The 71,965-nt window shown below is 37.5% G+C and overlaps 1 protein-coding gene across 1 annotated transcript; it reads left to right on the top strand.

The window, feature by feature from the left end:
- Positions 1 to 35,599: 35,599 nt before the first annotated feature.
- CGA (glycoprotein hormones, alpha polypeptide) lies at positions 35,600 to 47,988 on the top strand. Its single transcript, XM_045543980.1, has 4 exons — positions 35,600 to 35,718; positions 45,922 to 46,028; positions 47,063 to 47,247; positions 47,658 to 47,988. The coding sequence occupies exons 2-4, from the start codon at positions 45,929 to 45,931 to the stop codon at positions 47,733 to 47,735; spliced, it is 363 nt and encodes a 120-aa protein (XP_045399936.1). The 5' UTR covers positions 35,600 to 35,718; positions 45,922 to 45,928; the 3' UTR covers positions 47,736 to 47,988.
- Positions 47,989 to 71,965: the final 23,977 nt, after the last annotated feature.

Genomic DNA, 71,965 nt, shown 5'->3' with positions numbered 1-71,965 from the left:
TTACATGGCATTTTCCTCTTCTTGTAAGCACACTAGTCATATTGGCTTAGGGCTCCACCCGGATGACCTCATCTTAATTCAATTACATCTGCAAAGAGTTTATTTCCAAATAAGGTCACATTTACAGGTACGAGGGGTTAGAACCATAGCATATCTTTTTGGAGGACACAATCCAATTTATAACAGATTGTGACCTACAAAGAGATCTTTTAAAGTTGAAATATATTTTAGTCCAAAAATGAGTCTAGGAGGGTATGATGAATTACAATAAATACTGGAGTGCTGTGGTAGTCAGAATAATGGTTCCTCATAGATGTCTATGGTAAATAGGTTACATGGCAAGGGAGAATTAGAGTTGCAGATAAAATTAAGATTGAGAATGGGATTAAGGTGATTATTCTGAAATACTTAGGTTAATACAATGGAATCACAAAGATCCTTTAAATGTGAAAGACAGAGTCAATAAAGGTCAGAGTGACTCAAACGGAGAAAGATTTGACCAGGCATTGTTGGCTTTGAAGACGAAATGGGGCATAAGCCAAGGAATGCAGCAGACTCTAAGAAACTGAAAAAGGCAAGAGAATAATTCTCTCCTAGAACCTCCAGAGCAAACATCCCCACTCACTCCTTGATTTTAGTACAGTAAGACCCATTGGGACTTCTGACCTCCAAAACTGTAAGAGAGCAAATTTGTATTGTTTTAAGCCACTAAATTTGGAGAAATTTGTTATAGAGGGAGTCATAGGAAACTAATACAAGTGCTAATGTCATGAAAGGAAAAAAGATATTCGTTAAACTGATTAATTTTAGCATAATTAGGAAGAACTCAAAACTTTAAAATGAATATATTTAGGGCAGATGTTAGAAAAAAAGGATAATATGACTCATATAACAATTTATGAAAATCTGCTGCTAATGTGTTACCAATGGAGGAAAAGACTGCTACATTAAATAGACATGAGATTCTTGATACAGAGATCATTTCCAAATTTGTTCAGTGGCATATACTTGGAGGTCAAGTAAGCATTTCTATTCTATTATTTGTGCTTAGTTTTCCTTATTAAAATAAAACTTACTAAAATGAGGTGTATGTCCATTAGGGTGTGTTGAATTCAATCAACATAGCTGGCTTTAGAATTTCAGTTTCACTAGCAGTATCAGACACTTCACCAGTGTAACCAGCTTTCCCTGGGGAAGATTGCCTTCCTGTGTAATTTGATTTCCATAGTTACATAGAATGAAAACCCGGCCCCTTGAAAACAAGGTATTGATCTGGTAAGAATCTACCCTATTCTTATTCATAAAAGCTGTCTTCAGTTGTACACATAAAAAGTTCTGAAAAATCACCCTATTTTAAAGGAATACTAACTAAGGCTTGAAGTGATGATTGTTACCCTAATTTGGCTTCTAAATTTTCATAGATGACCATGTATTGAAGTTGTATCATATTCTGCAAAAAAAATGTTAGCCATAGAGAAGTCAAGAAGTCTCTGGCCCTGAACAGAGGCCTTGATTTTCCTAAACTGAAAATTTTAAATGGGCCTTACCCCTTTTTGGTTTTTTGGTCTTCATCAGTCAAATACCTCTGACTCTAAATTACATACCAAAGGGCAGGAGAAGAAGGGCAGATAGCTCTTTGAGGCTACTATGGAGGGGTCAGAATGACTACAGAAGAGTCTGGGAGCCCAGAAAATTATGTTTAGTCCTACCGAATTCCCAATTTCTTGCAGAGATTTATTTCTAAATTGTTAAATTTTATTCTGTTGAAGTCCTTAGTCCCTTCCTTTCCTTTCCTTTCCTTTACCCTATTATAAAACTTCCCTGGGAAGTTTCCTTTACAACCTCATATATGCATATACATAGAGCATTGGGATTTCAAATAATACTGAGTTCAATTCAGTGAGGATAATGTGTAAAAATAATTGCTACACATTCCTTCAAATCCAGAGACAGTGCTTCTAGCACTGTTGATGCGGTACCATGTCAATACATGTGAGCATAATTCTTTGGTTAAAACTCAACCATGAAATTCCTCTTGGCAGGTGGGAGAAATTTGCAGGTAGGTTCCAAAACCCAAAGAAATAGTGTGGTTTGGACTATGATGGGATATGCTAAAGGAATAAGTACCCATATTAAAAAGGATTATTCCATATGCAGGGGGCAGGCACTCCCAGGCACTGCAAACAAGGAAGAAGCTGATCTATGAAAAGTTTGAGGCAGGACAACAGCTCATTTCTGTCATCTCTGTATATTCCATCCCTGGGGTTGTCTGCTTTTCATTACTAGGGTCTCTAATTGCTAGTCAGGTTCTTTTGATATGTATGCACATCTATAGACATGTTTTCAATTTTTCTTAATTTTAGCTATATATTTCCCCTTCTACTCCCAGTATCAATTAGTAGCATATTCTAACTGAGGTGTTACAATTGCTTTAATAACTTGACTTTTAAGCTTGTATCTTGCCTCATTTTAGTTCCTTGACTTGGATATAGATATTATAATCAGATAACCAAAAGCAACTTCATATTTCATGCGGCTTTTCCTAAAGATATTTGTTTGGTATTGCTTTCCTGGAAGCAAACTCCCTACTTCTAACTCCTTTTTTTAAGGGAAGGTTTTCTACATCAAAACACACAAAATCAAAGTAGGTTCAAAATATCCTGCTATACTATAATATCAGAGGTGGAACAAATGTGGGAGAAAAGGATTCTAAATGTTCACATGCTAGCAATGTGCAGTAAATAATTGTTTTCTGAATTATATTTCTGTAAATATTTTAGTCAATTAATATTGAGTTGCATTATTTTCTCAGTAAAATAAACCAAAGACTCTGAAAAAAGTTTCACAAGACACAATAGCAAGGGTTAATTCAAAGTCAATATTGGTATGTGCTGTGTTAGGTTCCTGGGGTTTTCAACTGATGATAAACCTATTTTTATTCCTTGTTAAATGTCTATCGATTTCAGTCTTATGGTAAGAATCATTGCTCAGTTGAAAAACAATAGCTGTGAAATGATAAAATTAAAAAGCAATATAACATTTATTTTTAAAAATATTAATGGGAATACAATGAGTACAATAAATTCCTCTTGTAACATAGTTGATTACTAATCATAAGAATGTAGAAAATATTGGAAGAAGAATGTAATATTAGTTACTTCTTAATAAAACGCCTTATAACATGCATCTTCAGCAGCTAAATTTACTTTCCTGCAGCTCTTTGTATATAATTTCCATTCACACAAGCCTTTGCATTATTTACAATTAATTGATAGTATGATGGTGATAAAGAATTTAGCAAGAAAATATTAACTTCCTCCTCTAAATCTCCCCTGAGATCAATGACTTGCAAATACATTCTTTGTCAGAGATGCAGTCTCCATTTTTTTAACACCAAGATAACAGCTCCTTACACAGCTATTCTTTTACTTGATTAGGGACAAAATGTCACCTTTGCTGAAAGGAAACTACTGCTTTCACAGCAATCAAATGATCAAAATTTCACTTTACAGATACAAATTTTTAATGCAGTTTCATAGAAAAAAATTGTGAGTAAAGAATTGGAGAAACCTGAAGGAATCTAGGACAAGCTTAATTTTATGTTCCATTCAAAAATGGTTATTTAAATTTGTTGCTAAATCTTATTTCTCAAAAGTATTGTTTTAATAAGTCCTTCAATAATTATTAGACTACCTCTGACATTATCTGAGACCAGATAATGTTTTGAAGTACAATCAGCCCTCCGTATCTGTGGGTTCCACATCTGTGAATTCAATCAACCAGAGGTTGAAAATATTGAAAAACAAAGGATGGTTGTGTCTATACTGAACAGGTACATGTAAGGTTTTAAGAACGGAGTGGGCAGCGCCAGAGAAAGAAAGACAAGCAGAGTTAAAAGGGATAAGAGGCTTTATTGGGGTGCTCCCAGGTGGGGGTAATGGGTCCCAAGAGAGGGGCCCGGGCGAGCCTCATGGTCCCACGAGTGAAACCAGAGAAGGTGCCCCGCCCAGAAGTCTGGGTGGGCTTATATACCTTTTTAGGGGTGGGGGGTGGGAGTTTCTCTGGAGGGAAGGTTTCGGTGGGAAGAGTGAGGAATTTCTTTGTTTCAAGCTTTAGGGCAGGTATGGAGGAATAGGAGGGGCTTCTTCTTTTTCCATTAGGGAGGGGAGGGGTGCCTGCCACCAGCCTTACAGTACAGAATTTTTTTATAGTATTCCCTAAACTATTTAATATAGGAACTATTTACCTAGCATTTACATTGGATTAGGTATTCAATTAATCTAGATATGATTTAAATATACTGGAAGATATGCAAATACTATAACATTTTATATAAGGGACTTGAGCATCCATGGATTTTGTTATCCACGGGGGTGGGGAGGGGGGAAGGTGGGGAGGTCATGGGACCAATCCCGTACCAATACTGAGGGAGGACTGTATTGATGGATGTGTTTCCTCTCCATTTTCTTTTGTTCCCTTAACCCTTCCCAATAGTACTACTAGACGTTAGGCTACCATTGCCCCAAGGTTCATCACCGCAGAACCAGAGAAGCAAGGCAGCAACATCCTGTTTGTTTGCTTGCTTGTTTCCTGTTTGTTTCCTTGCTTGCTTTTAAAGTTCAAATCTCCAGGTCCAAGTATAATGCAAAAAGTGTAAAGCAGAAAGATTTAAAAGAATAGCTAAGTGAGTTCCACTCTGCCCCCACCTCCATTCTGTTAAAAAAAAAATTCAGTGACAGTTGTTAAAGGATGCTAACGAAGACTTTATTCAGGACCATGGTGAAAGGCATAAGGACCACTGCAGTGGCGTTTTGCAATGGAGAGAGACCAATGCCTCAACTCCAAAAACAACCTGGGCAAGTAGGAATTTACAGTGAAGGAGCAGGATGGGGTCAGTAAATGGAAAATCACTAAGAGGAAATATCAGGGGGGTAAGTGTAATTGGCTTCATGAACAAACACAAAATGACACCCCCCCATGTATGTTTTCCGTGCTTTCTTATGCTTTGAATTACCAGACCAGCAGAGCTTAATGACCAGATCATTATAATCTTTCTGTTCAACTAACCCTTTTACCTTTTGAGTTGTTTCCAAGAAATGGCAGACTCTTCACAGGATAGCAATGCCAAGACTCACCATCTATTACCAACCTGTGCCAGCCTGAGCAAGAGCAAGACCTCGTCTCTACTAAAAATAGAAAAAATTAGCTGGGTGTCATGGTATACACCTGTAGTCCCAGCTACTTGGGAGGCTGAGGCAGGAGGATTGCTTGAGCCCAGGAGTTTGAGATTGCTGTGAGCTAGGCTGATGCCACAGCACTCTAGCCTGGGTGACAGAGCAAGACTCTGTATCAAAAACAAAACAAAACCATGAATAAGACCTCCTGCACATGTTGCTTTCAATACAACCTGCCCCAATACACATAGCCACCTTCCTGGACCCTTTATAAAACCCCTACCCTCAGTTGATCAAGGAGACAGATTTGAAGCAGTTCCCCTGTCTCCTAGGTGATGTCATCTGTAATAAATTACCTTTCTTCCTTGGCAATCCTTGTTGTCTCAGTAATTGACTTTCTGTGTGGCAAGTAAGCAGACCTAGGCCAGAACCCCATTGTGGCCCATATGGGAACCTGTTGCTCATGGCTTGGTGGCCATGGAGTGGGGAGAATCTTGAAAGCCTCTCTAGCAGCTGCCCAGCTAAATTTCTGCCAAAGGTTTGTTTTGGCTTCTCCTATTGGCTCAGATGTCAACAGCTTCAAGTGCATTCCTGAGTTCCTCAGGAAAACGGATCCCTGGATCTTGACATCTGCATCCAGACAGGTGAGTGCTATTTAAGGGTATCGTGCAGTAAAGAGGATGCTGACTAAATGGACCTAACAGGATTCTTGCTGAAGACAAGCCACCTGGGGGATGGTAGAAGATGAGGAATGGGATCAGGTATCAAGGGTGATCACATAGAGAGGGTGAGCTGGTTCAGTTCTTGCTAAACTGACTTTGCAGGGTCCTTTGCTAAAACTGGATTTTACAAGGAAGTACACAGTTGGGGCTAGGAGAAAGTTCAGGAGCCTGACTAAAGCAAGGAATCTTTCTAGGTTAGCTATTCAATTCCTACATGAAAGCAAATTAAGAAATAAAAAACCTCTTCCTGTGCTTGGAGAGGGAAAGAATATTAGAAATAAAATAAAAGAGTTATTAATAGATGCTAGGGAGTGGTCCCTAGAAAAGAGATCTGAACATCTCCACATCAAACCATGGATTCAGAGAGAGATGATGTTGATCAGACTCTCCAGATAAGTTTGGGGACCCAAGAGTGGGCATGTCTGGTGTTCTGCTTCCTGCCAGGTGGCCCTGTGGATCAGATGAGATGCTTTGGGTGGCGTAAACAATAAAGGGACTTCCAAGAAGAAGTTCAATTGTACACAACTTGCTCTCTTTCACTCCCTCTTTCTCTTTTTGAAAACTATACATAATAGATACATAATTAATGAACGAGAGTTATCTATAAAGAATATCAATGAATCAATCAAATATTTATTATTGAATATTATATGTGATCACCTTATAGAACTAAAGAGAGAGTTATTGTGCAGCCCATACAATCAGCATTCTAAGAGTCATAGAAAGGAAAAATTTAGAGTGAAATGAAGTAAAATTCACGGAGAAGGTAGATCTTGTGTGGGAGGTGAAGGTGAATTTGGTTATTAGTAAAAATAAAACAACCTCCCCTCCTCCCCCCACCCACAAAAAAAAAAACAGTCAGGGAAGGAATAGAGCTTCAAAAGGATGATCTTTTATTTCTGGGATTCCCTCTAGGCTAAATCCAATCACCGAAGCATGAAAGTATAGCAATGCAAAAGAATTAAAAACCTATAATAAATGAGAACTCCGGTTCCTCTTAACTGGTTCAATCCAGTAAAGGGCAAAGGATGCTATTTGTTAAGTCTCAGTTGTGGATGTAGATATACTAGATGACTTCACTTCAGCAGGTAAGAGGGCCTGGGGGGAAGTACTGCTTCTTGTTTTTGTTTCCCTGGTTAGTCTTCAGGTGGCATTGTTAAATAGGTGGTATTGTTAAAAAACACGAAAATTATCCTGAAATGTAAATTTCCCTAAAGAATCAACAAATAAGTAAGTGCATTGCTTCCCATGTTGAGGATCAAGCACTGCAGTTTGAGGAAATTTCTTGGATGCCAAGGTGTGAAATTATTGTAAGTCTGTGTGTTTCTTGAAACTCTTTCATTTGTACCTGTTGGCTTCATCTGTTGCTTCATCACTCCTTCCAGGTGCTTTTCCCACAAAGCTTAGCCTCTGCATAACTATTTTATTGCTTACTCAGGAAAGATGTTATGTAGCTGCAGTGGACTGAATCATGCCCCCTCAAATTCACAGTTTAAAGCCCTACCCCCCAAAGTGATATTATTTGGAGATGGGGCTTTGGGAAGGTTATTAGATTTAGATGAGGTCATGAGAGTGGAGCCCCAGGATGAGATTAGTGCCCTTATAAGAAGAGACACCAGAGAACTTGCCCTCTCATTCTCTGCCATGTGAGGAGACCGAGAGAACTTCTGCAAGCCAGAAAAAAGATCCTTGTCAGAATCCAATCATGCTGACGTCCTGTTCTTGGACTTCTAGCCTCCAGAACTGTGAGAAAATAAATTTCTGTTGTTTAAGCCACCTAGTCTATGGTATTTTGTTATGGCAGCCCGAGCTGACTAAGAAGCATTGCATTTGCCAGCAGGAGGATGCTTTCTGAATGTCAAGTGGTTATTGACTTTTAGTCTACCAGAATGCATTATGATGAATATAACTGCCGCTTCTTACCACTTATATATCATCATGTCAGTGCTGGGGCTGGGTCTAGGCACAAAATACCAGTGACAAAGAGACATCAATTGTTAGTGCTTAGAGTATCACTTAGAAGCAGAATGAGGCACAAATGACCGAGAAGCCCTTAATATTATCACAGGGATTAGGAAATCTCACACCTTCCTTTGTTAGGGCCATGCTTTTACAATTTGTACAGATCATAAACTTTCTCTGAGTCTTTATAATAATCCTGTACCCCTAATTATCATCACATACATAGAGCTTAAGATTTTTTTGCTTGATGTGTATGCCTAGTTGAACAAATATAAACTTGAAAAAAACTGTCTAATGCTTATGATTTGGGCCATCTACCACAGCAATGGCAGACTCTATAACAGTGCCTTCTTGGAAAAGTGTGGTGTAGAGAAACTTCAGGATGTTCAGATGAAATGATTCAACTAATTCCAGCTTGGTCAATCACTTGAATTTGGTATGAGGGCATGCGCAGAAAACTGCTTGAGTTATTTAAGTTATCCCCAACCCAGGAATATGAATTATCAGTCCTATCTTTGGGGGAAAGTTATATTATCCCATAAATTATTGTACCTGTGATATATATACAGAATCAGGGGATGTCTGCATGAAAATAATAGCTAGCAATTAGAGTTGAAGACTTGTAAGGACAGTAATCCTTCTCCAAGTGCAAGTTCCCTTTATATGAAATTCTAGTTAGTACACTTAATCTCATTTCTATATGTGTTTTGGTAAGCATGAAAATTTTATTTCCAAAACAGGTGAAGGATTTTTGGGGGAGTTTAGATGAGGTCATGAGAGTGGGATCCCACTAGATTAGTGCCCTTATAAGAAGAGGCAAAGCCCAGGGAAGTGCTCTTCTTAATATTTTCAAAATATATGTTCCCAGTCAATACAATTTTTAGGTTATAAAAATTTTTCACTGTAAATTTAAGTAGTTGCAAGGTGTATAATTTCCTGCATATTCTAAGTTTGACATTTTAAAATAAAATGGTTACATTAACTCTTTTAAATGTATCATATGGAATCCAAATGCTGTACCAATTTAATATCTATCATAACTATTAAAATACATGAAAAAACTCTTCTTTAACATAGGAATTATACATTATCAACTTTGCTTCTTGAACTCATTTCTAATGTATTTCCCCCAAGTATAATTTTATCCTAAAGTAATATATTTTAATGCTTAAAAATCTTTAATAAATAATCCTATTATACTTCTCTGCCACAAAAATATGTATAAAAATTGAACATAAAGCATTTTCATTTTCTGTGATTTTAGGGCTCTATGCTAAAAATGTTTTTCTGGGTTGAAGTATCATTACAATTATTTTCAGTATCAATTTACCAAACAACATACAAATATTATGATTTGATAAATAATTATTAACATAAAACATTTTGGAAATGCATGTGGAGGTAGCTGTGATTCATATGATTGTCACCCCCATGCCAAGTGCAGGAGCAATAATAATAATAATAGCAGTAGTAGTAGTTAATGTGTATTGGCATTCATTTTGTGCCAAGCATTGTCTAAGGCCTTTTCATGTTACTTTATTTCCTCTTCACAGCAACACCATGATGTAGCAACTCTACATTTTCAGTCCATCTGTGGATTACTGTTACTATCATTACTTATCACTAGAAGAAGGTGAAATTTTCAGCATCAGTTGTATTCTATTTTTTATTTTAATGATGTATGCTCTGAGAACTCTTCATTCCCGTAAGTAACTAATGGGAATAGAAAATTTTATTGTGGCAATATTGCTCAATTTTTAAAACTTCTTTCAAGTCATGTACTAAAAATAATGCATTTTTATTTTTAAGGATCTCACTGACAACCTGATCAGGTGCTCCTTCAATTTTGTTGAAATCCCAGAATTAGAAGCCACCTAACTTGCAAATGTATTGTTACGCAGTCATTAGAGTACTTTCATTTCTGGGAAGTCTCCCAAAGAGGCTGCACTAAGAGTTATTAGATGATTATTAGTTACTGTTACTCTTTCACTTAGAAGCATCTTGATATACACAGAAAGGGTTAGTAAAATTAAGAAGTTGTCAGTCAATTCACTTTTGCAAATATAATATTTCATCTTGTATGTGATTTACTTTTTTTGGGGGGGGTAAAATTCTTAGAGCTTTAGATTTAGTTCATTCAATCTATGAAAAATGTCCAACATGTAAAACAGTTGGCCTTACCAGCCCTTATACCCAACCAATGAGCCAAATCATATGGATTTTCTATCAGAAAAAAATATGACTTCATTTTTGGATCAAATATATGAGTTAATATGCATCCCAATAATTACTATCTTCCTTCCTAACTCCAAAGCTAAGATATTTAGGTAAGTCATGAAGCTTTGGCAAGAGTTGGTGAAAGACTATTACTGAATGAAATAAGGGACTGCCTCTTGTCTTACTGAGACTCTTCTGTTTTGCTCTCAGAAGACTCTATCGCTGGGGCAATGCATTTTGTGATAATATGAAGAGGAGGGAAAAGATGAGATTGTTGAACAAAATTGCCATGATTTCTGCTGCCCCAATGTAGCATGCATCTAAAATTGAAACACCCCAGCAAAGATTTCTAACACCCTCTTTCACTCTTAATAGAAATTGGTTTAAGACAGAAAAAGACACTAAGATCTACTATGGGTTTATGGTGTCTTAATTAAAGATAGCTTCATCAATACAGATGTTTTGAATTCTTCTTGTATTTTCACTCTGCAGTTTTCAATCTTAGGGCAATTCAATCAGAAAGTTTTGGTATGTGTGAAAGACATGTCTTTCTTTTGTAATATTTAAAAATGCAGTTATGAAGGGTGAGGGAATAGGAAAGACAGGAAAGGAGAACAAGAATGATACTTTTAACCAAGGTGTGTTCTTAGGCAGACCAAGTTTAGAAAAGAATACTTGTGGAATTTGAGGATTTAGAAATTGATCTCCTAAAACTATTCATGTCCCTTTATCCCTTGAAAACTTGTAGAGTACCCCCAGGGGCATGTAGGTCCCATTTGAAAACTGTGCATTAGTTATTGCAGGTTTAATTCTCTGAGTTAAACATCAGAGGAACTCTCAGAGAATGAATTCTTAACTTGAGAGTTGTGGGTGGGTTCCAATGTTTAGGGGACATAAGCCCCTTAATCTTTTGCAAGAATTTTTCTGGACTTATACATTTTGGGGGGATAATTTCCATAGATTTTGTCAATAAGTGACTATTGCTAAAAATGTTTAGATTCCATATTATGGAGAGAATATGTTAGGTCAAATTTCCTATAATTAATGTTTTCTTATTAGTGAACTTTGAAATGTCAGTTTATACTTTGTGTGGTTCCAAAAAGGTTTTAACAAGCCAATGTGATGGCTCATGCTTATAGTTCCAGCTACTCAGGATACTGAGGTGGGAGGATCACTTGGGCCCAGGAGTTTGAGGCTACAGTGAGCTATGATTGCACCACCGCACTCCAGCCTGGGCTACAGAGTGAAACCCCATCTTAAAAAAAAAAAAAAAAAAAAAAAAAACCTACAAATAATAAAGTAAAATGAGGGAACCAGAGCAGATGGAACATCAGAGTTAGAAAGTAATATAAAGCTAAGAGCAAGATTAGATCACAAAATGCTTGTTGAGAAGTTCTCCATTCCCTTGTTAAGATCAAGCCATAAATGTGAGTACAGTAGCCTCTTGTTTTCTGTGATTTCATTTTCTATAGTTTCAGTTACTGGTTAACTATGGTCCATAAATATTCAATGGAAAATCCCAGAAAAAAACAATTCATAAGTTTTAAAATGTATGCTGTTCTGAGCAGTGTGATGAAATGTCATACCATCTCACTTTGTCCTGCCTGGGGTGTGAATCACCCTTTGTCCAGCATATCCATTCTATAGATCCTACTCATCCATTGGTCTCATAGTAGTCCTCTCAATTGTCAGATCCACCGTTGCGGTATCGCAGTGTTTGTGTTAAAGTAACCTTTGCTTAATGGCCCCAAAGTGCAAGAGTAGTGATGCTGGCAATTCAGATATGCCAAAGAGAAGCCATAAAGTGCTTCCTTTAAGTGAAAAGGTGAAAGTTCTCCATTTAATAAAGCAAAAAATATATATAATATACCAAGGTTGCTGAGATCTACAGTAAGAATCAATCTTCCATCCGTGAAATTGTGAAGAAGGAAAAAGAAATGTATGCATAGTGCATATAGAGTTTGGTACTATCCACAGCTTCAGATATCCACTGAGGGTCTTGGAACATATACCCAGCACATAATAGGGGATAATTACATGTGCTTTTTGGCAGTCAACAGAAAAAGGATGCAATCATCTAATTCACAATGTGCATGAGTTGAAACTCATCTATTCTTTTCATTGGAACCAAATAGAAATCTTCCCACAGCTTTTTGTGAAGAGAATGCTGTGGAGCATAGTGGACAATGTCCTCACTAATACCTCTGCAGTATATGTAACAGTAACAGTGATCTTCACAGGATTGTTCCTGAGAGTAGCCTTCAATATCATAGTTACACTTACTGAGTACTTACCATATGATAAATACTTACCTAAGATATTTATTTACAGGTATTGTATCATCAGACCCTAAAAAGCACTCTGTGAGAGAGAATAGAAAAAGGCTGAAGTGATCGTGTATGGCTTGGAGGTAGGTTGTTAAAGGCTCTGAGGCTTCCTATCTCACTCTTGGCTCACTCACGCTGGGGGAAGCCAGATGTCATGTTTGAGGAGACTTGGGCAGGTTATGGAAAAGACCACTTAAGCAAGGACTGAGGTCTCTGGCCAAAAACCAGCAAGCAACTGAGGCCTCCTGCGTACAGCTATTTAAGTGAGCTTGCAAGTAGATTTTCCAGCCCCAGTTGAACTTAGAGATAACTGCCCTGGCTGACAGCTTGGCTGCATCCTCATAAAAGACCCTGAGCTAAAGGCAATCACAAGCTATTCCTAGATTGCTATGAGATAATAAATGCTTGTTATTTTAAGCTGCTAAATTTGGAAATAACTTGTTATGCATCAAGAGATAACTAATAGAGGTGGTAAAGGTACAAACATTTTCTGATGTCAAGACCAAAGAAATATTTTAGAAAATCTAGAGCTGGTGGTCTTAACCTTATGTGAATAAATTTAAAGCAAACTTTTTTGAAAACCTGACATGCGTTTGTGTAATCTTTCCCAAGAAAATGCATAACATTTAAATACGATTTCAAGGGATTCAGAGTCTTTCTGAAGCCCATCCAGGGGTTCATGAATTCAAGGTTAGGAATGAGGCTTAGAGTAGTGCTTCTCAAACTTCAATGGGCATATAAATCTTGTTAAAAGACAGATTTTGATTTACTAGGTCTGTGTTAGAACCCAGTTTCTATAAATCTAACAAATTCTCAGGTGATCCAGATGCTGCTGGTCTGTGGATCACACTTTGGGTGGTAAGAAAGAAGGGGAGAGCTTGCACATTCTTTGGGAAATATTCGTAAATATTGCTGTTCTCTCCCGGAGTTTTGATTGGGATGGACAAGCAGTAGGTTTGAAGTTACACTCTCTGATGAGTATTTGGAAATCTGCAGTTACTCAGTGTGTAGAGCCACAGGCCTTAGCATATAAAAGTAAATTGGCTAGGAGCACAGTTCAGGGTCCTAATAAGGCGGCCACCCTACCTCTGCACGGAAATAGCTGTAGCAGCAGCTTTGTGCAGGGCAAGATTCTTCTCAAAAGGTAATATTTGGTGAGCTCTAAAACGCAGATAAGTGAGCTCTCAGAAGGTCAAATTTCTTTACTCTGATCATGTCCATGATTATTTGATCCTGGAAAAACTTTTGAGCAGCTATAATTGAACGTTGGCCTTGGCCATATAACTATTTCGGAAAAAGAACCAGAGAATGTGTAACTTTAAGCGTTATAATTTCCTGGCGAACATATTAAGTTAAATTGATTGTAAAATATTGATAAATGGACTTACAGAGTTTAAAATTATGAACCAGTTTAATGCTAGGTGTTATTGAACGAAAATTATGGCTTTAATTCTAGAATACTTAGTCTCTAGCTCTTTTTCGGAAAGTAAAATGGTAGGAAGGTTGATTCTCTGTTAAAGCTAATCTTGGAGTACTTGGAATAAAGGGATGTCATCTAGATATAAGAGAGTATTTATCTCTGTTGTCTACACAGTGGGGTCAGTTTTTTAAAATTTTATTTAGAAATAACCTAGAGGTTTAGTGAGTATCTTTTATTTAATTTAACATAACTTTAAGGTCTCAAATTACATGAACATTTCATTTACAGATGTTCACCTCATTTATATTTACCAAATTTCTTTCTTTTTTTTTAATGATTTGCCTAAATTTCTTTTGAAAACTGAGATATTAGACAAAGCTAGTCATCATTTCAAGTTATTTCCCTGTTAACCATTTTTATAGCCTGTGAGTATCAGGTATTCACCTAAGTAAGAATTTTAAAGTTAAATATTTGAGTATTTTGCTCATAACTCAGAAGCTACAGCTATTTTCATTAAATCAGCAATATTAAATTAATCTTACCAAAAAAATAAGGCAAACTGGGTTTATAGTTTTATTAATATAATCTTTGTGTCAAACGTTGATACCTTAAAACATCTAGCAGAGACAAATATAAATCCATCTGCCCAAGAAACTCAGGAAAAAATATATACTGACAATTGTGAAGACATTTCTATTTTTATTTTACCAACAATTTAAAAACTAGCTTATTTATTAAAGATTTACTTAAGCCATACAAATTAAAAAGCATTTGGGTAATTACTATAAATTTTATATAAGTGCCTATTTATCTAAGCCAATCTAAGCAGAATCCCTTAAGGGATTTTGGGCTGACTATGCCTGATTTTACCATGTAGACACAACATATAACATAATACATGTATATATGTGTAAACACATTTAAACATGTACACATAAATGAATAATCTTATTGCTTTTATTTTAGAATTCTAGTCATGAGATAGTAATACAAACTCACTGGTTTATAAAAGACAGTTGGATTCAAATTATCATGTAGACACAACATATAACATAATACATGTATATATGTGTAAACACATTTAAACATGTACACATAAATGAATAATCTTATTGCTTTTATTTTAGAATTCTAGTCATGAGATAGTAATACAAACTCACTGGTTTATAAAAGACAGTTGGATTCAAATTATATTTCTGACAAAATTAGGAACTTTTCACATGGCTAAATTTTATTTGCCCTGAAGGGTAATTTAATAAGGTTGTGGATCAAAATTTTGGATAAAACAGTCTCCATGGAAGTTTGATTTTAAAAAACCTCTTTCAGTCTTTTTTTTTTTTTTCAGTTTTAAATGAGTTTAGGGTAAAATTTTCAATGTTTGTAATTTAGCTAGGACTGGCTGAATTGTATAAGAAAAATAAAATCTCCAAGTAGCCTTGAACTAGTAACAAATCTATCTTTTGTTTGCTCGTTTGGTTTGCTTGATTAGCAAATGTGGGGAGGGAAGAATTTTAGTGTTTTTCCTGCTCCCCAGCTTTTTCTTTTGGCCTCTGTGTGGCAGAAAAAGCAAAATTTTTATGTTGGACAGAGATACCTTATATTATGGCTCTGAGCTGAAGATTTTGACCTGTTTGATCTGAGAGCTTGACTTTTATAACATTTATCTATTTCTTTTCCTTTTATATTATTACTTTTTCAAGTAAGTGTCTGTCTCCATATGCAATTATTAGTCTGGCAAATCTAAATCCATATTTCTAAAAGGTGTTTAGGTTGTTGGTTACCATGGAGCTGTTGTAATTTGTAAAGCCATTAATTTGAAAGCCCTTTAAGACTTTTTTCCCCAAATAATAATATTTGAGTTCTGAATTTTTTTGTGATATAATTTTGCCCATCAGTTTAAAAATGTGCACAAGAATAGGCCATCACATGTAGCCAGCTAGAGTCACAGAAAACGTGGCATGCTTTAGTGTTTGAGAATCTCATTTCATTTTTTATTAATCTTTTGAGGTAAAGACAACCTTATAAATCCTGTCAGGGAATGTCAGGAGTTTAGACTGGTATTTAGATGGTGGTGACCACCTTAGTAGCTTTTATTTTTTATTTTTTTGAGATAGAGTCTTGCTCTGTTGCCTGGGCTAGAGTGCAGTGACACAATCATAGCTTACTGAAACCTCAGACTCCCTGGCTCAACAATCTTCCTGCCTTAGTCTCCCAAGTAGCTGGAACTACCGGTGCACACCACTGTGCCTGACTAATTTTTGTATTTTTTATAGAGACAGGGTCTCGCTATGGTGCTCAGCCTAGTCTCAAACTCCTGGCCTCAAGCAATCCTCCCACCTCAGCCTCCCAAAGCCCCGTCATGGCTTTTAATTAGCCATCCTGAACCCACCCTCCAGAATGTTTATATTTGCTTTTCCAAGGTCTTCAGAAATAACAAGCAAAAAGAGTTAAACCAAAATAAAAATAAACCAAGATAAGATGTTCACAAAAATTTTAACCCAGGTGTGCATATCAAACAAAATATTAAAGTAAAGCAGACCAGACTGAAAGGAAATTCACCAGAAAAGACACAACTTACAGACAGAATATAAATTCTTTAGAAACCAGAAACCAGAATACTCAATCCAGAAAGACATATATCTTTATACCAGAAAGGATTTACCAGAAAAGACAAATGATCTTTTATCATCCCAGGAGGGATACATGGTCCTTTAATAAGGTGATCATATCCAAACCAGATCCCAAATAGTATCAAAAAGCCTCTACCAAAAAAAAGAGGCTCAACCTGAGAGAAAACTCACCAGGGCAGAAAAGATAAGCCATGGAAGCAAAAGGCTGAAAGGGCTCAAGTGAGCCTTGCACATTGGTTCCAAGAATCGCCAATTTCTTCCAATGGAGATCTTTTTAGATCCCACTTCTGACACCATGTATGTCAACCTAAAGAACAAACTGAGACAGACTCTTTAAAAGAAACAAATATTTATTTGGGAATAGAGCATTGCAATGGGAATATATGTGCTGTAGTAAACTATGTGTATGTTCAGGGAGGTAAAGGAAGAAAAAGGCTTTTAAAGGAAAAAATAAGGATTATATAATTGTTTTGAATTAATTATCCTTGGCTAAAAAGATCAATAACAAGGATGATGCCAGCATGAGGATGGACAGGCAGTTGCTGGGCAGATGTCTTTGCAAAAATATTTTTTGTGTAAGGTTGAAACGATCTTTGTGCAAACTTGTGGTTTTTGCAGAGTATTTTTGTGATAGTTTTTGTTACTGGGCATACAAGCATGAGAACCCTTTCTTCATGGCCTTCCCTTGCTCTATTTGTCAGGGTATTTGTCTTTAATATTAGTGACTCCATTTTCCTTCTGACAGTTTTCACAGATGGCTCACAGAACTCAGGGAAATACTTGCTTATATTTACTGGTTAATTATAAAGAATATTACAAAGGATGACAGCCAGAAGAAGAGACGGACAAGGCAAAGTATTGGTGAGGGGTGGTGTGGAGCTTCTGTGTCCTTTCTGGGCATGCCACCCTCCTAGCACCTTCAAGTGTTCAAAAACCTGAAGCTCATCGAATCTTGCTAGGCAAGAGTTTATATAAAGATTGATCTCCAAACTCTCCCTCACCTTTCCTAGAGGTTGGTGGGTGGGGCTGAAAATTTCAACCCTCTAATCCTGTACTCACTTGGTCTTTCTGTTGAAGAGCCCCATCCTGAGGTTAGGGAGGGTCCCAACCCCAGTCATCTCATCAGCATAAACTCAGGTTTATCATACGTGCTTTTGTGAATAAAAAAAGATGCTCCTATCACTCAGAATTCCAATGGTTTTAGGGGTGACAGGATCAGAGAACAAAGACCAAGTATATTTCTTATGGTACCATAGTCTAATTCAGAAATCACTTGTAACTGTGGTGATAATTATGATGGTTTCATCAACCAAGATCTGAGATTCCACAATTTCATTCACAAATTCATACCTTGAATAAGTTGGTCCTAGAACTTGCCCTCACTATGAGATCTGATAGTTAAACCCAGATCCTGTTGTAATCCAAGATGGGTTTTTGATTTTTGTGTGTGTCAGTTATTTTCTCCTTTTTTAAAAAAAGAGAATTAAGAAGATTAATTATTAGTATGGAGTAATAAGCCAATAGCATCTTTTAACTTTGTTTTAAATTTTTTTAATTAAGCTTTTTGGATTCCTGCAGTCTTTATTAGATTATTTGCTGGGAGAGAGTCCAGTTTGCTGAGAGAGCGCAGCATGTATATAGTCAGCAATCCATTGATAGGACGTGAGAGGAGCAACTTTGCCTTTGAAACAGCAATGCTGAATTTTAGAAGTCATTGTATAGCAAGAAGCCACCCACAAAATCAGGAATATGCTGGACCCCATTCCAGGGCCTTAATTTTTACTATTCAATCCCAGTGTAAATGGGTTCTGAGCAAAGTATGTAAAGGAATAAAAAGTGAAAAATTTTCACTTTATCCTAGTCCAGACATTCAATATGAGAATAAGAAGGAAAGAAATAAACATATCGTCTGTATCTATATTCAAGGTACAAATATAGCCAAAGCTTTTTTTAATTGTATAACCCTTATTTACCCACCAATACACCCAGGTTCTGTGCTTAAGTACATTTAGTGAGAATATTTCCTTTTAGGTAAATATGTCTCTATCTTAGACTGGCTCAAAGGAATGCTTAAGGTAGGGCTCCAAAGGAAGTTGCCAACAATCTTTCATGGGCTATTTAGAATAAATAAAGGATACAAGAGCTTGAAGGAGAAGCTATATGTCTAAAAATCAGAAGTGGCCTTTAATGGGGAAATGTAAGTGTTAAATTACCCAAGGATGAAGGATATATCTGATTAATTTATTTTCCTTGAAATCTGAAGAACTTAAAAATTCTAAAATGTTTGTGGCTTGTTTCCCAGCTAATTTTTGTTCCCTCTGAATTTTGCTTCATGTTTTATTTCTTCTTTTCTTTGAGAACATTACTATAATTTGTAATTATATAAATTTATTTGCATTTGTTTAGTATTTATCTCCTTTACTCAACCATAGCACTGTCAAGGCAGAATCATATATATTTTGTTCACATAGTTTTTGTTTGTTCACAAGGTTTTATTCGTCCTTCATTAGTGTTTATGTAAATAGTATCTGGTACGTGGGAGACATTCAATAAAAGTGATTGAATACAGTGTTACATGTTATATTGTTATATAACATACATGTTATAAACTGTAGTTCTTTTTAAAGTATATATATTAAAATTACCTAAAAATTCAATATATTTGAATCCTTTCTTAAAAAATTTACCAACTGACCATATTACAATAAAGAAATGTTAGATGTTGAGGACTATACTCAAGGGAGTTTAATAGCTTGAATAAAAGTAAAAACTCAACAACTATTGACCTTTAATGTAGCTTAGAACATAAACACTATTTATGGATGGTATTGACAATAGAAAATCAATCTTGGCAGAATCTGACTCAAACGGGACAAATCTTAGCCATGTGCCCTGGTCATACTTGATTGGTATATTAGTTTTCTATTACTGTGGTAACATATTGCCACAAATTTACTGGCTTAATACAACACAAATTTATCATCTTACAGTTTTGGAGGTCAGAATTCTGAAATCAGTTTCACTGGGATAAAATTGATGCCAACAGCCCTGTATTCCTTCTGGAGTCTCCAGGGGAGAATGCTTTCTTTGCCTTTTCTAGCTTCTAGAGACTACTTACATTTTTTGGCTCATGATTCCTTTCTCCATTTTCAAAGCCACTGGTGTAGCACCTTCTCCTCTCTCTGACCTCTGGTTCCATCCTTACGTCTTCTCTCTTATCCTCCTATCTCCCTATTTATAAGGACCCTTGCGATTATATTAGGCCCATGCAGATAATCTTAGACAATCTCTCCATCTCCAAATCCTTAACTTAATTACATCTGCAAAGCCACTTTTACTAAGTAAGGTAATATAATCAGAGGTTCAGGGATTTGGGATGTAAGCATCTTTTGGGGGGACCGTTATTTAGCCTACAACGATTGGTCTATGTGTAAGAACCTGACCTAGATCGGGCCACAGTTCTTCTCCTGGATTTTTTTTGCCCTGGAACTTGAAAATAACCCCCCATAGTGATGGACACTCTGGCACATGGGGTTTAGGATCCATGAGCCGTCATATTTCTCTAGGCATGGAAGAGGCTGGTATGAAGGGAGAAGAACATAATCCCCTATATTCTTAGTTTATAAATAGGAACGGAATCCCCTGGAAGAGACAGACTGAGATGAAAAAATAGAGGGGCTAAGGTCCAGGTGTACTGTTGCATCTTATGGTTTGGTTATACAAGACACCACAAGCTCTCAAAAAATTTTCCTATTTTTACCTAAAACTAATTTGAGATGGGTTTCTAACTCTGACAACAAAAGAAGACCTAACTAATACAGTTAACATTCAGTTAAGCTCTTGCTGCTGGTGGAGCATTTTGTAAGAGCTCCGATTCTTCCAAGCCAAGGTCACGGAAATCAAATTTGCATATGTCTGGAAGGTTAATTGGCAAAATAGGCTTTCTGAGCCACATTCCTGGGTCAAGGTCACTAACCATTGAAACCAACTAGGAAGATACTCAAGACCAAGTCCTGGGGAGACTGGAGTTGACAAAGGAATGAGATGACTGAGATCCAGACTCTTAGCAAGGAAAGCCCAGGAAAGACCTGAGGCTTCTGCCAGTCAGGTTATTCAACAGTGAGGTAGAGATCTTCCCCTTGATGTGGGTTCCAGTAGGAGATCTCGTACAAATCCTTCCTTCCTTCTCTCTGGCAAACTCCAACTCAGTTCTCAAGGTCCAATTCAGAAGTTCCCTCCCATCCAGACTTGCCTGGTTGTTTCCTTTACCCACTTTCTTCTCTATCACCTTCTGCTATTCTAGGACTAACTGTTCCATTCTGTGTGTTCCCATAGTACTGTAAACTTTCTCCCATTGGTGTCTTTATAGCATGATACATTACGTTTGGTTGTTTTTCTTCATGTATCTTTAACTACCTGCCTTGAAGGCGAGTTCCTTTAGAATGTGGCATGCTTCAATCCTTGTCAGATACTATGCTATGTAAAGAACCTGCACTAAAAGACAGTCTTTACCACCACAACACAGCAGGAACACTCATGGGGTCACTTCAGTCAGAAGGAGTGAGACGGCCAGAGATGATTCCAGGAAAGGGGATGCTTGAGCTGAATATTAGAGGATAATTGGAGTTGTTGGGCAGTCAGGGCAGAAGTCATTCCAGGCAAGGTCACAGAGTCATGGCAGATTTAGTGCACCATGAGCAGTGTGATATTATTGGAACAAAAAATTTATGTAGGGGCAAGATGAGAGATGAGGTTGGAGAGATTGACAAGGGAAAAACTGAAGAAATCTTAAGGGTCATGCTAGAAAGCTGAGATTTTGTTTTCAAAAGCAATTGCACAGTGCCTGGCATAGGATATTGACCATCACATCACTGATGGTTCTGAGACAGACACTGCTCACAATCAATGCAGAAATCAAAAAGCATGGTCACAGAATTGATGTTTGGCGTTGGGATTGTTATTTTGACATCTTTGCTTTGAGAGAAAAATCAATGTTGAAGGCCTAAATTTTCTGTGTTTTTTTTTTAATTCAAAGATCAATGACATAAATATGACTGGGCAGCTGTATATGAAAGAGAAGATGAGTAAAATTGGAAAGCTTGGAAATAATATACACTTATTACTTACTCAGGGCACCTCTACATTCTCAGCACACTAATTGCTAGGAACAGTGTTCTTAGCCTGGGGTCTATTGAGCTTTTTGAGGTTCTGGAAACATCTTAAAAATTTAGGCAAAATTTTGAGCATATGTGTATTTGCTTATTTTCCTGGGGAGATGAGTTTTGGATTTTTCTTAGGTACAAAAAGTTTTTGGCCCCCAAAAGATCGCAATCCACTGGCTTCTAGCATAGGCAACTAAAATAAAAACAAAAGAACAAACAGACAACACTGATTAGACATTGCATTGTGCATTATAGTCATAGTGGGAATTTCTTTTGGGGGAAATATAGAGAACAACATTTCTTTTGGGGGGAATATAGGACAATACTCAGTGCTCTAATAAACAATCTTCCAAATCCCAGTAGCTTATATTATAATAATAGCAATTTATTTCTTCCTCATCTTGAAGATCAATGCAGTCAATGGTGGGGTGGGGAGGAGGGGGGCTGTGTATCGCAGTGTGTGGGAGGGTCTGCTGTGCACAGTCTTCTAAGGATCAAGCTCCTTCCATGCTGTGGCTCTGCCATCTTCAACATGTCACCTCAAAGGGAGCATCCTCCAGGGAGCACTCTCCAAAGAGCACTCTCCAGGGAGCACACAGGGGAAAAGAGAGAGCAGGTAGGGAAGGTACATCCTCTAAAATGCCCTGATAGGGCAGTGGCACATCCCTTCTCACATTTCACTCATAAGAACTGATGATATGGTACCACTTCTAGGTGCAGGAGAATTGGGAAATGTTTATCTAGGTGTACAGGAAGAGGAAATTTATTTGGTGAACATCTGGCTAATCTCTACCATGGGAAGTTTAAAAAACTGGCTGGATTCTTACCTGCTGGTCATGGTTTTGGTCTAGTTTTAAATGACAAAGGAGTTAAACTAGGTAGTCTTTCTCAAAGACCTTCCTATGGTTGTGTGTAAGGGTTTTAAAAAAATGTGTCGTTTGTTTCAAAAATATTTTAGGTGAGGAGCACAACCTCAAGAATTCTCTGATTCATCAACACCCTCAAAACAGTCACCCACCCAATGACTCAGATGGAATGTAAGATAGGGGTCTAAGACTTTAACATGAAGAAAAAGATTTCTCCCTTATATTCGTTTATATACGGAAAACAGCCAACAGTCTTTTGAAGCCTAGTATATTTTATTGTCAAATAAGACTCACTTTCTGCTTTCATTCCTATTAGCTCCCTTCTAAAGCATTAGTCCAGGAGCTCGTTAACTCAAACTGCGGAACAAGTCAATTCCAGAGGGAAACACAAAGATCAAATAACGTAGATCATCTAAGAACTGGAGCATATTAAAATGCTTTACTTTTGAAAGACATTTTCAAGTGACGGCTTTAATCATATAGAATTTTGCTAATTAAACAGCCAATTTAAATGCCAACTCTCCTAACTGGATTTTGAGTTACAGTTAATTTTAATTGTTTCTGTTCTATAAAAATATACATAAGAGCTTTTTAATTTTAATTCCACATTTTATGTAGCAGTCAACTCTCCCACACAGTCATCTCCAACAGTTGCAAAAGCAGAAATAAGTTTTTGCTGAGGGTACAGTTTCCCAGTTTTAAGCTTTTTAAAAAATTTATCTGTTGAACAGTATCGATTAGATTCTACCCTTTAATGTATCCGACCAGTCTCATGAAAGCCAAGCAGACAGTGTGGTCTGTGTGAATGTAATCCTGGTCAAATTCTGACTTTAAATAGTTTCTTTTCCATTAAAAACAGTCCTGCCTCTTCCTCTTGATTGCTAAATCAGTTTTCTGGCTCTGTCTTCATGTCTTCTTTTAAAAAATGTATTGAAAACCTACTACTTAGCCGTGTCATCTTAGGCAAATCAGTACGTTATAGAGCCCCCGATTCTTTATCCGTGTCATAGGGATGGTCCCCTAGGTTTGCGGAGAAGACCTCAAACCAGATGATGTAAAGAAAAGTGCATTGAAATCTTTCAAGGGCTGTAGAAATACAAGCTGCTATTATCAGCATAACTGCTAAAACCCTAAATAGGTGGAACAATAGGTGGTGTAAAGTTTGGAGAAAGAAGAAAATGTGACTTGAAGTATCCTATTGGGGATGATAAATGAGAGTGGGGGAGGTGGGGCTTGTGCTGGGCCATGGTGAAAGAGGAGGATCGAAATATGTGGAGAAGAAAGGGCACCTCAGACAGAGCCGTACGGCGTGTCCTGAAGGAAAGGCACAATGCGGGGAATGAACAAATCAAGCTGGTTGGCTCTGCAGCAGTTTCTTGGCCTGAGTATATTGAGGAATAAACTTAAAAAGTAGATTAGGATCAGCAGAGGGAGTCTTTTCATTGAGCTGATTTTTAATTAGAACATGGTGGGACGAGGTTGGTATTTTCAGAAGACTCATCTGGTAAGAAGGGAGAGTGACCAGGGGCACTAAGACCAGTTAGAAGGAGGCCAGGCCAATCTTGGAGAGAAGAAATAAAAACCTGAACTATGTGAGAACAGTGGGGTAAGAAGGACTGGTATATGAGAGAAATAGAAAACCACCATTGTCATCGTTGTGCCACTTCACCATCCAAACCACAAAACCATGGCAGTGTAAGACAGCAGCATGGCTTTGGTGGCACAGGTAAGGGGAACAGTCAAGAATCACCTCAAGCTTTGACTGTTATGCCCTTGTACTAGTGAATTGTTTGTAGTCTTGTGTACACCTCCTCTCCTACTTCCATGCCTTTCTCTTGCTGTTCCCTTCAATTAGAATGCCCTTCCCATTTTTCTTTTTATCTGTTCAAAAGTCAGGTCTAACAATACATAATCTACGTACAGTAAAATCTATCCTTTCTAGACATGGACATAGGTTTGACTATTGACCAAAATATACGAGCATATAACCACCACTCACTGAAAACTTCCTTTGTGAAACTTTGTAGTCAATCCTCTCACTCCATCTCCAGACCACTAATTGATCTCTGTCTTCTCTGTTTCACTTTTTCCAGAATTTCATATAAGTAGAATTGTATTATTAGCCTTTTTTGTCTAGCTTCTCTCACTTATTGATTTTGAGATTCATCCATGGTGGTGAATGTATTGGTAGTTTCCTTTTATTGCTGCCTGGCATGCCTTTGTATGGACATGCTATAATTTATACACATTCACTAGTTGAAGAACAACTGAATTACAGTTGATCCTTGAACAACATGGGTTTGAACTGAGCAGATCCACTTATATGAGGATTTTCTTCTGCCTCTGCCAGCCTGAGACAGCAAGACTAACTCCTCCTTTTCCTTTTCCTTAGCCTGCTCAACATGAAGGCAATGAGGCTGAAGACCTCTATGATGATCCACTTCCACTTAATGAATAGTGAATATATTTTTTCTTCCTTATAATTTTATTAATAGCATTTTTCTTCCTCTAGCTTCCTTTATTGTAAGAATATAGTATATAATACATGTAATATACAAAATACGTGTTAATCAACTGTTTATGTTATCAGTAAGGCTTCCAGTCAACAATAGACTATTAGTAGTTAAGTTTTGGGGGAGTCAAAAGTTGTACACAGATTTTTTGACTGTGCAGGGGTTGGTAACCCTAACCCCCACATTGTTCAAGAGTCAACTGTATTTTCAGTTTTTGGTTATTATGCATAGAGCTACTATAAACTTTCACACTCAAGGCTTTGCATAGACATATATTTTAATTTCACTTGGATAAATACCTAGGAGAGAGATTTCTGGATCATAACATAAATTTATGTTTATATACATGTATATAAATGTATGTTATATTTAACTTTGTAAGAAATTGCCAAACTGTTTTCTAAAGTGACTGTACCATTTGCATTCCCACCAATAATATATGAAAATTCCAGTTACTCTGTATCTTTGCCAGCAGTGGCTGTTTGGGGTGCCTTCTCTCTCTCTCTCTCTCTCTCTCTCTCTCTCTCTCTCTCTCTCAATTCTTGCTCCAGGGGAAGCCAGCTGCCATGTTGTTAGCAGCCCTATGGAAAGGCCCATGTGTTTAGGAACCGAAGTCTCTGGCTAGCAGCCAATGAGGAAGTGAGGCTTGCCAGCAACCACATGAATGAGTTTAGAAGTTGATTCTCCAGCTCCAGTTGAGCTTTGAGATGACTGCAGCCCCATATAACAGCTTGGCTGCAACCTTATCCTACAACCTTGATTCAGAACCACCCAGCTAAGATACTCCCTGATTTTGGCCCCTCAGAAACAATGTGAGATAATAAATTTTTTGTTTGTTTTAAGCTGCTAAGTTTGGAGTAATCAGTTACACAGCAATAGATAGTTATAAACTGAACTAAGACCCTGGCATGAAGCTCAAGGGGGATTTCATGTGAAGCTGTGAGAGAAGATGAGATTTGCACGCTTTGTGCTTTAAGCCAGAGCTTCCAATCCTACTTCTGGGATTGCACCCAGAATGTCTCTGATTATCCCAAGGAATATAAACAATTCTCAATACAAAATTGATTTTAGAAATACAGTATTTTGGGGGTAGGGAGAGGGGGCCATATATTCAAATAATAGTAGTGTCTCAGTTCTCTAAAGTCTAGGAGTCAGTCTCCACACTGATGCCTCCCCATCTGTTTATTGACAGCTCTCATTCTATATTTTATGGTATTCTATTCATTTGGCAATTTTCAGGTGTATACAAATTCTTTAACTCCCACTTGTTCGCCTCCTCTTCTTTCTTCTTTTTCTCCTGGAACCCGGATTTAGTGTTTTTAAGAGTGACCCAAGTTAAAACAACTCCCATGGAGAATGGGGTTGGAGAACAAAATATGGCATACGTGGCCTTTGAACCTGGTCAAGCACAGAGAAGGACATAGTAGGAACACTTGTACTCCTTGTTCCCACTTGGGTCCCAACACACTGAGGGAGTACGTTTATCCTGGAGATGTGAGTGTGGGGAATATATAGGAGTGGAGAAGGGCTGGTGGGTCATGGCGGATTCATGCTGCCTCTGAAGTGCTGGAGAAATGTGGAAGCACCTTTGTGAGAGGCAGTCCCACGCTGTCAGAACAAGGGCTGGGACTTGCAGCAGCCCAGTGAGGCCTGGGCAACATTTAGAGAATGAGGATCAACAAAATTCTTCTACCCTCCAATTCAGCCAGAGCCCAGGGGTGGGGATGGTTGTGGTGTGAAGGCAGAGGGGTGTTGAGATAATGTTTGTGACAAGGTCTCATTCTTTGCCTTTAAGCACATTTTCCGTGGAATGGCAGCCACGATTTTAGGCCAGGGCAACTGGCACTGCTGATCCCTCTTTCTAGTAGGAGCCACGGGATTCCTGTTACCCACATCAAAAGCATCATCTAAAGGAAATCTCTTTTCCCTAACAAAAGTGATTCTGATTCCCTCTCACCAAGTTCTTCTCTGTCTTTAAAGCTGCACAAGGACACTTATACAGATAGAGAGAGAGGATACACAGAGGTTCAGACTGTGTATCCTCACCTCTCATGGCAAGACAGGCCAGCCCTTTAGGATGGAGACCTTTAGGCAAAGCTGTGTGACATCTAATGTCTCCTAAGGCCTCTCCTGCAACCTTAGGGTAGAAAGTTCTTTTGGCATTCATCCCCCTGCCCTCCGCTGCACATGAATATAACTGAACTATTCTATCAATACAATTTCTTCTCTTTCTGTTCTTGCACAAAACCCATTTCTCTCATGAAAACTTTCATTGATAGCCCATTACTGGAAGCTTTCTGAAATGGAAGTGGGAGGAGACAAGTGCAAAGCACAAAGAAATGGGAAAATGTTAAACAAATCACTTTTCACCTGTGAGATTTTCGTCTCTTTCTTGGCAGTATTATTTGCCTAGTCTATTGACATTTCAGACTAGAGGAAGATTACGTATAATTGTACTAGCAGTTTCTTTCTCTCTCTGAGGGCTCAAGTGACAGAGGTTGTTAGCTCCAGAAACAGGATGTTTGCAATATTGATTAGGCCACACTGTTTTGACTGAAGTGGGAGAGAATATTCTCCGCTGCTTTGCATGTGTCAAGTCAGCCTGCTTCTTGTCCGTCAGCTCTGAGGAGATTTTGTTGCCCCAGCATGGGTTAGACGTCATGTCTCAGGTGGTTCTTTCTGACTGTCAGTCACTTTCCCTGCTGCTGCTGCTGATTAAAAACCTTATCTCCACAAGAAACTGTCTGCTGCCTGTTTTTGTGTCTGTGACCAGGGGATAGTTGTTTTGGTGCTTTGGGCTATCTTTATCGTAGATTCCTATTGCAGGATGTCTCGGCTGTTTGTGCAGAGTAGAGGCTCACAGAGTTGAACAAATGACTTTATCATTTTTAATTTAGTTGTGCTACAGGGGCAGTTGAAGATGAAAACAAACCATATTGCTGCTTAACTACATTTCTGGCTTATTAAATGACGCTATAGAGTCATGGTTCTCCGGCTTTGGCAGATAAAATGCAAATATCTGGGCTCAATTGAGGGAGATTTTAATCCGGAAAGGACTCAACAATCTGTATTTTAAACACCCTGGTAATTCTGATTTTAGATGAAACATGGGATATATTTCAAGAATCACTGTTATTCAGCATTAAACAGTAAAGTAGAGATTAGGAAATCAGGGTATCAGTAGTCTCATGACAAGTCAAAGAGAATGTTGAGGGAAAATCCCAATGCTTCTAATTTGTGGTAACCAGACTGTTAGCAATTTAAGGATACAATTCATGTCTATTTTCTCTTTGATGATGCATTTTGGTTGATACATTTGGTAGATAGGCACTAGATAATTAAATCTAATAATGATCTTAACAAATTTAAAACATTTAATAGCAATTATTGAACATTTTTATTAATATGTATCACAATAGAGAACCCAAAAGTAGACCTCAAAATATTTGGCAATTTAGTAGCATTTCAAATTAGTGTCATAAAAATGGTTGATTTTTTCATGCACATTATTGTAACAACTGGCTTGCCATTTAGGTTTGAAGAGAAGCTGGATTTCTACTTCACTCCTCATCTCAAAATAAATTGCAGATGAATTAAAGGTCTAAACCTAAAATAAACAAAACTGTATACATTCTAGATAAGATATGGGCAAAATCCTGCAAATCTAAAAGTAAAAGCTTGATAAATTTGACTCCATAAAAATTATTATAAAAATACAATAAAAGAGTCAAAAGTCGAACTTAAAATTAAAGACAAAATTAAAAACCTGAGAAAGATTTTTGAACAGGCAGTCCAGAGGATAACATCCATAAATAACCTACGATTTATGAAATGATGTTCAACACTGCTCAAAATTATATAAATGCAAATACAAATAAGATACTATTTTTCATCTATTTATTTCACAAAATTAGCATAGTTCACGGCATCAGCTTTTAGGAGGGGTGAAGAGTACCTGAGTAATCTCTAGTCAAGTGTACAATACTCATATTCTTTGATCTAGCAATTCCACTTCTAAAAACTTATTCTAGAACTGTAATTGTACATGTAACCAGAACAAGGTGATAATTATAGTATTGTTTGTAATAGTAAAAAACTGGTAATGATGAAAGTGATTATTAATAGAGGGCTGGTTAAATAATTAATGGTCCAAAATACTTTGTAATATTAAAAAGTATGGATTAAAGCTGCACATGTAGTTCTAAAAGAAACCACCTAGATATATTGTTAGATTTCAAAAGAAGAAAGACTAAGTAGTACTCCATGGTATATATATATCACATTTTATTAATCCACTGATCAGTTGATGGGCACTTGGGTTGATTCCACATCTTTGCGATTGTGAATTGTGCTGCAATAAACATTCTAGTGCAAGTGTCTTTTTGATAAAGTGGCTTTTTTTCCTTGGGCAAATACCCAGTAGTGGGATTGCTGGATCAAATAGTAGGTCTACTTTTAGTTCTTTGAAGAATCTCCATACTATTTTCCATAGAGGTTGCATTAGTTTGTGGTCTCACCAACAGTGTATGAGTGTTCCTTTCTTTCTGTATCCATGCTAGCATCTATTGTTTTGGGACATTTTGATGAAAGCCCATTCTCGCTGGGGTTAGGTAATATCTCATTGCAGTTTTGATTTTCATTTGTCTGATGATTTGTGACATTGAGTATTTTTTCATATGTTTATTGGCTATTAGTCTATCTTCTTTTGAGAAGCTTCTGTTCATATCTTTTGCCCACTTTTTAATGGAGCTGTTTGTTTTTTTCTTGCTGATTTGCTTGAAGGCTGGTTATCAGCCCTTTCACTGATGTATAACATGCAAATATTGTTTCCCATTCTGTAGGCTGTCTATTTGCTCTGTTGATTGTTTCCTTGGCTATGCAGAAGCTTTGAACTTAATCAAGTCCCATTTATTTATTTTTGTTGTTGCTGTGATTGTCCTTGGTGTCCTCAAAATTTCTTTGCCTAGGTTGATATCTAGAAGAGTTTTTCTAACATTTTCTTCTAGAATTCTTAAGGTTTCATGTCTTAGATTTAAGTCCATTATCCATCTTGAATTAATTTTTGTGAGTGGGGAGAGATATGGATCCTGTGTCAGTCTTCTGCATGTGGCCATCCGATTTTCCCAGCACCATTTATTGAATAGGGATTCTTTTCCCCCAATGCATATTGCTGTCTACTTTGTCAATAATCAAATGGCAATATGTGAATGGTTTTATGTCTGGGTTCTCCATTCAGTTCCATTGGTCTATGTCTCTATTTTTATGCCAGCACCATGCTGTTTTTGGTTACTATAGTCTTGTAGTATAGCTTAAAGTCTGGTAAAGTGATGCCTTCAGATTTGTTCCTTTTGCTTAAGGTTGCTTTGGCTATTTGTGCTCTTTTCTGGTTCCAAACAAAGTACAGAATTAATTTTTCTAGATCTGTAAAAAATGACATTGGTGTTTTGATGGAGATTGCATTGAATCTGTAGATCACTTTGGGTAGTATGGACATTTTAACAATGTTGATTCTGCTGATCCATGAACATGATATGTTTTTCCATTTGTTTACATAATGTACAATTTCCTTTCTCAGTGATTTGTAGTTCTCTTTGTAAAGATCTTTTACCTCCTTGGTTAAATATATTCCTAGGTATTTTATTTTCTTTGTAGCTATTGTGAAAGGTATTGAGTCTTTGATTTGATTCTCAGCTTGACTGTTGTTGGTGTAGAGGAATGCTATTGGTTTAGGTACATTGATTTTGTAACCTGAGACTTTGCTAAATTTATTTATCAATTATAGGACTCTCTTGGCAGATCTTTGGGGTTTTCTAGAGATAAGATCATATTATCAGCAAAGAGCAACACTTTGACCTCCTCTTTCCCCATCTGGGTACACTTAATTGCCTAATTCCTCTGGCTAGGAATTCTAGCACTATGGTGAATAAAAGTGGTGACAGTGGGCATCCTTGTCTTGTTCCAGTTCTGAGTGGGAATGTTTTCAACATTTCTCCGTTCAGTATGATGTTGGTTGTGAGTTTGTTGTATATGGCTTTTATAATTTTCAGTTATGTTCTGTCTATGCCCATTTTGTTAAGAGTTTTTATCATAAAAGTGTGCTAAATTTTGTTGAATGCTTTCTCTGCATCTATTGACATGATCATATGAGCTTTGTTTTTGCTTCTGTCTATGTGTTGACTCACATTTATGGATTTATGTATGTTGAACCATCCTTACATCCCGTGACTTTGCATCCCACTTGGTCATGGTGGATTATTTTTTTGGTGTGCTACTGAATTGAGTTTTCTAGAATTTCACTGAGAATTTTTGCATCTATATTCATAAGGGATATTGGTATATAGTTTTCTTTTTTTGTTGTATCCTTTCCTGGCTTTGGTATCAAGGTGATACTGGCTTTGTAGAATGAGTTGGGGAGGATTCCTTCCTTCTCTACATTACAAAATAATTTCAGCAGTATAGATACCAATTCTTTTTTGTAGGTCTGATAAAATTTGGCTGTGAAACCATCTGATCAGATATTTCTTTTGTTGAAAGATTTTTTTATTGCTGCTTCAATTTTGCTGCTCATGACTGGTTTGTTCAGGAGTTCTATTTCTTCCTCATTGAGCCTTGGGAGGTTGTGTGCTTCCAGGAATTTGTCCATTTCCTCAACATTTTCAAGTTTATGTACACAGAGATTTCTATGGTATTCACAGATAATATTTTGTGTATTTCTGTGGTATCACTTGTAATATCTCCTTTTTCATTTCTGATTGAGCTTATTTGGGTCCTTTCTTTTCTAATTCTGGTTAATCTAATGAGAGGTCTATCAATTTTGTTTATCTTTTCAGAGGACCAACTTTTTGTTTCATTAATCTTCTGTATTATTTTTTTATTTTTGATTTCATTTAGTTCTTCTCTGACCTTAGTTATTTCATTTCTTCTCCTGGGTTTGGGTTTGATTTGCTCTTTCTTTTCTAGTTCCTTGAGAAGATTCATTAGATTGTTGATTTATGATTTTTATGTCTTTTTGATGTAGGCATATAAGGTTACTAATTTTCCCCTTAGGACTGCTTTTGCTGAATACCACAGATTTTGATACTTGTGTCCTATTTGTTATTTAGTTCAAGGCATCTTTTCATTTCACCTTTTGGAACAATCTGGTTGACACTGGAGACCATTCTCCTAAGGGAAGCACTGCAAGAGTGGAAAAACAAACACCACATGTACTCATCATTAAATTGGAACTAACTGATCAGCACTCATGTGCATAGATGGAAATAAAACTCAATGGAAATCATACAGGTGAGAGGAGGAGGAGATGGGTAAAATCATACCTAATGGATACATTGTACACTATGTGGGTGATGGGTACATTTATAACTTTGACTCAAGCCATACAAAAGCAATCCATGTAACCAAAACATTGGTACCCCTTTAATATTCTGAAATTAAAAATTTATAAAAAATAATAAAAAGAAGAAAGAAGGCAAGGTAGTAAACAATGTGTATCTTGTGTTTTCATTTGTATATGGCAAAACCCTAGAATATGTATGCATATACATAGCACATTTCTGGAAACAATAAGAAGTTGTTAAAAATAGATACCTCTGGGAATGTGATCAAAGATTTTGGGCTGGGGGAAGACTTAGTTTTCATTGTATATACTCCTCTACTGCTTGAAAATTTAAAACTGCGTAATGCGTTATTGAAACTACTGAAGAAAAAGCTACTTGAAAAAGCAGGGATTTTACATACCTAGCTGGTCTGATTACAGCATAATGTTTGTGATAATCATACTTTGCTATTAGGAAGATCAAATTATGTTTAATAAAACAAATCAAGTAAGCATATGAAACATTTACAAAAGTGGTTAATTTAAAAATTCAATGTGTAAATGACAAAACTTCATTAGGAAAAATTCGCACCGTTAGCACAGCTTGTGCATATTAACTGTGTCATACTGCTTTGCAAAGAAGTTCTTGACCTGCCCTCTGTAGTACATGTGCTTTCAGGACTTTGCCTAGTAAAGGTGGTGAGTTGTTCTGAGTCATGCCTGTGTGTTAAGCCCATCTAACAGCCACACAAATTTTAGCTGCTGGGAGGTAGCTGGAAATAAGTGAGGACTGATGATTTCATCCTTCACCCACCAACCCTGCTGGTATCCAGAGTGGGGAAAATAGAGCTATCAGGCACCGGGCAGAATGTCAATAATACACGAAAGCAGCTACATAAAGTAGTGAAACTTAAAAACATGCTTTTACTAACAGTACTTTTCCCAATTATAAAAGTAATATATATTTATTATATAAAGTACAGAGAAGCATAATTTATACTATATTAACAGAAAAAAATTCTCTAAACTATGAGCACAGATATAGGGTTTCTGTCAATTTTTGTATTCTGTTCCTCATTTTAAGGAGAACTTGGACAGAGATGGGGGCTTATGTATAATTTTCTTATATATACATAGAGTGTCTACAGAAATATCTATAAGAAACTGGAAACATTGCTTCTGAGTAGGAGAATTGGGGATCTGGGGGAGAGACGTTAGGTGTGGAAGGGATTGTTTTGACAATACAACACTTTTGTATTATTTATTTATTTTGTGTCATCATTTTAAATAATACAAAAACACTATGAAAACTTTAAAAACTTTCATATGAATCCCGTAATATCCATAATTATTTTTTTCCAAGACAGAGTCTTAATCTGTTGCCCAGACTAGAGTGCAGTAGTGTCATCAGAGCTCCCTGCAACCTCAAACTCCTGGGCTCAAGCGATCCTCCTGCCTCAGCCTCCCAAGTAGCTGGGACTGCAGGCTCATGCCACTACCCCTGGCTAATTTTTTCTATTTTTAGTAGAGACAAGGTCTTGCTCTTGCTCAGGGCTCAGGCTGGTCTCAAACTCCTGACCTCAAATGATCCTCCTCCATCAGCCTCCCAGAGTGCTAGGATTATAGGTGTGAGCCACGGCACCCCACCCATAATTCTTGTATAGAAATGTGAAATAAAAATAAAACACGTTACTAAATCATAAACCAATGAAAATAATTTAATAAGAGCACACAAGAAACATCACTTCTACTTAGTCATTCAGATTAAAAAGAAAGAAAAGGATTGAAAGTAGACATAAATGAAGGGGGAAAGAATAGAATAAAGGAGAGTAAAATGCCTGAATGGAAGAGAAGGAGGGAAAAGGAGATTTTTCCAAAGGATTTGAAAAATTTCCTTTGCTTGAAACTACAAAGGCTCCAGATTTCCAAAACAAATCTCCTACATTGAAAATATACTCTGTCTGGGTGCAGTGGCTCACGCCTATGATCTTAGCACTCTGGGAGGCCGAGGTGGGAGGTTCATTTGGGGCCAGGAGTTTGCAACCAGCCTGAGCAAGAGTGAAACCCCATCTCTACAAAAAAATAGAAAAATTAGCCGGGCATAGTGACACAAGCCTGTAGTCTCAGCTTACTCAGGAGGCTGAGGCAGAAGGATCACTTGAGCCCAGGAGTTGGAGGTTACAGTGAACTATGGTGATGCCACTGCATCTAGCCTGGGTGATAGAGCTAGACCTGGTCTTAAAAAAAAAGAAAGAAAGCATACTGCCAATCCTTTCAGATTTAAATGATGGAAATTCATGAATAATGGTGGCAACAATCAATCATCAATAGGAAAAGGTGGGTGAGTAGGGTGGATACTGGGAGAAAGGTGAATTGGGTAGGATGCATAATGAAAGGAGATTAATAGAAATCTTTATTACAGAAAATAAATCACAGAATAACTTTGCTTTCTTTGGTCAGTTTCTTTATGTTAAACAAGAGTTGCTTTTTTGTACTATATGAATTTTCTAAACTCTCCCCTGAGGAGGTCCTTTGTAGTTTGTATCTAAGCCAGTTCCTGTAGAGGTGGCAATGAGCAGAGTAAAGGGACATAGGAACTTTTGAAAGGTCATAATCTCTGTATGGAACAAAACAGCTTGTGGTCTGAGGCCTTGCACAGGTTTTAGGGTGACACTGGATCAGTAACCTCGGAGTCAACTGTTCCACAGCTGGCAAGCCATAGCACATGTAGGTTGCAGCAGAAACTGAGGTTTACAAAAGCAAAATGAGAAAGAACAGGCACAGATATTGAGAACCGTTCAGTATTTCTTAGAATTGTCTCCTACCTTTCCTATGCATCTTTATTAAATTCACATGCACATTAATTTTAGAAAAGTCTAAATAGACATGTGTTTTATTTTTCTGTTTCCTGCTGGAATAATATTGTAAGCCTGGAAATACTTTATTATCTGAAATTCATAGCTCTTGTTTTAAGTAAACATCAGGTACTTAGCTAATTAAATGTGTCTTGTTTATAGGAAAGTGTCAACTTTCAGGATGTTATGTGTAAGTCTTAATAGAATTACGTAGAAAATGACAGTGCACTCTCTTTTCATAGGCTGACCTTGTGGTCAGCACCGCCTGAAAATGGCTCAAAACAAAAATGATCTAAGGGTTGAAACAAGATAAGATCAAACTGATGTCACAGTAATGACACCATATGCCTTTCAATTATTGGATGGAATCTACTGGTGATCCCTGGGCTTAGATGCAGGTGGGAACACGTAGTTTTTGTTACTCTGCTGGTATAAAAGACAGGTGAGGACTTTCCTAACTGTAGTTACTGAGAAATCACAAGACAAAAACTAAAATCTCTCTTCAGATCTACAATCAACTGCCCTGAACACATTTGGCAAAAAGTCCAGAGGAAGGTAATACGAATAAAATAATTTTTGGGATTTTCATTGCAGGGTCAAATATTTGAGAATATAGGGAAGCTTCCAGAGTCTATGTATAAACCTTAGTAAGAAGACAGTTAGACAGGCATTTACTCATTCCTTTTCAGCACTCATGATTGAATTGGGAGGAAGTCTGCAAAACTGTGGTCTGTGATCATAGGCTAAGATGTTATCTAACAGAAGCCAGAAACTGAATGTCTCCTGCTGAGATGCTTGAGTGCCTGTCAGTGTTTAAAAATTTTCCTCAAGAATTGTTGAACGTCATTTGAAAGGCATTCTTTTGAGTAGCTTCCAGGAGCCAGACAGGGTAAATAGATATTATATGAGTTGCTGATATTGTTTTATTGTCAGTTTTAAATGATGTATAGATATATCTACAAGCTGGCCAGGGATAAAGTGCCTCACTTGTTTAGCTGAGTGACCATAGCTTCTGATTATCTTTTGAATAGATGTTCTCATGCAGACTGAATAGTAACACAGAATTTCTTGAATGTCATTGTTTCCATTTTCTTCTTTAAGAACATGCTATAAAAATAAGAGTTAGTAGTATTTCTCCAGCTATTTGTTCATGACTTTACAATGATAAATCACTTGCCTAAGTCCAGTGGGTTTCTGGAAACTTATTCCAGCTACCCTTAGTTATATTTGCATTAGACTAGTTGAAGTGGTGGCTGGTTGGGAAATTGAGACCAGAAAATGAAAGTGCCCTTTTGTTGCTCCTTATTAGTGTTGAGGAATAGGATTTGGGCACATATGAAGAATTATGGGCTGATATTAACAATATGTGTGTCCCATAGCAATGCAGAAGCTCCATCTAAACCCCTTAGGAATTTTTTGTTTCCTAAGTTCTATAATATTTTTTCCACTCAAAGGTAAGATATTTTACATTAGAAGCAGAATCTTTTTAAGTTTCTGAAGATATCTTTTAAATAATTACTTGATAACACCAATTTAATTATTCAAAATATTGATAACCACATTGCATGTAATACTATGCTACAATCTTGAATTATTTAAAAAAGGCAAGATTAGTCACCGCTTATGAAAGGTTTATGTCTTTTTATTTAAATTTCAACTTTGACTTTCTTAAGTTTATTATTTTTTTTGCAGTAATAGAGTTGTTGAAATTTTAAGTGAGTCATATTTCTTACCGTTTCCTGCTGAAACAGGTAGCATGTAAAAAATGTTAGAAAAGCAACTGATTATGTTCCAGAACAGATTCTCAGTTTCAGTGTACATTTCTTTTTGATGTTGGACTCAAATTTACATGAAAACTCAAACTAAGAGCTGGGAAACAGAAACGCCAAAGTTAGAAGGTAGTGTACATCTTGTTCAAAAGCAGAGCAAGGTAATTTGCTTGCACAAAGAGAAAATTTATAGGAATAAATCAATATTTCCATTGAGAACAGCAATGACCCATAGCACCAAACTTCCTTTTCCCCAGATTGTGAATCTTAGAGTAGCTTGCTATCAACCTGTGATCCTTGCAAATTCTAGTTTTGGTGTGTAACATTACAGCAGTCCCATGTAATTGCACAAGGTAATCTAGTAATTCTTTGGTTCATCAGACTCAGAGATAATATAGAAATGCTCCAACATCTTTAATACTCTGAGGTTTAAGGTAGGGTACTTAGGCTGGACTAGGGGTAGAATCCAGGGCAACATTAGGAATTATTTAATAAATTAGAAAAGACAACTGTAACAGCATGATCCACGTGTGAATGAAAGTCATAAAGGAGGATATGAATTAACTGTATACTTCTAGGCTATGGGGGTAGTACAAGCAGAAGAGCACTATCTGAGGATTCGATCACTACTAAGTGACTTAGGTAAATCTTTTTAATTCTCTCATACATAGTTTCCTAATCTGTGAAATAGGTATAAAGAGAATCAAACAAGTGAATGTATGTGAAAGCCAATGCTTCTCGCCTTTTTCCTGCTCCCTGCCAATCAGATAGCAGTCCTCATACCGTGATCTGTTGTACAATGCCTGAGCTATCCCTCTTTATCCAAATGGAATGGCTTTCTTAAAGCACTTTTGAAAAAGGCAAAGTCAAATAAATATGTAAAACTAAAAATACATCGGCCAGTTATATTATGCTGGCATGTAATAATGTTGCTCTAAGAAACATTCAGCATCTTATTTAGAGATATGCCATCTTAAAAAAATAATTTAAGAAGCTCATTGTAAAATATAAAGATTTGAAGGCAGTAGAGTGAAGTGTGCTTCAGAGCTTGGAGTTTGGAATTGTAAAGAGACATTTTAAAATCTTGGTTCTGCCAATAAGTAACTAATTACATGACCTTCATCTCCAGAATTTCTTTGTCTATAAAAATGAGAAGGATACCACACAGGGTTGTCACAACTATTGAATGCATTTGTGTGTTCAAGGTGCCCAACCCAAAAGAATGTCTGGTACACACAAGGGCTCAATTAATGATAGGTGTTATTGTTTAAAAACATAAGGTATTATTGTTAACAAATCCGGTATTACAGATACTGTGTAGAATGATAACTTCAATTTTTTTCATGCTTTATTACATTTCCCCTAATATATTAACTGAATATGTGTTATATAAACAATTCCTCCCCCTCCCACCCGTCACATGCACAGAGGAAAAGTATAGGGAGAAAGTAGAGAGGCAAGATGTGGCCCCATATCTCAGACTTTGGAGAAATTTTTGTTATAAGAGAAAGCAGTTCCAGTTATTTGTTGCTGTGCACTGAACTTTGAAAACTTAGTGGGTAAAACAACAAATTATTATTATCTCTCAAAGTTCTTTTGGTGGAAGGGGCTCAGTGGGCAGTTTTAGACTTGGGTTTATCACACGGTGCAGTCGGGTAGTGGCTGGGGCTTCTGTCATCTGAAGGCTCAACTGGCCTGGTCTTCTAGGAAGCCTGCTTCTCTCACATGCCTGGTGCCTCATCACTTCTTGGCCTTTTTCTCCCTCTCCATGTAACAGATTACCTTCCAGGGTCTCTCCGTATGGCTTGGCCTTCTTATCCTATGGTGGTCTCAACGTTGCAGCATTTCTTACGTGGTACTTGGTTTCTAAGAGACAGGAAGGAGCTGTCAGGTCAGTTAAGGGATATACCTACAACTTGCCTAGTGTCACTCCTGTTATATTCCTGGTCTAAGCAGTCATAGGGCCCACTTAGACCAAATGAGGAACAAAGATAGATATACCACTGTTTGATGTGGGAGTGGCAAGGTCACACAACAAAGACATGTAGGCTGAGAGATATTTTTGTGCTCATCTTTGGAAAGTACAACCTGTCTAGCAGTAAAAGCTTAGGGGCAATGAACAACAAGGGGGTTTCTCTTTGCAGCTCCTCTGTTCTGTTTTTATCACAGAAAAAATCCTTTTAAAGCAAGGTGCCAGGATTGATAAATCAATAATCCAGTCTTGTCTATCCTATTATTGAAGGACTTCTGGCAAATGAAATATGTTTTTATGCTTTAGTGCCTTTAAATGGGAATGATATTTGGTGTGTCAAAAGAGTGTATGAAAATGGCTCAAATGAACATAATAAAATATAATGCATACATTTTAAAAAGTTACAAGAAACATTGCTATATTATAATAATAACACAGCATATAAAATTTTCTGGCCTTTGAATCTTTTACTTTTCTGAGTGATAAATTGACACTATCCCTTGTTTTATTCCTAATAGCATTTATTACTATGATGATGTTGATCTTAAAAATTGGGTATTTTTAAACAACAAACATTTAAGATTCTCATTTAAAACAATATTTTATGGTGCATAGCATTTATCCTATCAAAATTTCTCATTAACTTTTTTGCGATATAGATTTAGTATGCAGATAACTTAAAAAATGCTGATGTGCTAGAAAAACCAGAAGGGTAATGGAAAAAAGCAAGATTTTAATTATATAATTATGGTAGCATTGTAAAACATATTTAAATAACAATTGAAATAGGATATGTTCATCTTATTGTAAGCCCTTTAAATGTAGTCAATTAAGAAAAGAAACTCTCAAAATACGACTGTTATAAGAATGGACATAAAGGAATTGAAATCATTTTTATAATTCTATAAGCACTTCAACGTTCTTCTCAATCCTGCCTCCTCTTTTTCTTTGTTTTTAAAATAAATATTTCAAAGGTCATCCTTTGTTCTATTCTTCATGGAAACCCCTATTTTTATAGGGCTTTATTATCTGTGCTGTGTGTTTCTCTTATCTATGCCCCCTCACTTTATTTCTTTTCTCTCCATTTCATCTGGAAACAAGTGTGCTCCGTTTTAAACTTTTGTGAAGCACAAAATAGTTAAGTGACTGATAAACAGAAATTTGTCCTAAATACTGCCACCAAATGATGTGACATTTCTTGGCCTTATTTTCCCCTGGAGACTGGGACACTTTGGGGATCCTCTATTTGCCATTTCTACCTCTGGGGAAAATTATGTGGACTACTGAATACATGAAGATCCTGCATGAATATCAAAGCAAACTATATTATTACTACTCTCATGTTTCTTTTTCCATCAAGTACACGTTCTTTATTCTCATTAGTTTTTCCTCTGTCCATTGTCTTGTCCCCAGCCTACCACATGTCTCAATGTCTACAAATACTTTTATGCAGCTGTTATTACTTCAACTCGTAGTTATAGCTCATTGTGCTATGAGCTCCTCAGATGGCGGGAAACTTATATTTGTAATCACCCATACTTGGCACAGTACCTGGTGTATAACAGGTACTTATTCAAAGTCTTTAAGTCTTCCAGACATCCAATTTGGACCTTAAAATTTGCATCTTATAATGTCAGAACTCCTGTAAAATTATCTAACCTCATCTTTTTTATAATATAGATATTAATTATTTGTGTCAAAGAATAAATGAGGCAGATTGTGGGGATATTAACTAGTCTCTCCTCTTCTCTCCAATCTTTCAGCCATTTCTTGTCACCACCTTTGCAGAAAACCCATTAGTGAATGTGTTCATAGGTCTCAAGTTCACTCTAGTGCCTGGTAGCAATATTTGAGCATCTATTGAGAAGAACTGGGAACCTGGAGGATTATTGAGGTTGGGTGTGTGAAGCACACTTGGGGTTCAGAATGTTACAAGAATGAGATAAAACCCACTTCCTGAAACTAGGGCACATGAGCACAGAAAACTAGTAGCCAGGCTCACTCCAAGCTGATTTTCCTGACCATAAACCCTAGGCTCTTTGCATCCGTCCACCTGGAGACAGAGGTGGTCACTGGGCAGAAGGTGGAGGTGAACTCGCAGAGAAGCTCATGTGACTGCTCTGTGGAAGTTGGAGAGTTGGAATCTAAACATTATACTTTCCTTTGAGACTTTCCACCTTCAAATCTTTCATCAAAGCTAAACTATTGCTGTTGTCTCAGGAGCTGGCAAGATGCTACACTTACAGGCCTATCCTCTGTTTGATAAATAATTGTTGAATACCTATCTCATGCTAGCCAATGTGCTGAAAATTCAAGGCTCCCTTTTATTGATATCATTCACTGTAGGCAGCCTGCTTTTCCTCTTGGTAGTTAGCTGGATTAGATGAAGCTAAGGCAGTGAACCCTTAGGTTAAACATCTAGAAGTCAGTTATGCCTCTAATCCTAGCCAGTCATCTCAAAAATGTGCTATGAATCATTTGGGTTTCCTGGAGTGGAGAGGGTAGATGAGTCACCCAGCTATCATCACCATTAGACAAACCACAAACCTCACCACTCTTTGGCTTTGGGGAGCAATGGCAACATCTTTGCAAGTGAAGAGCAGGATGTCACATTGTTTCAATCACTTGTAACCTTCTTTGAACAATCTTTAATGTATTCATGGGGATGGGTGTGTATGTGTGATACTTGGTGTGTTGAAATACACATTGGTGTGTGTATGTATATATGGACGTATGGCACACTTGTAGAGTGTTTACCTATTTCATACATCATTTAATACATTAATTGTATATAACACAATAAATAATATTGTGCAAACATATGTTAAATAAAAATGGTAAGTTATGGTAATATTATTCTTTTACACGTTCAAGAATGCTATCTTTTCTCACAGAGTCACATTATTTTGAGAATCTAAATTTGCACACATGTGTAGTTTAATATGAACTAAGAGACACCCAATTTAAACACTGGAGCTATTATATATGCTTTTTATTGATGGTTTCTTTTGAATTCTTATGACTTTTATATCTTAGCATAAAATGGCTCTTGCCTATGACATATGTAACACTTACAGATTCTCATATTAGCCAGCCCCAAATTACATAGCTAAGTGAGAACGTACTGTCTCTAATGATTTTATCCAAAAATATTTTATTTTACTGAACATTTATGCTAAGTTGTCATTCAAGGGTTGTCTTGTTCTTCATTGTGAATGACAACTCTGTGTTAGCAACTTTTGATTGATATTATTAGTGTTCTAAAATCCCAATTCAACACAATTGTATTGACCATGTGTTTTGTGAAAGGCCTTGTGCTAGGGTGGTGGTTGATCAGAGAGACATAGTTTCTGCCTTTAAGAAGCTTTCACATGGATGGAGAGATAACATCCACAAACACGGATGGAGAGATAATGTCGACAAACTGGGTCAGCTGTGGGACATCATCTGGGAATTATAAGCCAGTGATAAATGAATGCAGTGGGGAGAGTTATTTATTCTGGCTTGAGGGTTGAGTGAAACCCTCATAGCAAAGCTGGAAGTTGGGCAGCTCCTCACAGGACTCTGAGGTGGATGAACTGAGAAGAGAAAAAGGCCTTCCAGGACAAGTTGAGAAAACACAGATTTTCTCAGACTTATTAGTCTGGGGTTAGATGTACAGGACCTATGTTGTTTGGAAAATACTCACTTGGAACATCAAAAGAGTATGAGATTAGTAAATCTAACTTTAGAGTGAGCCTTTTTGCAAAATAGTTTAAATCTTAGCTGAATGTAAATTTTTTGCCCTGGTTCTTCATTCTTTTCTTCTAAATTCTAAAACACAAAAACCTGAAGGTGGGGCCGGGTGCAGTGGCTCACTCCTGTAATCCTAGCACTCTGGGAGGCTTAGGCAGGAGGATTGCTTGAGGTCAGGAGTTCAAGACCAGCCTGAGCAAGAGCAAGACCCCATCTCTACTAAAAATAGGAAGAAATTAGCTGAACAACTAAAAATATACAGAAAAAATTAGCCGGGCATGGTGGTGGATGCCTGTTGTCCCAGCTACTCAGGAGGCTGAGGCAGAATGATTGCTTAAGCCCAGGAGTTTGAGGTTGCTGTGATCTAGGCTGATGCCACGGCACTCTAGCCTAGGCAACAAAATGAGACTCTGCCTCAGAAAAAACAAACAACAACAACAACAACAACAAAAACCTGAAGGTGATTAGGATGATAAAAAGATTTATTAAAATACTTTCAAAAACACCTATAATTTGCAGGTTAATCCCTTCCTGCTTGGTTAATGTCATCTCTTTTTAAAAGAGACAAGGAAAGATAACAGTTTCTGTTATTTGAAGCTATAGCAATGGTGATTTTGGTTTCACTTTTTCAATCTTCTTTTTACTTTATTATAAAGCAAATTCTAAAATGTGCACTGACTTCCTACTTTCACATTCTGCAATCTTGTTATAAATGTTTCTCTCTGAATTAATTCTGGTATAATTGTTCACTGCATAATGGCTGAATTTTCATAATATATGAGCTGCAATATTAAAGCACAGAAATGATACTAGTTTAAAAAGGAAACCAGTTTTAATTCTAAAAATTTCCTTATGGCTTTATATATCACTTAGGGCAGTGTTTCTTAAAGTTTTTGGTCTCAGAACCCGTTTACACTCTTAAAAATTACTAAAAGCCTAAAGGGCTTTTATTTATAAGATTATGTCAATATTTAATGGTTTAGAAATTATATTAGAAAAAGTTTTAAGATATTTATTCATTTAAAAAAATCCATCATATGTTAATACAAATAGCATATATTTATTTTAAAAATGACAATTTCCAAAACAAAAAAAAAATTAGTGAGAAGAGTAGCATTGTTTTACCTTTTTGCAAATCTTTTTAATGTCTGGCCTAATAGAACACAGCTAGATTCTCATGTGCTTCTTTATTTGATCTACTGAGATATCACATGTCACGTAGCCTCTAGAAAATTTCTCTGAACACGTAAAAAGAAGAAGAGGGGAAAAATGGCAAAAAACATTTTCATATTATTATGTAAATCAATTTTACCTAACAGACCCACCGAACCTGTTTGGGGTCCCCCAGATCACATTTTGAGAATCACTGACTTAGAACAATGTTTATTTAGTGTTAATTATGTATGAGGATAAATACAACCCATAATTACTTATGTATAAATATATGATAAAGTAGGAATGATGACATACATATGGTTTAGCCTCTATACTTACACTGTCTGTATTTCTATACAGATTAAGTATTCCTTATCAGAAATGCTTGGGGACCAATCATGTTTCAGATTTTGAATTTTTTCAGATTTTGGAATATTCACACATACATAATGAGGTATCTTGGGGATAGGGCTCATGTCTAAGCATGAGATTCATTTATGTTTTATATATACCTTGTACACATAGCCTGAAGGTAATTTTGTACAATATTTTTAATAATTTTGTGCATGAAACAAAGTGCATGTTAAGTATTTATGTGTGGAATTTTCCACTTGTGGTATCATGTCCTCGATGCTCAAAAAATTTCAGATTTTGGAGCATTTTAGATTTCAAATCTTCAGATTAGGGATACTCAACCTATATCATAAGCTGAGTTCTGCTGTTGGACAAATTATTCTGAAAACGTGTGGGTTGCTATAAACATCTTGCAAAACCATGGTGTTATTATGTCAGTGTACATGAAGAATAACCGCAAGTTTTGACTCACATGTAATTTTAAACCCCATTATGAATTGTCGTTTAAAAACTTTACTTTGAATAATTATAGATTTACAGGAAGTTACAAAAAATGTACAGAGAAGTCCTGAATATCCATTATCCAGTTCCCCCCAAAGGTAATTATCTTGCCTAATTATAGTACAATGTAAAAACCAGAAAATTGATATTGCTATTAATACAACCCACAGAGCTTTTTCAGATTTCACACACACACATAACACTAGTGTGTGTGTGTAGTTCTATGCAATTTTATCTGGTGTAGATAACTGGAATATACCATAATCAAGATACAGAACTGTTCCATCATCACAAATCTCCCTTCTGATCCCCAGTATAGCCACACTCATTCTTATCAACTTCCTTTCCAATGCTAACTCCTTGAAACTGCTAATCTATTCTCTATCTATACAGTCTTGTTATTTTGACAGTGTTATATAATGGAATCATATGGTATGCAAACTTCACTCAGCATAATTCCCTTGGGATACATACAAGTTGCCATGTGTAGCAATAGTGTGTTCCTTTTTTGTTGCTGCATAGTATTCCATGGTATGGATGTACCGTTCTATGATCATTCACTTGCTGAAGGACACTTGGGTTGTTTCCATTTTTAGCTATTGTAAATAAACTTGCTGCGAACATTCATATATAAATTTGTTTAAACATCGTTTTCTTTTCTCTGAGATAAATGCCTTAGAGTGCAACTTAGAATGCTGGGTTATATGGTAAGTATATGTTTAGTTTTATCAGAAACTGCTAAACTATTTTCCAGAGTGGCTGTACCATTTTATATTCCCACCAACAATGTCTGAGTTATTCTGTTTTTCTTCATCCTATGCCAGCATTTTCTGTTATTTTTTATTTTAGTCATTCTTATAGGTGTGTAACATCTCATTGTGATTTTAATTAGCATTTCCTGAATGGGTGATGATGTTGAATACTTATCATGTGTTTATTTTGCCTCAAATGATTCTATATTTTATATATCATATATATAAATATTCATATATATATATATCCTTAGATATTATCTAGTTTAAGTTCCATGTTTTACAAATAAGGACATTGAGGTTTCCTAACAGGGGAAGATTCAATTCCATATCTCTTTCCTAAGGAATGCTTGTTTTTGCTATTTACATGATTTTAGAATATGTTGGGAGCTGCTAAAATACAGAGGTCAAGACACTGATGACTATTATAAGTAGTAATGTTAAAACTATTGGTTGTTGTTATGATTGGTAAGCCAATCTCAGATTAATTTTTTTTTTTTTTGCCATATCTGTTTTCCAGGAGAGCCATGGATTACTACAGAAAATATGCAGCTGTCATTCTAGCCACACTGTCTGTGTTTCTGCATATTCTCCATTCCTTTCCCGATGGAGAGTTTACAATGCAGGGTATGTGCCCAGGCTTGGGACTGAAGTATGAAGGACAACATACATTTCTAGATATACATCAATAACTCCATTAATTACATCTCCACTCTTTTCAAATGTGATAAATCTTTGCTGCTGAATTCCTATCTTGGCACTTGGAGATTGTGAACATAAAATTAAATTAGGTTCAGAAAATGTACAGCAAAAATGATACCTTACACATCCATTTATACTGCAGCCTATACATTTTCATTTGAAGTAGATTCGTTATTATTCTTTATCTGAGTTTTCCAAGAGGAAACTCTCCTTATTCAGTTAGCTCAGTTTTATTTTTACATTTCTCCCAGAAGATTTGAACATTGCCTTTGTAGATGAATTTTCACATCAGTTAACAAGTGAGAAAAACAAAACCATTTTATGCAGTAAATTTGTTTTGCTGTATTGTTTGAAAATCTCATAGAGTGGCTGATGTAATTCCATCTGCTTTGAAATTGTGAGCTACTATTGGTTATGGTTTTTCTCTAGATAAGTGGTAATATTTTAATCCCAGGTCCCAAGTGCAGATGCCTGATCTAATATCAGGCTCTTGTCACTCAACAAGCTTTCTTAATTCTGACATATTTTTTTTCCATCAATATTTGGAGTTTCTGTGGGGAAAAAACAGCAGACTCTAAAGAGAAAAATATTTTGCCTCTGGGCAAAATTTTCTTCTCAGATGAACATGATGTTTTCATCTGTCAAGTTTTGTGTTCCCTCTAGGCATACTATTAGCATTGGAATAGCAAATCTATACTTAAAGAAAGAGAAACTACAACAACTGAAATTTCCTATACATGTCTGTAAAAATTATTTTCCCATAAAAAACTGTAATCAGTACAAATAGATATTATTTATATATGAGGATTAACATATAGCCAGAAAGTATTTATTTATTTCCCTTTCATTTTCAATGGAAAAGGAATATTTACCATCCCATAATAGGGAAAAATTCATAGTTTCTTTTCAAACCCGTTTTGGATTATTTTACTCTTTGTCTTTTTTTTTTTTCCTGATAGGTTGCCCAGAATGCAAGCTCAAGGAAAATAAATACTTCTCCAAGCTGGGTGCCCCAATTTATCAGTGCATGGGCTGCTGCTTCTCCAGAGCATATCCCACCCCAGCAAGGTCCAAGAAGACAATGTTGGTTCCAAAAAACATCACCTCAGAGGCCACATGCTGTGTGGCCAAAGCATTTACCAAGGTAAGAACTTGAAGAGCCTGAAAGCTTTGTAAGCCTAGACGGGGAAAGGTTCACAGAGCACATCCATGGGATTTAATGCCAAAGGTGTCTAATGCCATCCTTTGTTGGGCATTTATACAGTCAGGGGTTGCATTTGTATCCTTTAATTAAAAGAGTCAGCTGTCTTGTGGGTACAGGCTGGATTTATTCAGAATGAAGAGAATGGGGTGGAGGTGACACGAGGCAGGTTGGGAGTAAGTATAACATACTTACACAGGCAAACCTAATCTTTTACAGTAAAAACATCCCCTAAATGGGAGACTGTGCAAATGTAGCATGCATATATTTAGTTCAGCTGACTACAGATAATTTTATTTAACATTTTTTTCAATTTTATCTATCTATCATCTAGTTTTTTTCTTCCCCTTTAGGCCACAGTAATGGGAAACGCCAAAGTGGAGAACCACACGGAGTGCCACTGCAGTACTTGTTATTATCACAAATCTTAAATATTTTGCAAAGTACCATGTTGATGACTGCTGATTTCCTGGAATAGAAAATTAAGTTGTTCGGTGTTTATGGCCTTGAGAGATAAAACCCTCCTTTTCTTTACCATACCATTTGACATGCTTCAAAGACATACTGCAGCTTTATTGCCTTTTTCCTTATCCTACAGTGCAATCAGCAGTCTATCGCTTTTCATTTGGAATGAAATACAGCATTTAGCTGGTTCCACTGCAAATAAAGCCTTTTAAATCATCATTCTATCATTGAATTATCTTTTCTTTCTTACAAGTAAAGCCAATTGCTTCTGATAGAATTAATGGAAGGGAGTGAGCCAATGGGTGAGTTTGGGCCACATGTACTTAGTGACCTGACATTGAAGAACCTTCTCACCCAGCCTTCTAGAAGCAAGCTGCGAGTCCTTTCAGTCAGTGGGCTAGTTATAAGACAATTTATTGGAATGAGAGAAGAAAATATGAGGACTTCTATTTTTATTCATTTTTATATCACTTCTTTAAATTTCCATTTTGATGGATTTTATGGAAGCACAGATACATTAATATGGTAATACATGTATATAGTTTATAAATAAATAATTATGTATCTATTAGGGGTGTTTGATCCGAAAATTTTTACTAGTAGAAGTGTGCAATCAGAAAAAGTAAAATGGAGAACACTGCTCTAGAATTTGGGAAAGACAAAAGCCTTCCCAGCCTGAAGTTTATCTACTTATGCCTAGCCAAAAAAATGCATCTTATTAGTCTCTGGCAGCCAGGCTGTAACTTAATGGTGACAGGACATCATTGCCCTCAACTAAGTTGGGCATTGGTCTGAAATTCCAGAAATATCAGATCTTATATTCTACACTCAGATCTGGATAAGAATGAATAAGTGATGAGCAAAATATTCATTGAGCACTCACTGTAGTCAAGGTGGAGTACCCAGCATCTTCACTTTGTTCTATCAAAACGCTTAAGATTAGTGCCGTGCTTCAATGTCACATTTATTGAGCGTTTGTATTTAGAAACTGAGGTGGCCTTTACTTTGAGGACAATGGCTTATACCCATTTAATTTATTTTAGCCATGATGGAGATCAAAGTTACCCAAAAGTCATACTTCTAAAGGAACTTGAAATTTTAAAACACAAGCCTGAAATTTAAAACAAAATCACACTGGTCACAAATAAGTGACCACAAATTCTAAAAAGAAATTTTGATTATCACTCATTTGTCAAGATTCCATTTCTGAGTGACAAGCCAGTTCCTTAGCAGGCTGGTAAACACAGCAGGTGTTGGAGTGATAAGGTAAAATGGGTACATGTACTTTTTAAGAAACATGAAAATATACGTGAAGAGATTAGTTCATGTCTTCATTCATGTATTTATTGTACATTTATTGAATGGCTAGTAAGTGTTGATATTTTGTTAGATCATGAGGATTCAGATATCAGGACTCTTTGGAAGATAAGACTGAGAAAATGTAACACAACTAAATCAGAGAACAATGGTGCTGACCATCGGTTCATTCAAAAATTTAGCAGATATTCATTGAGAGCCTACTATGTGTCAGGTCTTGAGAGCTTGTTTGAAGGCTCACCAGAGGGGAAAGCTACTGACACACTTTTGACTGGAGTGTTCTTATTCATCTAGGATCATCCTGTTTGACAGAGGGAATGGCAGGGACAGTTAAGAAGTAATGAAAGAGGGAAGGGACATCCCCTTGTCCACCCAGATCAGCCAAATCAACTCTGACGAGCACCAGGGTGAAATGTCTTAGCCATACTGACCTCCTGTCTTACTATGTGCCAGGCCTGTTGCTGGTTCCAGAGGGGCCAAGATAAATAAGACACAGACATTGCCTGAAAGAAATTCACAGTCCAATGGGGAAGAGCAGCATAAACAACAAGTTACAACCCAGTGAAATGTACGCTATGGGAGTGGTGTGGACTTCAGTGGCATAAAGGGAGAGATGGCTAGCTTGGCCTGTTGGGGTTTGTTATGGAGAGCTTCACAGGGCAGGGTGGTCCTTGAATTGGGTCTAGAAAATAGGTAGATAGATGGAGGAAGGGTGCATTCTAGTTCGAGGAAACAACATAAGCAAACATCCTGAGAGGGGAAACTTCCATGGTTACAGAATTGGAAGGTGTTCAGTGTGACTGCACTGCAAGAAGCTGGTTGGAGGCCGGATGAGCAGAGATGAATAGGAACCTGTCAAAAAGGTCCTTCAATAACATGCAAAGAACTGTGGATTTCAAGTAGGATCCTAGCTTCGCAAACTGGGGGGCCTGAGGGTTCCTGAAGCCACAGGATAAACACATACTTTTCTGCAGGATCAATTTTGCTTGAAGATTTAGGGCAATGTGATTTTTATTTCAAAACAAAAATGAATGTACTACAGAATAAGATGAAAAATTGCCAAAAATAGGATTAAAAACAGTGACTTTAAAACAAACTTCATACTGAGAGTGGGGTCTTCCAGATCCTGCTCTTGTGACCCCTTCCACCCCTCCTTTTCCCTCCCACCCCACCATTTCACTCTTCTTGCATTAGGAGCTCTGAAGTGGGGAAGGGTAGGACGTTCTATTGAAGGAAGGGTAGATGCTGGACTTGCAAGGATAGATTCTGGATGATCCTGGCTGAGAAGATGGTTGTTATGGCTTTGGGGACAGTCAGTTTGAAAGCTCTGATATAAGCCCTTCGGAAAAGAGATTATAATCTTAGATATATAAGCAGTGAGGAGGAAGAAAAGGATAAGAGGCAGGCATGGAGGCTGGCAATTTTGTTTCAAGCCCATCTGTGAAAAATACCTATAAGAAATAGTAAAGGCAGAGTAAGCACATGTTTGAAGGATGCTTCTATCAAAAAATTGCCCAGCATTCACCTAAGGTGAAGAGATGTCCCAAATTCTCCCCTCTGAGATTCCTTCCTTATGACTAAAACACAGTATCCCAAGCACCTTGCTTTTAAATGACAGCATATCTGACTGGGGCAATGAGGTTGGCCAATTACCACCACAAGATAAGTTAGTTTAACAGACCATCAGTTCTGTCTGCACTGGGGGTTCTGGACCCTTGTCACTGGGGAGAAAGAGGTGTCTGGCAGGATGTTAAAAGGATAAAAACAAGGAGGTAAGACTTCTACTACTTTGTAGTTGTGTCAAGATTTGACCATGAGCAGAAACTCCAGAGTGATTACAGGGATCTCACCGGTGACTAAGACTCGAGGAGGAGGTCAATAAACAGGATGGGTCTTGTCCTTCCTCTGTCTCCTGGGAGTTAGAGAGAAGGGAAGGAAAAGATGAGAGGAAAAGAGAGAGAGGGAAGAGAAGAGAATGAAGAATGAGGCTACATAAAAAGGAGGAGGAGGAAAAAAATGTGAGAGGAAGGGAGGGAGGAAAGCAGAGCCTCTGGAGGAGTCTGTAACCTCAGAGGTGGCAGAACTGGCTTCAAGCAGAAAGAAAAAGCTGTTACTCTACTCGCTTCCACATGTTCGTACTCAAAACCCACCTTAGGAATCTAAATAATCACCCATACTCAAGAACTCTAGCCTATATGGAATCTTTGTTCAAATTGGAAAAAGATGCTCTCTCTAGGCAGGCACAGCACCTTGTGTAAATAACTTCACAATCAAATGGCACAGAAAAAAGTCTTTTTCCTCAGGCAGAGGCAGAGATGGGGCTGGATATTTGTCAGCCCTCACTTCCTTGCTGGGCATATTTGTGCAGTACATGAACTGTGCAAACTTACATGGCAGCCTTGCCCACAACCTCATCATACCAATATGACCATTGTTGCACTTTGGAGAAATAAATGTCTTAAATTGCTAAGAATCTTGGTTGACATCTAAGATCCCAAATGTTGATGTCTTAATTATCCTACTACTGCTGTTGGCGGGGGGTACTTCTGGAGAAAATATTGCCCCAAATAGTTTTGTTTTGATTTTTCCATTTATGGGGAAAGTAGAAGAGATGCCCAAAATCTAGAAAAGAACAGAAAGGCAAAACCAAAGACTACACTTGTAAATGACCATGAAGCTGACTTGATGAAATTGGTTAGGATCACAAACATCCATAGGACCAGAGAGGTCTGCTTGCTCCACAAAGAGTTTAACAATATCAAACCACCTGACATTAGTACAGCACTCTGTACATTAGTCCAGAGCTTTCCATGCCTAATGTGTCAATGAGTCTCATTTAGCTGCTTGAAGAATGCAAGTCAGGGCATGTGGCACCATCTTCATTTGACAATTGTGCAAACAGAGGTACAAAAACTTTGGTTGCACAGGGACTGAGAATGCATAAAAACCTGTGCATCTCCAGTTTTGTGTTCCTTCTTTCAGATTCCAATTTCTTCCCAAAGGTATGAAGTTTTTGCTTTATTTACAAAGAACCTCTTTCTCCCTGAACACAGAATAGGAGAACTCCCTTGGTGATTTGCCCAGAATGAGAAGTCATCATATTAAAAGAAATGAAATCTGGACCATGAATTGTCTACTGATGTTTTGTCTGGAAGCCTGGACTTTAGCTTCACCCTTATAGCTTCTTTTCCTTTACTCAAGGCCTCCTTCAGACACTTTCTTTTTGAACTTAATTAGTACCTTGAAGCTACCTCAGCCCTTAGGAAGAGAAACACAAAGAATTTTCTCTGTTCTGAAAACCCAGTAGGATGTCTATATTCTGCTATTCAAAACTGTGTAGCAAATGGAATTGTAAATATTAAATACTGTTTTCACAAAGAACTGAAGCCAGATCTGAGTTTCCTTGGAGCAAAGAGAGAAGTTAAATTATTGCATCAAACTTCAAAACGAGAGACATAAAAAGGAAATTACTGTTGGATTTTAAAATGAATTTCCCTTCTGAATTCCAAACAAGTGCAAGCATTGAAAAGTATATACTTTTCTATTGAACCTGACTTCCAGCCTCACTCATCTCAAGAACTTGAAAGCCGACGCTTTGGGAGGAGGGAAGCGGGAAGTGGGGTTCAGGAGAGGAATCTCTGGAGAAGCAACCAAAAGCTTGACACATAATTGAAAAATTGTAAAAAAGTTTCCAACAAAGACATTCTGCTGTTTTAAAACCATTTCCATTAACGGGGGGCTTTCTGAACGTAGGATAACAAAGTGGAAAGCACTAGAACTGTATCAATTTTCTCCAAATGCTATTGATCAGAGTGTTTGAATTATAGTCACTTATTTAGTTGTAAATCGTCTGTGAACAGTAATTGATTCTCAACTGAGTTGACAGTGAGTAGAATTTCAGTATGTGCAAATTTGCTTTTATACACCTTTTTGTCAATTGCAACTCATGTGGCCCTAGGAAATGGAGAGGAAGGTGGAGGCAGGGCAGAAGTAGGAGTTTGCCCAAGGCTGCTTCAGGGGGATAAGGAAGAGGAAGAAAGGAAACCCGGGCTTGGCCTACAAGTGCGCTGCACCTTTGTGAAGCTGGAGGAAATGGGGTAGACTGTGTACATACAGGGTTGCTGGCTGGCACTTGGGTTGAAGTCATGGTGGGAGGAACTAAAGTCTTAACCTTGGGTATTAGGGAGAGAATCTACTAACTATCAAGATTAAATTATGGTTACCACTCCAGTGAGTCTAGTGACTTTGGTCTCTGTGACCACATTCTGATGTGGAAGAGACAGTCATAACATCGGAGAGGCACCCACCATGTCGATGGGCAGAGCAGGCTCTGGGGGCACAGTCTGTAGTTCCTGAAGCACCGACCACAGCCCTGGGAAGCTGAGCCTGGCCAAAGAGAAGCTCCTCCCCTTTTCCCAACTATCCTTCCTGCAGTCAGCTGTGGAGCTCACGGCTCGTCCTTGTGAACAAGTGGCCCACGGAGCTTCTGGAAGAGTGAGTGGGTGAGGTTGGCAAGTTCTAGGGATGCCGGGCAAGACGGGTCTGGCTGACTGGGCACATTTGTCTTCATGTTTATGGAACCCTTCTGTTCATTTGCTTCTGATGTGCTCTTTTAGTGGCATCCAGCTAGCCGTGGGGTAACAGCTCTGAGGCATGTGCTCTCTACAAATTATAGCTTCAACACTAGTTAAAAATATTTGATAAGCCGAAGTTAAATTTCAAAATCCATTTACACTACTGCAAGAATTCCAACATTATATTTGTCAATGAAAGAAAAAGAAAAGCCATTAGGCTCTTTACATATGGTTTAAACTATTGTCAAGTTTTAAATTATTGTAAAATAATGGCTTTAAAAGTTTTTTATTACCTACATGCACAAAGTGTTTTGCTAGTAGTGACTATCAAGAATTTGAAGAGATTGTCATTAAAAAGTCTTGATGATGATTTTCATGTAGCCATTTCAATCACAAAACTTGACAAAAAGTTGTAAAGAAATAAGCTCAAATTTCTCATTGAAATACCTGAAAATATTTTATTTAAAAGTTTTATACAAGGCTGGGCACGGTGGCTCATGCCTGTAATCCTAGCACTCTGGGAGGCCAAGGCAGGAGGATCGCTCGAGGTCAGGAGTTCGAGACCAGCCTGAGCAAGAGTGAGACCCCGTCTCTACTAAAAATAGAAAGAAATTATCTGGCCAACTAAAAATATATACAGAAAAAATTAGCCGGGCATGGTGGTGCATGCCTGTAGTCCCAGCTACTAGGGAGGCTGAGGCAGAAGGATTGCTTAAGCCCAGGAGTTTGAGGTTGCTGTGAGCTAGGCTAATGCCACGGCATTCACTCTAGCCCGGGCAACAGAGCGAGACTCTGTCTCACGAAAAAAAAAAAAAAAAAGTTTTATACAAATTTGACACTTTGTATTTTCTCATAACTATAATTTTTTTTTTTTACCAAGTTCCATATAGACATCCACAAATACCTTCTAGTTTAGCCTATTTTTTTCTGTGTGCCATGACACGAAAGGTTGGGAAGCAGTTGGCTAGGGGACTAGATATACAAAAAAACCAAACCAAAATATCCAAAGCCAACCTCTTTGTGTTTGGTTGTCATCTGCAACAAAACAAAGCATATGCAAAAGCCTCTACTGAACATTCAGGAAGGGGAGATCCTAAAAATTCTCTAGCAAGCAAAGGATGGAAAATGAAATTAATGATATAGTAGCTTGTTTTTACTAATTCAAGATGTGTGAAATGCCATTAACATTACTTTCATTTGGTTTGCTGTCTTTATTGCTTTACATTAGGTGAACACAAAAATATTTATAAGTACTTTCATAGGCTCATTCTGCCAAGTCTATTTTTCTCCTGTGGTCAGAAGAGGGGCGACTAAATCTTTTTTTTCATATGTATGGGCTCATTTATTGATGTATTTCTGTATATGAATTTGAAAGCTAGATTTGGTTAGGATGATAGAAATCATTTGCTATTAAAGCTTCAGAGAGTTCTAGGCCCAGTTTACAACAGAGGAAAATTGGGACGAGATCAGCGACTCCTGACCTTGGAAGAAAACCATTCTTCCACCTATCTGTTCACAGCTGGCTGGCAATTTACACGAGGGGGTTTGCAGCTGGACTTCCAGGCTGCCCTGACTGATCTTCCTTGTCCCTCAGGGGTGTGAAGAGCAGAGAAAGAAAGGGAAGCAAAGGAGTGGTAGAAACTGAGACGTGGGCAGGCTCTCTTACTGGGCACTTCATGAGCTTCCCTCTCAAAGCATTCTGCCCCATGTCTGAAGAAATTCAGTATCGATTCCTCAAATTTCCTAGGGCACCAGATAGTTGCATCACCTTTTGAAGTTTTCAGGATCTTTTATCCCACATGTTAGAACTTCAGTAAATCTTTGATTATACTTTAGAATAAAATAATAAACCATTTAGCTTGACCTAATTTCAATAACAACATAAGAATGGAAAGCAGTGATTTGTGGTGAAGGTTGGGGGTTGGGGAGACCATCTTGGAGACTAATGCTTACTCTACCCTGGAATATTAAAATCTCTTTCTTTTTAATTAGCTCCATCTGAAACTCTCCTAGCTCCCCTAGACAGACCCACTTTAGTCCCAGATGGCCCCCTTTGCTTTTCAGAAATGTTCTTTGGAAGGTCTATAAGCCTGAGAATTTAGGCGAATTGCTGACTGAAGTTCTGTTACAGAAAAGACAAGAAATCTATGGCCAAATGCAGCTTAGGAGGGAGTTAGCAAACAGCCATGTCCTCATTTCTGGAAGTTCCTATAGTAGTGTTTCTCTACTTTTTTTTTTTGCGTCACAACTGACTTGAAGGATTCTGTCTGTGCACATTGGAACAGGTAGGTGCACATTGCAACTTTCAGGAACATGGGCGAGTGGGGCTCCACAGGTGATTCTGGGGCCCTCTCCAGGAGAGTCTGTCTCCTCCCACACCTGTACTCAACCCACTCCTAAGATGGAAGCAGGTAATTTAAAATCAGACCGTCCATTTTATATCAGCCTTTGACGTTACCCAAGGGTCCCAATCACTCTGTTCCAAGGTTTGAGGAGAAAATGGGTGGAGAGTTTTTTCAGAGTAGAGCATTGTAGTGAAATCTTTTCACAAGGCTGAGTTTATTTTAAAAGCTGAAATCGAATCTCCAAATTGGAAACTCCTACTTTTTGACACGATAGGGGCATGTTGAAAAGGCACGGAAACCAATCTAAAAGAACTCCCAATGGCTGAAGCTGGAACAACTTGAGCAACAAAATAAATAGAAATAGTAATGGATTATAAACCATAAAGTAAGATAAATATCCATAAATCCATACTGCTATGCATGATTATATATGTAATTGGGGTGAATGGAAAGCTCTTCCTTACAGAAAAATTCCAGTTAATAAATGTGGAAGAAATGAGGAAAACAGAAAATCACTACTATAGTAATAATTGTTGTAGGCAAGGTCCACTGTTAGATGCTCACATTAGTGGGCAGAACTTTGAGGAGAAACAGGATATTTGCATAGTCAAAAAGTATCTGCTCCAACTAAATGAGATGGTGGATATGTTAATTTGTTTCACTATAGTAACCATTTTACCATTTATATTTATTCCATAACATCATGTTGTATACCATAAATATATACATTAACATTTATTTTTTTAAAGTATCTATCCAATATACAGATTCATTACAAACAGAAAAATTATAATTTTACAGTGCAGAAAGCTGGCAGGGACAGGTTTAACCAAGTGACCAAGGTTAACGTCACCAATAATAATGTCAGGTATCAAGATCATAAGCCTCCCCAAATGATGAGCTGAAAAGGGCCAACAATGCATAACCTCAATCTAATCATGAAAAAGCATCAGACAAACTCAAATTGAAGGACAGTCTACAAAATAACTGGCCAGTAGTCTTTAAAAATGTCAAGTTCATGAAAGACAAGGAAAGATGAGTTGCTGCCACAGATAGGAGGAGACTAAGGAGACACAACAACTAATGCAAAGTGGGATTCCTGGGTTGGATCCTGAACAGAAAAAGAACATTAGCAGAAAACTGGTGAAATCCATGTAAAGTCTGTACTTTATTTAGTTAATAGTATTGCACCCGTGCTAATTTCTTGGTTTTTAATTTTTTTGTTTTTTAGTGACAGGATCTTGCTCTGTCACCCAGGTTGGAGCATAGTGGCATGATCTTAGCTCACTGCAGCTTCGAATTCCTGGGCTCAAGTGACCCTCCCACCTCAGCCTCTTGAGTAGCTGGGACTACAGGTGCATGCCAACATGCCTGGCTAATTTTTAAATTTTTTTGTAGAGACAGGGGTCTCACTATATTGCCCAGGCTGGTCTTGAATGCATAGCCTCAAGCAATCCTCCCACCTTGGCCTTCCAAAGTGCTGGGATTACAGGTGTGAGCCACTATTCCCAGCCAATTTCTTGGTTTTGATATTTGTACTTTGGTTACAAGGAGGCATTAACATTTGGGAGAATGAGTGAAGAGTATATGGGAACTCTCTATTTTTGCTACTTTTCTATAAGTCTGAAATTATTTCAAAATAAAAAGTCAATAAAAATCTCCCTTATAATCTGACTTCTGCATCCCCTACTGTACTGTTCTGAGTACCTTTATGGACATTATTGATTCATTTGCCAAAACAAGGCTCTGCACAATTGGTTCCAAGCCATCTCTGCAGGCTCATTTTCCTATATCACTCTCTCTACCTTCTGCCACATTTAACTTTTATTTCATAAACATGTGTATGCTTTCATGTCTCTGTATCCTTACCCTGGGTATTCACATTGCCTGCAAAGCTCTCCCTCTTCTCTGCCTGGGAACATCCTATTAATTGTTCAAGACTCAGTTCATGTATCTCCTTCTCTGTGATTTTCTTGGTTTTCTCTTAATGGAATTATTCATTCTGTCCTTTTTTCCCCAGTGCATGAATTTGCATATGAATTCATCTATCCATTCATTAAGCAACAAATATTTTTGAGCATACACTCTGTGCCAGGTATTGGGTATACACTGGTGAATAAAATAACATAGTCCTTCCATTGAGGAGTTTATAGTCAAGAGGTAAAAACAGAAGATAAAGAATCAAACAAATGAATAAATAAGTACATAACTACAAATTGTGGTAAGGGTTATGTAAAAAATCACTAGCATGCAATGATAGACAGTTATGGGCTGGGAGTGGGCAGACAATTTTAGATAAGACAGAGATGGCCTCTTTAAAAATGACTATTAAGTTTATCAAAACATCATCATTAAAAAATTCTGGAAATATGGAAAAATACAAAAATCACTGTAAAAAATTACACATAATCCCAGCACTCAGAAACAACCATCATAATCAGACATTTTAATACATATATACATAGAGAAGGATAAATGCGCAGACAAAAGTGATCATACTGTTCATGCTGTTTTAACAAAAAACATTACCATTTAGTTTCACTTGGGTTCACCCTAATTCAGAGAAATAGAATTGCTGAATTTCAAATAAATGTGTGATCGATACCAGTTCCAAGACAAGGACTCTGAATCTTAGCTGCCTATGGAATGCCCTGAGGTAGTGGCATAAGGTGCAGAGATGCGGGGATCAGTTCTGCATGCCGTAGGAGGTTGGGGTGGGGACCATGTTGCAGAGGTGGTGACATCTAAGCTGTGCTTTGACCTGTTAACATCATTTCACAGACAGAAAAGGAGGACCAAGGACCTAGCAAGAAGTAACAGCTCATCCGCATGCTCTGTGGCATGATCTGGGCTGGACTGAGCGAGGAAGCAGAGCGGTACTCTGGCATGGTGGATCGGTGCTGTGGGCGGAGGACTGCCGGAACCCTGACTGAGTCTACAGGGGAGGCCCAGATGATGAAGGGGCTGGTCTGCCATTCTATGGAAAGTTCTGTTCTCAATCTAAGTATGGAGGTCAGTAAAGGAATTACTCATGTTTTCATTTTTTAAAAAATCAGTAAAGGAAGTTAATTAAGCTACTTGTTAAATATATGTTCCTTAATCCAAGACTCCTGTGATATATTCTTCCTTGACTTCCAATCTCATTAAATATTTAGTTAAGATAATTTTCTATGTTTGTTAGAGCAGAAAATGAATCTTATGCAGATCAGCTTTTTGCCTCTTTACCTTAGTTTCTGGAAGACTCAGACCCAGGCATAGGGCCTAATTCAATGCCTTTCTAGAATCTGAAAGTCTAGATGCCAGTGGATTTCCAGAGTTCAACTGCCTCTGAATTCTCAGCGACCATGGCTCCCCAGCCACCCTTACTCCATGGCAGACTTCCCTGATACTCCCCAGCCACCCCTGAGTAGAGGACATGTTCTTCCGGCCAGACTGGACTGCTCTCAGGCCATGGCTGGGGCCCCACCCCAGCACCTGCTCCATGCTAGGGGCCATTTAGTCTGTGTTACTGCCTGTTCCGGCAGGCCTGCCCCATCCAGAGGCTTCTTGACATGTTGAGCTAGAAAAAGCTGGCTGGTGTGGCTGGAAATGAGTGAAGGTAGGCAGGGGCACATCACATGGAATTTGCTTTTATCCCAAGTCGAGAGAGAAGATAAATGTCACTGTTCTGCTGTCATACACTGACAGTCTGCTAATGGCCAGATAATCCCCATACACAGTTCAGAAACTGAGTTAAGCAGGATTTGGTATTACGTACTTGGCTGCAAATAATGGGGACCAATTACTGGTTAAGAAAGTCCTAGATACCATTTCAGCTCTGATAATGACTCTTTCTGTGTTGGTGGGCACTTGGGGGCCTGACTCAGTTTCTCCATTTGCATAAGTAGAGGCTACATTAGGGATTGCAAATTGCACTGCAGGATAGAAGGCGCAATTCCCTGTTCCTTTAGGGAATAGAGAGGTCTTACCTTTAGATCTGTGCTTCTTAATAAAAAAAATCATATTCTTATCTAGGACTTTAAAAATTACAGATGCTTGTGCCCAATCCTAGACCTGATGAATCAGAATCCCCGGTGCTTGAGCCTGAGTATATGTGCACTTTAAAACTGCACAGTTGATTCTAATGTGCATAATTGATTGAGAACTGCTGTGCCAGATGATTATCAAAGCCCTATTTAACTTGGCATAAGATATCAAATAAGAATGGGGACTGATGGTGTCTTTGAAATTGCTTTCCCTAAGGTCTTAATTTTGAAGTACTGCTTGAAAATCCTATATTTTGCATTTCTTCTCCTCTTAGCTCTCTTGAATAAACATCTTGAGCTAAGCATCAGCAAAAAGAAGCATCAATGATTATTGCCTTTAATCCCTGGAGTTTCAGCTTCACTTAAATTACAGAAATTTCCTGATAGAATCATTTGTTATGTCATTTTACATCTTTATGTGAGGGAAGCTGGTTATGGGGATCTTATCAATTCATGTTCTATCCCATAGGACACAGACAATAAAAATCACCACCACCACAAATAACAACTTCATGAAGCCACAGCACAATGAAAATGTTGCCTTTAATCTCTCTCTTGACTAAACAAACTCATGTATTTCTTGTCTGCCCATTCTCTACTGTGACTAAGGTAAAGAGAAGGTATTCTGCTTAGTCACAGGCTGTAATCATTCCATTAACCAAAAATATCAAAGAATGCCTAGGTGATTATTTAAACTCAGAGTGACAAATGTTGATGTGGCTCAGAAGTTTAATTTCTTGGTCCAGAAATTAAACATACTAAAGTCATTTGCTTCAACTGTCTATTCTCCCCATGTGCTGACTTAAATGTAAGTATGTTATTGAGTTTCCTATACCTTTTACAGAAGCAATAGATGCCAGTATTCATTAGAGGAGAAAGGCCGGGCAGTGTGTCTAAGGCATTTGGATAAATACAGGAATGCTCACCAAGTGGTCCATGTATATTTCCCCTCTTATAGATAGGTAGAGCCAGGCGAGCGCTTCCGGCCAATAAGCTGTGAGTGAAAGTGACTTGTCACTTCTGGGCTGGTATGAGTTGTCTTTGCCTCCCACACCACTAGTGATGTTCCAGATAGTGGAGCCTCTGTGAGCCTGGGTCCCTGAGTGACTTACGTGCAGTGGATCTCCTCATCTGCAATGGACGTTTAGCGTGAGCGAAAATTTAATCTTTGTTTTATTGAGCCACAGAGATTGCAGGATAGCCTACCCAGACTTGACCAATGTAGGCATTATGAAGTATCAAAAAACATCCCAAGATGTAGGCTCCTTTGCTGTGTTTTCTTCAAAGTGATCAGTGTTTGGAAGATCAGAGTCAAACTTCTGGGGAGAGACACCGATTAAAGCAAGCATGCATTTTATCTCATAAAATTTTTGGCCAGAGATTTCTGATGATTAATTTGAGAATAGCTGTTATATAAGAATGTTAAAACCACCATTGAAAAATGTGCTATAAGTCTTTTCTTGATCATTCTTAGTATTTCTTGGTGAGAGCAGTCTCATTACATCCATAGAGGTTGCTGGAGTGTTTTGTTGGCCAGAGCCTGAAGGAAAAATTGACCTGCTGGGTGGTTGGTGCCAGCGAGGCTGCTATTTCCTCCTTTTGGCAACTCCCACGATACTTTACTACCTCAGGAAATCCAGAAGGGCTGAGCACCTCACATTCACCTTCTTAGAAGCTTCCGCCTAAGCTTTCATGCCCTCAGGGCCACAATTACAGAGTCCTGTTAGGCTGGGGGAGGAGTTCCCTCTGGCTTTGTTCTGGTGAGAAATCCCTTCAGAGCCTCTGTACACCAGCTCAGGATCTTTAGCTACAGAAATTAATATATATATTTCCACAGTCCCTGCCCTCAAGCTGCTTGTAATCAACCTGAAGAAAAGTCATAAAAATAAGGGCAGGATAACAAAACAAGCAAATAAGTGCAGAGAAATAAATGAGTGGTCAAAAAAGAAAGCTGTGGGGATTCCTACTACAAAACAGTTGCTTCAGGCTGAGGGAAAGTAGAACATAACCTATTTCTTAAGTGATTAGTCGACTTTTCACAGATGGGGGTGGGCATACAGGCAAGTGGAATGGCGTGTACAAAGGAATGGAATGCTCATGTAGCATGACTGGAATAAAGCAAGAGCTGGGAGAAGTCTCGGAAAAGCCTGGAAAGATAGGTTGGGAGCAGACGGTGGGAAGCATTGACTATTGGATTAAGGATCTAGAACTTTAGCTTTTAGATAATTTTTAGCCTCTAGTTGAGGACTGAACTCTGATCTTTTTCTTTTGCTCAAAATTCCTTCCTAAGGGGGCCAGATGAGTCACGCTTACAAATGGTAAAATCCCATTAAGCAGGTTTTGTTAACCAAATATAGTGTGGTTTACTTCCCAACCTGATTCCTGTATAGCATTAACATCACCTAAAAGATAGAAAGCCCCCATCTTAACTCAAGCATCCTAGCAGATCCTTATCTTGAAAGATTCTCCTGTCTGGACCTCCCAGAGTGCTCACATGTTTATCTTAAATTAAGCATTTCCTTTCTGGTCTTTTAGATAAAGCCTAACTCTTTCAGCCAGTTGTCAGCCAAAGAATCTTTAAGCCCACCTATAACCGGTAAGCCCCTTCCCCTTTGAGATGTCCCACTTTTTTGGGCCAAACCAATGTATGCCCCCCACGTGTTGATTTATGACGTTACCTGTAACCCCTGTCTCTTTGAAATGTATAAAACCAAACTGTAACCCAGCCACAGCCAGTCTACTTGCTCAAGGCTTCTTGGGAGTGGCTCTGGGCCATGATCCTCAAATTTGGCTCAGAATAAACTTCTTTCAAACATTTCAGAGTTTGGATTTTTCTGTCTACATGGTCATAATTTTTTTTTTTTTTTTTTTAGTATGGAGAGCATCATAATCCTAGTGGCATTTAAGTAGCAATGTCCTGTCAGCCAGCTGCAAGATTCATGGAAGGGGAGGGATGTGGGGGTGAGGATGCTTGCATGGTAGACGGTGGACATGTATGGAGAGAGGAGTCAGGTAAGGAGGCTGTGAATAGAAAAGTGGGTGCAAATCTGGAGATCTTGGATCAATGATAATAATAATAATGGTCGACATTTATTAGCTTGTAGTGTGTGCCAGGCACAGTTAGAAGCATTATGTGCATTAACTCATTTAATTTCCAACAACCTGTGAGGTAGGTGGTGTTATTATTTATACTTCACAGGTTTAAAAACACAAGTGGGGGTAAGTAACCTGCCCACGGTCTCACAGTTAGTAAGATTTGGGGTGCTCTCCACTGACTGCCCAGGGATGGAAATGGAGAGCAGTGGTAGAATCCGACTGTCCGCTAAGGCTTTCTGCTGGGAGCAGAGGGCATGGTGAGCCTATTTAGGGTAAAACCTGCCCTTGGGAAGCCAGGGCACTGTCTTCCTTCCTCCTCAGATCACAATGCTGCTGTGTGGGACCTAGGGGCAGATGGGTGGGGCCAGCAAGATAGCTTATAACTGGGACATCCTCTCTGTGGCTGAGCCTTTAAACTAGGACATTCTGAGATTTCAGTGAAATGTGCTTATAGGGAAGCAAGAGCATGAGTTTTGGTGTAGAAAGTCATCTGAGCTAGGTATTGCCACTTCCCACCTGTGCATCCTTGCACAAGTTACTTCACCTTGCTGAGGCTTTGTTTCCGTACCTGCAAAATGGAGATGAGAATAATCCCTTCCTTACAGTGTTGTTGTGACTATTAAAAAGGGTGAGGAGGTAAAACACTCAGCACCTAGCATACATAAATGCTCCTTAACTGTTAGCTATTTTGTTATTGCTCCACTATATTCTGTTAAACATCTACCAGATTAGTATAAGAAAAGAAAACTGAAAATTAGCAAAATGCTAGGATAGCTACAAAAGAAAATGCTAATATGGCTGGAGCCAGTTGAGACACACCCGATTTCCATCTTCTCTTTGTCAAAGGACCTTTCAGCACATGCTCTGAAGATAATGAAAAGCTCATTATTCTTTTCTCCTCTGGTTTGTGACCCTTCCTTTCAGGAGTTTGACAAAGGGGGAAAGTGCAGGTTGCCTTATCTAAAACAGTGTAATAATTGGTTGTCTGAGTGGCATTTTGCATTTGATTTTCCCAAGGGGATAGTTGCTGGAGCAGACGGACTGTCTGGGCCCCAAGGTCAGCCTCTGGGCCTTCTTACAGGAACGTGTTTAACGTACACTCATAATATGCACATGCCCGCACAGTGTACACATGCAAAATAAAGCTGCAGAAGTGGCAGGCCTGTGCAACAACAACAACAACAACAAAAAGCTGATTAAAAAAACAAAATAAAGCAAGATTTCTGTGCAAGGACTTCAATTCCATCATTATTGTAAGCCTCCAATCTCACTCTCATCTAAAGGAGATTGCATGTTATTGATCTCTGAAAACCACTTCAACAATCTCTTTCCTAGCTGGCTGTTTTTTTGGATTTTTTTTTTTTCAGTTGCAGAGATGCCTTCTTTCTCTCTAAAGATGCCACTTCCTTTCCTTCAGTGTCTGTGCTTCTTTATGCATCAATACAAGAGAAAAAATATTTTTAATGTTGTATGTCTGAAAACCAGTCAGTAAGTAGCTAGCTGGCTGCTTTTTACTTGCTGGCTCCAAGATGCTTTTGTGGACTTTGAGCACCACCCAGTGGCAATGTATAGCCAAAAACCTTTGGGGAAAAAAGAGAGGATTTGGAGATGAAAGAAAATATCAGATGTCATTGATGAGTTTTCTTTTAAATGAACTAGAGAACCAGGTGCTTCAAAAGCAAGATACGACCAGGTAATTGCAATCAACATTACTGCAATGCTGACCTTTTACTCCTTCTCATTTTGGTTCCTTTCGCTCTCTTGTACAGTGTTATTATTATTGTTGCTGCCATGTGTTTAAAAAAAAACAAGTTTTTGTGATGGTTTATAATACCTATGCCCCGAAGCTGTTATAGAAATCAGCATTTTAGTAGTTTAAAAATTGGGTTGATAGCAATCTAATCCAAGTTTGCATGTTCCCACCACCATGTCAAGGGGGTATCATGGAGAAGTGTCATGGGATTCCTCTGAGGAGAGAGCTGCTTTCTCTGCCTATTGCAGCTGAAGCCTGCCATGTCACCCCTCTCTGTTTCTTTCTGCAGGACCCTGCCCATCTTGTTGGGCAAACTACATTACAGGCGCACCCACTGTTGGTGCTTGCCAAACTCAAAGCCAATAGGTCTTTTGGATGAGACAACAGCTGGTCCAGTGTCAAGTACAGATACCAGGAACATCAAACACAGGCCCTTCCTTCTGCGCATGTCAAATTTAAACTTGTTGGTTTTGTCCCAGTGTTGCTGGGGACCACTGAAGTGTGTTAGTCATCTGGTTTCATTTTATGTCATCTAGAAATTTAATAACAATTTTATCCATGTCTCAAGCTATTGATAAACATGTTGAATAAAACAGGACCGAAAAGGGTTGTGGCAGCACACTAGAATTCTCTGTCCAGGGTTATTAATCAGAATTTTGGGGATTGGTTTGAGAAATTTAGCTGGCTACTGTGAAGTTAAGAAAATAATCACAACTATGACTATTTTTGATCATCTTTTATGTTCAGGCCTTGAGCTAGGTCCTTGACATGTATTGTTTCAAAGATTCATGACATTTCTGCAAAGTAGGCATTATTATCCTCATTTTTAAAAATGTTAAATAGAAGAATGGAGAGATTAAGTGATACATCCAAGGTCACACCCAACTTGGAGGTGACGTAGGTGAATTTGAACATACACCTGATCGACTTCAAGGTCTAAACACTTTTCACTAGATCAAATTGCCTCATTGTTCAATCTTCTGGAGGCATGAATCTCTAAAAGGTGATCTATGAGCAAAAGAAGTAGAGAAATAGTATTACAAGTTCAAACAAATTCAATTTGAAAGAATTAGTATTGTTGGTATAATGAATTAATTCATTACTAAGGGAAGTTGGAAGTGTATATCCATAATTTTACTGAGACTATGGCAAAGTCTCATTGTGACAAGAATGTCAGTCTACCTTTTGTCAAATATGATACGTGGAGTAAGTACCAATCACTCATTAGTGAGTTAAATGTTTTCAAATTTGTTAAAAATATATGCCTGTCATATAGTATGAAGACCAGTAATGAGAGTGCATTCCTGCATCTCTCCTGACCCTAACAGGGATGCTTTTAATGTTCTGCTCTTACATGTGACGCTTGCTAGAGGTTTCTGTTTGATAGCCTTTATTTGGATGAGGAAGTTTCCATCTATATCTAGCTTCCTAAAAGAATTTTAAAAAAATCAAATGCTTTTTATGTGTCATAAAATGGTCGTATTAAACATTTTTATTGTAAAATACATCATATGTACAGAAGAAATCTATAAGACATATTCTATAAGACATGTGTATGGTCCAAAGAACAATAATGGCTACTCTTGTATGAATTCACTTTTCTGGTAAAGATATTTCTATTGAATGTTATCAGTCCCTTAGAAGCCCGCGTGGTTCCCTTTCCTTCTTCCCAGAAGCAACAGTTATTCTTACATTTGTATTCATGGTTTGCTTATCTATCTTTACGGTTCCACCTTCCAGGTCCATATTATTAAGACTATATAATTTAATTTTGCCTACATTTGAACTTGGTAAATGGAAATATACAGTATTTGTTCTTCTGTACTTGCTGGTTTTAGCCCAACACTGAGCTTCACCCATGTCCATGCACGGTAGCTGCGGTCTCTTCATTGCCCAATAGCTTTCCACTGTATGCAGATGCCACTGTGTGTTTAATCATCCTCCTATTGACGGACATCTGAGTGTGTTTCCTGTTTTGGGTTATTATAAACACTGTGTTATAAATATTCTTGTGTATATCCCTCAGAACACACATGCTGCTTCTTCTCTGTGGCGGCCACGGTGCTGCTCTGGTCAGCTGTTCTTCAGGAGCATCAGCTTTGAGGAGCACGGCTGATTGACAGCCTCCCTGCTGCACTTTGGATCTAAGGTGGGTCTAAAACAGCTTCCCTGTCCCACCCCAGCCAGTAGCCAAGAGAGTAAGACAAAAACCATATCACATTCCAGGGCTGGTGCCATCATTAAAGAAAGGATGCAGGGAGCTAATGTTTCTGGACAATGTGAGTTTAACTTGCACTGAGTGGGTTGGGAGCAGGAATGGGGGTGGGGGGAGGGTTAGGAATGCCCTAGCTCACTTTTGTTTTTGTTTTTTAGAGACAGGGTCTTGCTCCGTCACCCAGGCTAGAGTTCAGTGACGTGATCGTAGCTCACTGTAACCTCAAATTCCTAATCTCAAGTGATCTGCCTGCCTCAGCCTTGGGAATAGTTGGGACTACAGGTATGCACCACCACACCTGGCAAATTTTTCTTCTTTTTGTAGAGACAGGGTCTGGCTATGTTGCCCAGGCTGGTCTTGAACTCTTGGCCTCAAGTAATTCTCCCATCTTGGCCTCCTAGAATGCTGGGATGACAGGCGTGAGCCACTGTACCTGGCCTTTAGCTCATTTTTGAATCTACTGAGTGCCATGTGCTAAATTTCAAAAAGGTGATTTTTGTAGCCTAAGATCAAAGCGATGGGGACTAAAATTTATTTGGAAACTACTCAGTGCCAGGTACTGCATTAATGATAATTATAATAATTATAATATGTAATTATGGTAATAATGTTGAAAAATAAAGATATATTGAGTGCTGAGTCTGTGGCAGGTGTTTCATACATGCCATGTATTATAATTCTCTCAAAATCCCTGTGGAGGAAACAGAAAAACCCATTTTGCTGAAGAGGAAACTAAGACTAAAATAGTTCCTTTTCATTTTGTTTCTGTGTTTAGTGCTTCTTACCCCCAGCATACAGTCAGACTAACAAACCCAACCTCAGAAGTTCACAAAAAATTTTGTTCTGTTTGTTTTGGTTTAAATATATAGACATTACAGACAAGCTGATTCACCCTGATTTCAGTCATGTTGGTAGTAAATGTCTCTTTCTCTGCACAAATGTTTCCATTTAACCTAAATAGGACAGGAGAATTGATATAAGTTCTTTTAAATTGCCAAAAACTTGATAAATGTATTAATTTATTGGCATTAAGAGGAATTACAAATTAAAAAAAAACTACTAGAAATCTCAAAAAATAGTCGTGTATTAAAACTTATAAGCAACATTCTTATATCTCAGAATAAAAGTTTCAGCTCTCTTCAGAGACCTTCAAAGAGGATCAAGGCTAGAAGAGTTGAAAATGTGAATTACATTAAGGCTGACTGCTGCCTATAGTAGCAAGAAAGAAAATAGAACCAGCACGAGCAATCATGTCCAGCAAGGCGAGAATGCTACCTGCCACTTTCCTTGGGCTCCCTGAAATTTTTTGATAAGATAGATCTGAAATTTTTTCCCAATGGTGGGTCTTTGATAAACAGCCCGATATTATAAACAGACAGTAATCATTAACTTTCCATTCAGCCCCATTTAGGAAAACTCACTTTGTTCATTTTTGTATATAAAATATTTCTTTTAGGATAATACATTTTGAATGAAGTAGATGAATTAGATTTCACACAATATGTACACATGCTGTCTTTCCTATCTGAAGATGACCTGAGTGGCTCAGCATCAATTGCTTTGTGTTAATGTCTCAGTTGTGATGACAGATTTTCTCTGACTGAGCTACTTTCGCACTTTTTGCCTGTGGTCACCATCAGTATGCTTATGAAAGATGCCTGGCTGGCAGTGGGGAATGCGGTAATGGAAAAAAAGATCAGAGACATAACAAAGTACAGCTGGAAAACATTTTAGGTATTATCCACTGGTTCTAAAACTGCAGTAAAATATGGACACCTTTATGAGCAAATTTCTAGGGCCCTTAGTGTTGACCTAACTTATTTATAATATTTAAATATATACGTACATAGAACCAAGGCAAAGACTAATTATTAATTTAATGGGACATAATATTTTGCTAAAAAATATATGACATTGACTTTAATATAAAATATATATTTTTTGAGTTTTATATGTCATTTGTGGATCTGATTCTTTTGATCTTGAACATAATGCACCATTATTTGAGTCATTATTATTGATATTACCTGCTTTTTAAAAATGAATTTTTATTCAACCACTAATCTGTTGACTGGACCTATGAATTTAATGGTGTCCAATATTGAATATTTAAAAAGTTTCTTTCAACCAAAAAAACTTCTGTATTGGCTGCTACATTTATCCTAAAGAACTGTTTCAGTTGGTACGCATAAGCAATAGGGTTGCTAGCAAAGTGAATATCATTCTAACTGCCACAATGTTATTGTTGTTTTTGTAGTTCAGCACGTCTAGTGTGCTTTATGATTCTTGAATTCTAGCACCTCTATTCTCTGTTCAAACAACTTGGAACATTTTATTTCACAGTGCCACTGTGGTATCAGGTAACTTATCTTGGTATAAATTGAATTGTTTATCTATTACATTTATACCTCTTCTTTTCTCATTAGCCTGTGACAAGGAGTACATTATTCTGCTTTACTATGTTGGATTGAGGTAATTAAATGAGTTAAATGTTAAGGTGGGGACTCCTAGCATAGACTGAGAAACAATTCTCCACACAAAGATTAGAGCAGTTTTAAAGGAAGAAAGTTTATTTTACTTCCCAAAGGGAAGGGCACCACATGAAAGAAAGAAAAGAGAAGTATCTGCATGAGGATAAGGGGCTTGGGGCTTTTATGCGGAAAAAGAGGAAGAAAAAAAAGGTGATTGTTGCCAGCTGATAGCAAAAGGCAGCTGTGAAGCCCCTGCATCTATTTTTTCCCCTTTTTGTTTTCTCTGTGAGGCTGGTTTATCAGTCTCCCTGGAATGTGGGCTGGTGGGAACTGGGGAAGGTCACACTCCTATCTGCTCAGTTGGAAAAACAAACTTTTAGAGAGACAAGTTAAGCCACAGGTGGTTAATCAAACAAAAGGGCAGTTGTATGCTGTGGTTTCTCTCTTCAAAAGGTCAGTTATGTGGTGTGAGTTTTCTCTTTTTTTTCTTCCTGTTAGTTTATTTTTTTCTGTTAGTTTATTGGCAAGACCATCTTTTCATAAAACATGTAGAACAATGCCTGACACATGGTAAGCATTCAATAAATATAACGTTTATTTTACTTCGCAGTGTCTGAAATCTAAATTTATCTAAAGGATGCAAAGAAGAAGCAGTTGGACCCTCAGTATAAGAAACAGGTATAGTGTCCCTATTGCCAAGCTCTGTTTTGGAAGGAGCTGATCATACATTTAATGGATAAATGTATATTTAGAAAATGGAAATTCTTACAGAAATGTTTGTTAAAGTTTCCATCAGTTTTAATTTTGATGTAATTATATCCCTCTTCTTTTTCTTCGATTCTTTGGAGACAGTATGGGGGAACCTGGAAATGCTGGTAAACGTTAACCCTAATTTTAATTCAATTCTAATTCTAGGGTAGGGTCCAGTGAGACGTCCTTTTGTTTTTATCCTTTAAAACGGCCAGGGATGAGAACCATTGTGTTACATGAGATATGCGTTCAGCTAATTATTAGCAAAACTGACATAATCTTTCTCTACCTCAGTCTTTTCATCTATAACATGGGAAGACTGGATGAAGTAATCTCTAATCAATTTTTTAGTTCAGGTACCCTAAATTTGGCTAACAACCATTCCTCTGCTATGCATAAACATGTCAACAAAATTAATCCACAAAAGTTATACAAGTAATTCAGCTTCATTGTAGAAACATTAGGAATAAATATAAGCAGAAAGGAAAAATAAGTAAAGGTCATTTATTGACATTTTATAATCTTTCCATACTTTCAGAGTGTGTGTGTTAAACTTATCATTATTGTTACTAGTGTTTGAGATATTTTCAACAAAGTATGTCTGATATATTAGCTAAGAAACTGAGTAGAATAACAATAGTTTTTCTTGCTGTTTTTAATGTCAAATAATCTTCCTCCAGAGTCAAGGACATTCAATGCCTGTGTAACAGTAGTCTATGCTTTTCGTTATTTGATTTGCAGCAAATGATTCACAGCTTTATAAATGATAACTTTTTTACCCTCATTCATCACACTTCATTTCCTGAAGGATCAAGGTAAGTATCTTGATTATATTCTGCACCTGAGTCATTAGAATTTTCTCTAGTCACATACACTTTACTATGTGAATTACTAGCTAATGTGTTGCATGTTAGATTTCATTCTGATGTGCTTTTTAAACTACATAGATGAGAGCATTTACTCTGAATTTTAGGGATGTTTTAAGCTGTAATTAAAGAACTATGTATGCGGCAAGATTGATGAAGCTTTGAGAAATTTAGTTTAATTTCACTTTTTGAAAAAGTATATACCTTTCATAAGAGCTTGAGGTATGAAAGGCTTCAAGAAAATTCACAATTGTTTCTTTATTCACAAAATCCACTGAGCTGAAACTATAAATATGATCTCTTACAATATTTTCTTCTACTTCTTTTTCTTTTGTGTTTTATCTCCACCTAGCCTGCAATTCTGACATGAAGATACTTTCTACCGAAACTTGGACTATTTAGATAGCATTATTTCCCTGCTGCTGCTCTTTTTATATACACACCAATTTTGAAAACAGTGTTAAAGGGATAATGGTTCTTTGATAAAAATGTCATATAATAGTGCCGTCTGTCATACATGACTTTTTTTCCTCCTTCACTGCCAAACTAAAAACTTGCAAACATTATTTCAGTTAGAGATAAGGGCTCTGGACTAGAATTAATGTCATTTTACTTTACCATTTAGCACAGTCATCAATTGAGATCTTGGAGGTACCATTGTAAAGGATAATAGCTTATTAGTTTAAGGAAGACCATGGGTGTTCTTGGCTCCTGTCACTCTGTTTGTATGTTGACTCAATGAGGTTTCTAGAAAGTGTTAGAATGTGAAATTTATACCCTACAC

The sequence above is a fragment of the Lemur catta genome, chromosome 2 (genome assembly GCF_020740605.2).
Source record: "Lemur catta isolate mLemCat1 chromosome 2, mLemCat1.pri, whole genome shotgun sequence".
Lineage (NCBI taxonomy): Eukaryota > Metazoa > Chordata > Mammalia > Primates > Lemuridae > Lemur > Lemur catta.
This window is presented reverse-complemented; position numbering and strand designations above follow the sequence as displayed.

What these genes read in the sequence shown, in the direction of transcription:
- CGA (XM_045543980.1), top strand. Translation starts at nt 45,929, where the DNA reads ATGGATTACTACAGAAAATATGCAGCTGTCATTCTAGCCACACTGTCT. An exon ending in TGGAGAGTTTACAATGCAGG is followed by an intron (nt 46,029 to 47,062) that starts GTATGTGCCCAG and finishes TTTTCCTGATAG; the next exon opens with GTTGCCCAGAATGCAAGCTC. An exon ending in TGGCCAAAGCATTTACCAAG is followed by an intron (nt 47,248 to 47,657) that starts GTAAGAACTTGA and finishes CTTCCCCTTTAG; the next exon opens with GCCACAGTAATGGGAAACGC.